The sequence below is a fragment of the Echiichthys vipera genome, assembly GCF_963691815.1.
Source record: "Echiichthys vipera genome assembly, chromosome: 4".
Classification (NCBI taxonomy): Eukaryota; Metazoa; Chordata; class Actinopteri; order Perciformes; family Trachinidae; genus Echiichthys; species Echiichthys vipera.
In genome coordinates, this window is record NC_139829.1 from 16,558,435 (window position 1) to 16,615,100 (window position 56,666).

Sequence of the window (56,666 nt, forward strand, 5' to 3'; positions counted from 1 at the left end):
GCACCAATTTATTTAAACACAAGCTTCTCCTCTGTCAATTCAAAATCCACCACAATAAAATGATGTGCATTACAGAAATTCAAATGTCATGAAAGAAAAATCTGATGAATGATGCATTTTACAACACATATGCGTACGTACTGATTTCCACAATGAGCAGCCACAGACACACAGACATGTGCTTGGCCACATTATCAGCCCTTTATCACCAGCAACAACAGTTCTGTTATGCAATACTAACATGAAAAGGTACTACTAAAGTATAGCGTAACCTTAACCCTTATATAACTCACAGACTACAGCCTGACATAGGTGTACACACATATACTATACAAACACTAACACTTGAAGGCTGCTCAGTACAACCACAGTCCTCCACTAAGCAGGTTTATTTGAGCATTATGTAGACAACAGCACTTGGAAATTGGTTGAGAGATCTCACATAAGTATGGAGTCATAGGAGTGCAAAAAAAAAAGAATAAGATAATACATGTGAAAATATTAATCTTTTCCCTTTCGCTTCTGCTATTCCTTGAAGGGCCAAGCTGTCAAATAACTCACGTATACAACTTCGTACATATGCACCCCAACTTGCATGTGCACAACGTCAAATTAAAGTCTCTTCAAACGCCCACTTGACTTTATACACCAATGTCTAAAAGAAATGTGCTGAGTTGTTCCTTGTAAGGCAATGTGTGAATTACATAAGCCTGTGGAGCTTAAAAGGATTGTAGGTAAGAAACTAAAGCTCTAGAAAACTTAATGTCAACACAAGGAATGATACTCCTCAAAGCTCTGCATCATCGGGTATCTGGACAGGAGTAACTGACAGATTGGCTTTAATATGTCAAACTTTGAAATGAGAATGGCTACTGCTGAGATGTATGGGATTTTGATGTTATATTCTGCTGCAAACAAGAATGCCTTTTCTTGCTCAAGGGCAGATTTATTGGTGGGTGTATACTGAGCTTGTACCCAAGGCTATTTAAACCCTGTAAAACCTTCTCTTAACTTGACTTCAAAAGAAACATGGCCTACCCTGTGTGCAGACTGAGCCTATAGCTACTTCCCCACTAATATGTGCCCTCCCTCTTTATCTTTCATTGCCACTGGAGAGACAAAGCCCAACGCTCATGCGTTAAAGAACATGCATACACTGTATATGAAGTGATATTTTAGCATGTTAACATTCTGTCTATTCACTTGCATACATTGACACATATCCGTGGCCAGCCTTTAAAAAAGACCAGGCGAGTAAAAGAGTAATCAGCTTTTACCAGCAGACATTATTTTACCACTAGTAGACAAACAGCTTGTCACAGCAATAACATATGTCATTCTCTTTAATGGGCCCATGTCTTGGCATCCTTTGTTACATAAAACCAAAGCTCCTCTAGTCAGGAAGACAAAAAGCAGAGCTTTTGGATTTTGGTAAAATTATGGAAGAGCAGCTTGTGTTATAAGCCTAGTATAAAGCAACATATTGACAATAACTTTTAAGTGCAACTACTTAGACTGAAGAAGTTAGGAATTCTTGTAATGGATCAACCCAGAGACTTTAAGGGGAACAAATATTTTACTGTCAACAATACCTGCAATGCTTTATCTAATAGAACATAGAGGATACCACAGTGTATGTGTGTGTGTCAAAGGCACTGGTGAATAAAGGTCAAGAAGTCTGAATAGGAAAGGTTCAGTGAAACACAGAAACAGAAACACCATCTTGTTCTAATAATGATCTGACCCTGTCTGTAAAAACACCTTTTATTAAAGTTGACTGCTTTGGTCTTGAAAGCAGCTTCTGATATGTGTGTGCCGGTGCAGGGCAGAGGTCTTCACATCTGACATCTCTGAGAATGACCAAAATGGCATTCCCTGTGAGGCATATTCTTCAACACCACTCTCTCAGTGTGAGGGTGTTGTCCTAAGAATTGAGCAGACCCAGCATCAGCGAGCCAGTGTGATAAGGACTCCCAAATATCTTAAACGTACAATTCAAATGAATGCTAAGGTATTAAGCTTAACCTAAGTATTGCCCAGGGATCAAGATTTGAATATACTGTGCCGTTATGGCCGTTTTTCAAAAAGAGCCAGCGTTCTTTGGCAGTGTAGCCACTACAAAGTATCTTGGTCATGTTGAAGGTCAATCTTTTTACAACATATATAGTAATGTAGTGCATCACTAAAATGCACTTCAGAAAAGGTCATTCATGGATCCACATTAAAGTTAGGCTAGGGGAAGAATCTGAGTAACAACCTGCTGTTTGTGGTTTTAAGGTATCCAGGATACCACAGTGTATGTGTGTGATTTCCTGTGCAACCTGATATCTCTGATTTCTTGTGTGCATGTAAACATCCTGACTTTCGCCATAAAACATGCTTCAAAGCATTGGGATCAAGCTAAATCATAGCAAATAAATTGCAAAATGTCAATAAATGCCCTCTTTGAGACGACACATATGGGTTGCTTTTAAGAGAGCATGCTCCCAGCTGAATTCAAAAACCTGATGCCAAAAATTTCCAGTTTCTTGAAATTTCCAGTCTCTTTTCATGAGATATAATTAGAATAGGTAATCAACACTGATGAGGATGCCACTCTTTAAACAGCTGCTACCAGTGAGTCGATCGTATAGAGCCAGAATCACTACCCAGCTATAAATCATGGCTGATGACACATCAGGCACACTGCTAAAACACATCAACACTCACGCACATTTTTGGCACTATCATCCTTTTGTTTCTTTCTATAATAGCTTTCTAATGTACTGTATTTTAGAAATCATATCATGAACATCAGCAACAACAGCATTACTGCTAATACAAGGTATGTCATGTCACTGAAGTATGATTCACTTGACAACAAAGCTAATTTGGAGGTAGAAAAAAAACCTGTTAGATTAACAAGACTGAGTGTTCCCAGTTTTACAAAACTGGAATACATTAATGGCTTCCCTCACCGACCAATGGTTAATTTAATATTGTAATAAACACAGACTTCTTTCCACTGTCACACTGTGCTAATTAGATCATCATATTCAAAGAATGATAAAGGACAGAAGGACAGAAATGTTTCATCACCAATGAAATACCATTTGATAAAGCAGCTTTGTGTGTGCCCCCATTATTTCAAGTATGTATGAGCTGTCAAACATTCCTTTAATCTGTCAGTAATGCTGGTAGACTTCAAGCTAGAGAGAGTCAATTAATGTGAATATCATCAGCTGCCAAACAGCTGTTTTAACTTCCTGTGACTAAAGGACTATGTCTTAAAATATTCATATGCACAAAAGCTGGCCTATTTCCAAGAGGTCCCAAGACTTACACCTAAGGTAAGAATTTTCATTGTGGGTTTCAGAGTGGAAACCCTTTATCATTCCCTCTCTATTACAAAAAGGTTAGCCCCTTTTTGTCACGTCACGTTGTCTATGGCAGGCCTGCCTGCACTTGCTGTGTGTGCATATGGTGAGTTCCTGTCAGCATTTCTGGTCAAGCATTCCTCAAACTGAATCCTGCTTTAAAACTGCAGTTACAACACTTCTCGTGGCTACATTTCAGATTAATAGCCCTCCCAGATTGTGATGATGTCACGATTATCTGTATTTACTCATCATGACCTGACTCCCACCAGCCATGCTGCTCAGCCAGGCAGTCTACAATTATCCCCATTATCATCATTATTATCGAGACAATCCACTAGAGGTGGGGGGCTCCTTCAGCTTCTCCCTTCTGCTTTCTCCCTCATCTGAGCCAAAAAGAAACACAGGAAAACAGAGAGTGGTGTGGTGTACATGACAAGAGGAGGAAGGCAGACCAAAGGGATGCCCCCACTCTGTGTCTCATACTATCATATGTCTCCAGACTTAATGGGTCTTACTGCTATCAGCACCATCACGGTGCAGCTTCCTGTCAGAGGGAGGCACGCACAAACACAGCGGTCATTTGGCAGGATTCTAAGCTAAAAAAATGTGACCCAAATACATCTTAAACACAACTTTTAGCGGAGGTTGAATGCTTTTACCACAGGGCAAGTCATTTATCAAAAGTTTTTTTTGAGGAAGCTATGTGTCTTTTTGACACCCTACCCACCCCATCACTCAATGGCCCACCAACAGCCATGAGGGTTAACAGATGTCATTAACCAGAGCCCATAGGAAATCAGATGAAACTCAATCCGGATCCCCCTGCCACTAAGGAGTATTGAATGGCAGAGGCCCCATGTCCACAGCTGTCCTCACACCTGTTACCATATGCTACTAAGTAACATCATGTTAAACTGTAGAATATTATATGTTTAGCTAGCTTCGATATACGCAACAAAACAGAACACTGTGCTACACTATTTATGTATATCATATTCACTCCTCTTTGCATTCTCACACGTCTTTACCATTCCCCTTTTAATGTGCTCATGAAGAAACACGCATTTCCTGATTTAAAACGGCTATGAACAAAAAAAGAGCGAAGTGAAACCGCAGCAACATAGTGTCCATAGTGTGCAGGATTTCCTTCACACTCCATCCTGATGGAGAGCTCGAGAGAGGAACTGCTCATGAGCACATATAGAATATTTAGAAGAGGATAAAAGAACAATCCTTATTTAACTCTGACAACAAACATGATTTGTGTTAGTTTGAGTGGCCCTTTAACAGGTTTTCCAGCCTGCTACATATTTTATGCTTTAGTTCAAACTGTGACCTCTGTTCCTTTTTGTCAGTGCGGTTTGATTGTGTCTGACTTTTGTTGCCGTGATTATCTAGGTTGTTTCCCTTCATAGACTTAACTTGCAGTTTGTTAAACCCTGTTGTATCATGATTTTTCAAATTACACATATCAGGGCATCCTAGTGGCCTAGGTGTTTAAGATGCTGAACGTGTAATCACAACGCCAGCAAGTCTAGACAAGGACCTAATTTACTGTCACCTTTCAACTGTTTGCACTATCATAATAAAGGCAAAAATGCTTAACACACAAATAACAATACTGATTGTCTGATCCTTTTATAGGTTACACTACCTGACATTGGACCTAAAATGACCCACTTCTGAGTCAACCTCAGAGTCCATTTTCATTAGTTAATGCCATTATCTTGTGTACTTAACATGAGCTGTACATAAGATTACAACAACACAACAAATAGAAAATAAATGAATAAATAAAAAGCTGAAATAGCTGTATATTGCATAATGGTGAAATTACTTTTATCCAAAGCTCTTTTTACATTTCTGCCTTTCATTCATCCATTCATACACACAAACAATTACAAAATGATGGCAAGCCGCCATGCAAAGTGTTGTACAACCATCAGGACAAATTTGGAATGTTCAGTGTCTTGCCCAAGGGCACTTTGACTGGTGGACCGAAGGAACCGGGGTTCAAACCTCCAACCCTGCAATCAGTTGACAACCTGCTACCTCCTGAGCCCTTTAATATATTCAAAATTCATTATATTCATTCAATGTTGCCGAGTCAAAATATAAGTGATTTTCCTCACTACAACTCACAACAGTTTGAGAAATCCCAGTCATCGAGTGTGAGTTATATTCCTTGCATCATCACTTCTGTGTGCTGTTTAACACGTTACGACAACACACTCTATAACAGCATGTTTTGCTACAGAACAGCATCTGCCAGTCAGCCCCTCTGCTGGCTCATCACTGGAGTCAGACGGTGACCCGAGATCCCACACATCCCTCAGCAGCTGAGCTTAGCTCTGCACAGCAAGGATCCATGATTTCCCCTGGCAATTTAAAAACAAGAGTATGATGGCGCATTCACTGGGGTGGTGGATGGAGGATATCACTCACAAAACAACAGAATAACCAATAGAATGCTTTGGACAATAGCTTAGACAATCAGACACTAATCAGCAACTATTTAGATAATCTATTAATAGTTTAAGAAATTTTTTTAAGCAAAAATACTCAACATTTGCTGGTTTAGGCTTTCAAAATATGAGAATTTGCTTCTTTTCTCTGTTTTATATCATTGTAAATTAAATAGCTTTTAGACTCCTGTTGGACAAAACATATCTGAATTTGAAGTGATCTTGAGCACTGGGATATTGTGGTTGGCATATGGACAAAACAGTTAATCAAGAAAATAGCTAACAGATGAATCAATCATTTTTTTAAAAAAACGTACTTGCAGCCCTACTCTGAACCACTTTCAGAAACATTTTGCATGACTACATTAGCGGCGATTCAATAAATTCTTCATGTAAAAAAATAATTAATAAATATGAATCGTTATCCAAGTTAAAAAGTTGTAAATGACACGCTTAGGAGGGCTTATAGAGCAGCAGAAACAAGTCTATTGACTTTTGGTTAGGAGTTAATCAAATGGGACTATGAAAATAAGTGTGAGGGTAAATAGTCAATCTCCTCATCTTCCACCATCCTAAATTTAATTAAAACAAATCTTTTCACCTCAAAAATGTTGATGAACCCTATTGTTCAGTTAAACTGCTGCAAGGAACCTTGACCTGTACATGCTGTTAGCCCCAAGGAAGCGTTACAGTATGTGCTGCTAATCATAGGAAGTATTAGTGCATTTGTTTTAATAAGTCACACTACAGAGGAGGCATGGTACACAATAGACTTCCATGTACATACTTCCTCCACACCTGGCCAGAGTCACAGTAGGAACTATGACCACATCCCTTCTCATTTATAGGGCTAGTCAGACCTTACACACCACAGGAAATGGTCATATTGGAAGCACTAGATATAGAATCAGCATCCTCAAAGGAGGAAATGACTTATAAAATACACATTTGTCAATTTGTGTGGATGCATCAGCCTTGTTTCTCCACTTTAGAATTGTATGTAAATAATGAGCCCATTTCATGTTTTATGCCAGTTTCATTATTGATCACATGGTTGTCACTTTTACCAGAAGTTAACTATATCCTGGAATATTCCTATGAGAAAAGTTGGCAGTTTATTAAACCTCCAGGCTGCTTTTTTTTCGGGACAACGTGAACTAACCTGCAGCATTAACATTCACAACATGTGGCAGCCTGCTCCACTACCTACAACTGTCAAGACAGAGCTCCCTCCCATATCTCTGGGGAGGTACCAAGAGTTCACATTCACTCCTAAAAACTAAACCCGCTATCAAAACAACCAGCGCTAACCTACAGGACATTTTTACCTGTTGATTTTCAGAGCGAAAGCCCGTCGGTCTGCGCTGCCCAGAGAGGCCATATGCGAGTCTCCAAGTCCTGTTCAGCGGCGTTGGCCTTTGGTGTTTTCCTGCGCTCTCGCCGCCCTGCTGTCAACGACGCGCCGCTTCTTCTCCTCCTCGCTACAGCTCAACTGTCATGTCAACGCTCATCTTAGTTGCGGCGGCGGCGGCAGCAGCTTTCCTGGGTGTAAACTTCCGCATTTGATTTGAGCCATCCCGTAGAGAGAGAGAGGCGCGAGGAGTGGGAGGGGATGGTGGGACAGGCTGTTGGATGAGACACGCGCGCTCCCTCGCTGCCGAGATCAGCTTTTGGGTTTTAACAAGCAGTCTCAGTTTTACCCCCCCCCCCCTCTCTCTCTCTCTCTCTCTCTCTCTCTCTCTCTCTCTCTCCAAAGTGTGTGAGTGATATATCAAGTCCAGTTTCTTATTATAAAATAAGTAAAAAGTAAACACCCACAACAGTAGGAGATAATGGGCACAGTTGTAAACAATTTTCTCCATGTAAAATCCAGTTTTTAAGACTACATATACTCTGTTAGCAATCGAACTAAAAAAAAGTTAATTTGGCTGTTAGATTATTAAAGGGGAAATATTATGCTCATTGTGAGGTTCATACTTGTTTTTGGTTTTCTCCCTCATATACTGTCTGGCTATCTTAGTATATACCTACACTCACCCTTTGTCTGAAATGCACTGTGTTAGGCGTGTCTCTTTAACACCCCTCTGCAGAAAAGTCTGCTCTGATTGGTCAGCATTTCCAGGTCTTCTGCATATACACTCTCTGTGTCTCTGCGCCATCGTCACAGCCGGGGAATGACTGTGACAGCACTGTAGTGGCACTTTAAAAAAAAAAAAAAAATATATATATATATATATATATATATTTATATATATATATATGTATATATATATATATATGTGTATATATATATATATGTATATATATATATATATATATATATATATATATATTAAACAATTTAAATGTACAAAACTACAAGGTATACAATAACAAACAGCACATTGGTGACATGATTAAGTAAATCAAAGATAGAGTACTAATTAACTAAGTAACTAAAAAAAATATGAATAAATAACTAATACACTATAGTGGCACTTTCTACCAGTATATGGCTGCCTTGTGACATCACAACTGTATGGAAGTCCTTGTTGCTTGTTAAAGGAACAGCGTCTGAATATGGGCCTTGTGCATTTTTCCCTGGATTGAGCCTTCTGATAATATCACAAGATTTATAGCTCTTCAAAAAAGACTCTGTACACTCACTTTGTTACAATATGGGACCTTTAGGTTTACTCTTCTAGCAATCAAACAACTTCCAAACTAGTCGTGATGCGACAAAACATGCTTTTTCACAACTACACATCTTAAACTCAGATTTAAGGTGAGTACAGAGAAAATATAGCCCTCCAGCAAATGAATGTGAAAACAGCAGTGTCAAATGCTGCACATCAAAGTGAAGTAACAATAAACAAAACACACATTTAAGTGGAGGGTGAACACACATTTTAGTCATGAAGGTCAGTTTAGTCATCGTTGAGAGATGCCAATTTGATTACGTATTTATTGATTCACAAATGTGTGTGTAGATCTTGCACAGGAGCTTTTCAACAATCCTATGTGATGTCATCAGGGTTATCCCAGCTTGGGCTTTGAGACATTGAGCATTTTTAACTAAAAGGCTTCAACCTTGAGGCATGCAGTCAGACGGGTTTTTATCAGGTGAAATTTACTCATGCTTGCTGCAGTTTAAAGCTGGTCTAACATTGTTATTCCACAAGTTGTGAATTAAACAGCTTCGCATCACACACACTGTATTCAGTATTAATAATAAAGTAAATCTTCTCATTGTTCTTGCACCTACTGCAACCAATTTCAACAAATCCTAAAAATGATTTTTTCCCAGAAAGTACATAATTTGGTACAAATTATTTTGAAAATAGAGGCACTGCACAATAATGAGATAAGTAGAGAGCCTCCACCAAGTTTTGGGAGCAGAAATTGAAACAAAAGTGTATATATATATATATATATATATATATATATATATATTATTTTTTTTTTATTTCCAATACTCATTAAGGAATTGCACAACAAACCTTTGTCACAACATGTTTGTTTACATGATCACTGAGGGGTGTAATGTGACAGGCCTGTAATTTTCACATCTATAAAATACAGTAATTGATCTTATTGTGTTTATGTTAGAAGAGTAATCTGTTGTTTTATTTTTATTAATGACTAAATTATCTAGGCTAGTTAAAACAGTTTTGAGCAATTGTGGTAGTTTTTGTTGTAACATCCATTACTTCTTCCTGTTTCCACCGCCCATATGGGCAGCCGGTTGAAGGTAGCCCAGGGACATTCGTCTCCCAGACCACTTCTCTCCTCCTTCTCCTGGGGGACCCCAAGGCAGTCTTAGACCAGATTTGATATGTAGTCCCTCCATTTAGTCCACAAAATATATATCTTATAGCATTTTGCACATAAAGAAGGCTAATATAAGAATATGAGATATCTAAAAAAGATAAATAGAATAAATGTTTCAGCTGACCCCTGAGCTTCCCTTTAGTGACATTTTGTATCAGGAGTGATAGAAGCTGTGAGTTTACACTTACCTTATCTATCGCCATTCTTTAATATGACAGCTTCTTAAATTAGCTTATGTTTAAGGACTTGGGTCTGGGCCTGTGATATTCAGTGATGAGTTTATAACCGATATGTTATCAACACCCCCTTTAAATATCACTATAACAAGACTATTCTTAGTGTGGGAATTTAAGTAGTCTATATTCAGGGGATAGCCAACATATTACGCATGCCACAGTCTAAGCAAACCTGCAATATTTTGACATCATTTAAATGCTTTTTATTGCATTATTATGGTGAGAGAGTGATATTCATTTTTTGTAGCCTACGGTAGCAAAAAAAAGTAGGTCCTTTAAAATGGATGAGACTACATGTCTGTGGTAGTAAACACTGGCCTTAAGTTATAAATGTCATTTAATTGTGACACAATCATTGCCTATTACTATAATGTCAAGAGTGTTGCAGGATTACTTTATAGTTTTGTCGGTGGCAAAGTGTTTGATAATCTACAACATTTTTTTTCATTCATTAACATGAATGTATTATTAGCAAAGATACATTTGTGAAAAAATAAGTAAATACATTTACACAACCTTGATGATAGGCTCACTGCTTATAGGCAAGGTAGCCGCTAAGGTAGTCATGCACAAAAACAACTGAACTGAGGGATTCAATGTGCCTTCCAAATGTATGTTTAATAACATATGATCTATAAATGTATGAATATGTTAATAATGATCCTTGTAATATCTTAGTATTGTATTCAGCACAAAAAACTATGTGTATAGGCTTTAGGCCTCTCTAGCTGTTATGCCTAATTTAATATGCAACTCATTTTTATACAATATTTGTAGTAGGGGGGTCCCTGCTTCCTCTCTCTTTCAGCTAAGGGGTCCTTGGCCTGAGAAACGTTGAAGAACCTTGCCTTATAAACATCTCTGCAGTCAATTGGTTTATGTCGTCCTCTTGTGGTTGATCCTCGCCATCACATCAATATCAGTCTTCTCTGAGAAACTACAGCTACAGCTACAGTTACAGGAGAGAAACACAATGTCTGTAAATGAAAATGTATAATCATGCAACATTTGTTCGTCCGTTAAATCTAATATTATTTAGAATCTTTTTCCGGTCCGGCAGACTTTGCGTCCCGACGAAAGCGGAACCATTGTCGCTGCGTCAGGACTTGAACGTACCCTCTACAGTGTTGCACGCTGTCAAAACGCAGAGCCACAGCAGTACAAGGGAGAGCATTTTTGCTGAAAACTTTAAATATCTGCATTTACAAGAAGAACAGTCAGGTAATTTGGTTGTAGCTTTCGTAAATGAAAGAAAGCCGATTTATTTTGTAGGTATTAGGAGGATAAAGTCCATGTTTGCTGTGCCCATTCAGTGAACACTTTTACTAACTGCTAATACTATGGCGAGAGAGTTCATGTTATTCCTTTACATTTTAGGTGTTGTTTAGACGTGTTTACGACGACACGTCATTCCTAAATATAACACTATGATATATGATGTGCGTGGTGCTTTTGAGACAAATGTTGTGCTGTTATTTTTAAATTCACGATTGTTTTCTTCAAGCAATCATGTATTAAGCGAGTTTCTGTACGGATTCATCAGATCCGGCCTGTGTCCCTCCCTGGTATGGATGCCATGGTGATGGAGGAGGAAGATGACTGTCCAGAGTTGGTGCCCATCGACACCCCTCCTGGTCCTCCTGCAGTGCAGATACCTGTCACCATAATCACAGGCTACCTCGGTGAGAGGCTATCTGTATTACTCGCACAGCTTTAATGAGCTTATAAGGGAGATTGTATAGTCTCAGACAAATCCTTGTCACATCCAAAAGCTGCTCTTGTTCTGGACCAGGGTATTGTTTAGAGCTGCCATTGATTAAATAAATTCATAGGGTTTTGCCAACTAATCAATTAGTGATTTAATTAACAGATCCATATGACTGAGTTTCCCCACAAATAAGCATGCGAAAGCAACATTTTAATTTTGTGTTTATTAGAGATGTGCTAGGTTTCCTGTAAACTAGGCAGTAAAAATGCATTAAAAAATGACATTGAATCGACAAAACAAGTCTTAGTCGACTGAGACCAAAATGTTCTAGGACTAAGTGACTAAGAGGGGGCAGCTCTATCGTTGTTTACCTAATGATCAATGTGCTTTATTACATAATTTCTATGTGTTTGTGTCCTCATAGGAGCTGGAAAGACTACACTCCTGAACTATATCTTAACAGAACAACACAACAAGCGGATTGCTGTCATACTCAATGAATTTGGAGAGGGTAAACTAATATTGTCCTTCAGAGAAATCTAACTTAGTAAATTTTCAACTGATTTTGTTCGGGCCAAACTATGTATTGTTAATGTGATGCCAGGCTGATGCCTTTTGTTACTCCCTCAGCTCTCCACAAGAGAGCAGAATAGTAGCAACTTTGCCTGAACTGAAAGAAGCTCAAAGATATAGCATGCTTTTTTTAGGTGTTGTTGTTGTTTTGTATTTTTACTATATATCCAGAGTTTTGCTATAAACCCTGGTACAGCAACACATATTTGTCTTATTTGCATTGGACCTGGTGATTATTTTGAATGTGTGTCCTTTCTTACAGTATCATTAGTTAACATTTAGGCCTATGTTGAGTTAAGCATATGCTGGTATGGCCAGTTTTCTTTTTTTATTTGAATTGAAGTGGTCCATTTATATATATTTATATAGATAGATAGATAGATAGATAGATAGATAAATAGATAGATAAATAGATAAATATGTTTATTTTTCTCTCTTTTAAATATTTGCAAAATATAGAGCAACATGGCATTGTTGAGTCTTTATCAGATTTCTCTTCCTTCGTCATCCTCTGTGTGCAGGCAGCGCCCTTGAGAAGTCCCTTGCAGTGAGCCAGGCAGGAGAGCTGTATGAGGAGTGGCTGGAACTGAGAAATGGCTGCCTCTGCTGCTCTGTCAAGTGCGTAAAGTAACTGTTGTCCGTGAAGAGTGTTAATTACTTTGTTGCTCTACCTTGTTTCAAAGTTCCCACAGTTTAAAATCTTAAGATAAAGCCTCACCTTTTTACGTGTATGTGCTAATGAGGGTAAAAGTGCACATCAATAATGTTTTGTGGTTATTTTCATGTCTAGCGTTCAGTTTTTCCAACACAATACTTACTTCATATTACAGTTTGTACTATGTTAGATATAATTGAAGCAGGTGTCTTTTGTTGACATTATCTTCAAGAGTTCTGCATATGCTATTTTTAATCATTAGTGGCTATTCCTTCATTTTTCCAGGGACAATGGTTTTAAAGCCATCGAGAACCTGATGGAGAAGAAAGGAAAGTTTGATTACATCCTGCTAGAAACCACAGGGCTCGCTGATCCAGGTATCACACGTTTTGCACAGTAAAAACAGGAGCAGCTGTTCTATGAATCTGTATTTGATTGGTACATGTTTTTTAAGCTCTGACCTGGGAGCATTTTGACAGTTACACTATATGCCTCCTGTTGTAACCTCATGGTGTCACCAGCTGTTTCTTTAGGAGGTGTGTTGTGTGTGTGGGCTGAAGACAGCGAGAGGGCCTGGTTTTTCTAGCCCACACACACACACACACACACACACAGACACACACACAGACACATGTGCATAACAGATATTTGTCACGTTGCAAACATCTATCTATTTTATTCAATAAACCTTAATGATTATGTAACTTCTTTAAGATACCAATACCACTGCAGAGTAATCAAACAGTGTCATACCAGAGTAAACAACTGATTAACAGAGCTGCTTTTCATTTTAGGCCATACTCATACACATAGAGATTGACCAATTTATGCAAATGGCTGGTACTGACAGCATGAGAGATGAAACGGAATGAAATTGTAGTGATTATAGTGACCAAAATTGCCATGGTTATAAGTATCATTGCGGCATTGGTAAAACGTGCTGAAAACGTTCAAAAAGTACTGATACAAACCATGTTTTATATTGAAAACCACAAATGAAATTAGCATCAGTATGTTCTTTCTCGTTCCCATAAACTTTAAAATAATAACATAACTGCTACATTAAAGAGCAGCCTTCCGTATAATGTACTGAAACACACAGGTTTACACAGGAACAAACAATGTGAAATATTATTATTAGTATACCTCAACAGACTATTTTATTATTTACCTTTGTTTTTTTTTTTTTTAATAAATGTACCCAGATCTCTCCATGTTAGTCAACTTGTTGAATGTCTAATGTTAATATTACACTTCTTGACTCTACTGTATGTAAGTGTAGTATTCATTTTTACTTGAGATTATCTGTTAGATTTCTTTCCACTTATCAGGAGTGAAACATTTTGTACCTCCAGACTTTTGTAACTGTGACAGGAGCGTCCAGAAAGCGTATTTCCATCAGGGCAGTCAAAAAAAAACGCACCTAGCTGACCGTTCAGCTCTCAGCTTTGAATCAAGAAATCAATATTAGACCATTACAAGGTTAGCACTGTGACAGTTGGGGTGTGTCGCTAAATGACAGGTGTCAGGGGGAAGCGGCATGTGCAGACACACACCACTTGGCCTCACAGACAGAACCAACAGAACACGCTCAGATCGGGGCTGTCCTCACTCCTCTGCCTTGTCATTGGCTGAGACAGGCTTGTTATCGACCAGGACAGGTCTGTCATTGGTCCTGGCAGTGCTGTCGGTCACAAAGGCTCCCAGGGGATCCTCCTCTTCCATTCAGGAAGAGGTTGGATGACTTATGTGAAACATGCCACTCAAAAAGAGTGTTTTCATTACGCATCCATCAAATATTTATAATGCTTTCTTATTCTCGCTTGGCAGTTTGACAAAAGTGCATTTTGTGAACATGCTGTGCCTGGCATGGTAACATAGGGTCTTATAATAACCACATTCAAATGGAAATAGAAACAAACCAAATGTACCAGGAGGCGATAAACAATTGAAAACTTCTGATATTGGTTTTATCTGCTCCACAGAGCTCAGACTGGAAAGAACGCACACAGGGTTTCTGAAAAGAATCCAATACGGACTTTCAACACATAAAACTTAGGATGTCGATGTCATTTAATAAGGTTAATTCACATCATGGTGGAATGATACAATTATCATTTTAACATTAATCCTGTCACTTAATAAGGAAAACTGGTAAAAGATATGCTTGTTTCACATAACGGGATTATTTGCTGCCTTTCTCTGTTCTATATAAATGGAAATTGAACATCCATGGGGCTCATTTGAATCAATCATTTATTAAAAATCTTAAATAATTTAAAGATGTTACCTTGTTCTGGTGATGGGCATGTTTCACTTTTTTTCTGACATTTTGTAGACTAAAAGATACATCGAAGGCATTTAAATGAATTAATCAGTAATGAAAATAATAATTAGTTGCATCTGTAAATTAATTTAGATAGTTTTTTTTAAAACGTATTAGCAATATGACATAGTTAGATAATGCACTTAAATAAATAAAAACCTCTAACAAATTTCCAACTCTTGTGAAACATTTTACCTCTCTCTGATGTCTGACATTCTATATTTTAATCAACCCCAGTAATTTTTAAAGCTTGCTTTTCTCTCTTATTTTTGAAGGCCTTATGGATAAATATAGTTTACTGAGTACATTTATGGGGGAAAAAAAGAAAGAAAATAGCCTCTATTTACTTGTGGGAAGAACTTTGGATTTGTATGTATGTATGTAAGCATTTCAGCCACTGAAAATCTTAACATACAGTTCATGTCCTCTGGCAGGAGCTGTGGCCTCCATGTTCTGGGTCGATGCAGAGCTCGGCAGTGACATCTATTTGGATGGTAAGATATTTGTAAAGAACGTGTGTCTTGTACTAAGTGATAATGATTTATGTGAGAGCAACAACTGAAATGTACACACAGTCATTCAAATATATAGGCTATTTAAATGTAACGGAAATGATGTACATGTTTATTTGCATAGAGAGCAGCTAAGTGAACTTGTCCACTTGTGATACGATTACTCAGGACGCATGTTAAAACCAGGTGAAAACAGGCCATTATTATGCAATGGTGTTGGTGATGGAATACTCTTTATCTGTTTGTCTGGTGTGTCAAATGTAACTTTACTAGTCTGACTGGTTTATTTAAAAGGAACAGTTCATTTTGGAGCTGCCATTTAAAAGAATTGTACTGATATATGGAGATGTCACATTTTAAACTTTAAAAGCCATAAAAGAGTTTACGTACTATAATACTGATACGCTTGAAAATCCCAACACCATTAACACTGATAGGTCTAATTGGGTCAAAATGTCTACTACTCAAATGTTATTTGTCCCAATTTGATCCCATTGGCCCATTTATTTTACCAAACCAGGAGGGATGGTGCTTTAGATGTAAATGCTTTAATTAAAGATGTCTAAATGTGAGGCTGTAACAGCTCCAACGATAGTCCAGTTATAGATAGACATCTTTTGTGACTTGTTTTAAGGGACGACATATTTTCTTGTTTTTGTGTATCCGTTTTACTGGTCTGTGTGTGTTTGCTTGCATGAATGAATGGTGTCTCGCTCCTCACACTAAATACTCAGCTATCCGCTCTGTTGTGAAAGCTAGCAGACCAAAAGTGGACTTCAAGTAACTCAGGAAAAGTGCTTTAAAGAAACGGACACAACTAAACACCAAAAGGCAATTCAGAATAGAATGCACATAAGCCATGTCACTTCATTTGATTCACTGATCACCTTATTTCTTTACTTTGTTCATCCTAGGCATCGTCACAGTCATCGATGCCAAGTATGGACTGCAGGTATGTACGAAGAAAAAAATAAAAGAGGCTTATTTTGTAGAAATTAATCATCAGAAAATTAAAGTAAAATAAAAGACATTTTATCAAGCAAAAATGCTCAACATTTGCTGGTTGCAGCTTCTCGCATGTGTAAATTGTTCACAATTCTGTGACATTTTGTAAGCTCTTTGATTATTCAATTACTCTGAGCAATAACTAAGTACATCTCGCTTACTATGGCTTTAAATCCAAAATAAGCTGTTAAACTTGTGAGACTGTTCGTGAGCCCCCAGTGCATATATACATCCCGCCCTCCCTGTGGTCTATAAAAGGAACAAGACAAGTGACACCAGGATAATGGGCTCTAATTTGAAGGTGTCATCCTCACTGAGGTGACATATTTCATGGCCTTTATGTGCTACTCTGTCTTCTCATTGAAGAGAGACTAGAGGATGGAAATAATGACAGAAGGAAGCAGAGAATAACTCATAGTGAGAAAGAAATTGATATCAGAGATGTGAGCATTGTAATAGAAATGTCACATTCACTCATATGCCTTTCTCCTCATCTGTCCCATAAAATATCCATCTGTCGGAGGGGTTTCAAGTTAACTTGAGCTTTGACCCTCACTCCCTCTGAAAGGCCTTTGTCTTATGGTACAGAGGTTGTTGAATAAAAAAAGCAGCGACCATTCTATTAATTCTTTTAATACATTTTTGCTATTGTTCCTTCAGAAATGAAGCGGTGGTGATGCACACACTGACAGATAATGTCAGACCATGAGTCAGACTGACACTCAGGGGTCATGATCTAGATTAACACCCCCTGCTTTGTCTGTTATTACATATTAAACTGTTTCGGAAAAAATCCCCCGGTGCAAGCAAAAGACACAAGCAGAAAATGAAAAGGGATCTCCTGTGGATTCATGTGTTGAGAAAGTCACTTATAGCACAAAGATGACAGACACACCCTTCTCTTACCAATTTAGCTGTCACTTTTTGTTTTGGCTGTTGTAAATGTTTGCCAATATTTTCATTTTTTCATAATGTGGTTAATGTTGGAAATATATAGGGTGTTCTGGTTCCATGTGTAAGTCATCTTCTTTTTGCAGCAACTAACAGAAGAAAAAGCAGATGGACTCATCAATGAAGCAGCCAGGTAGATTGCGGATGTCTTTATTATTTGTATTTTGTTTTTGGATTAGTTTGACAGTTTGTTAACTAAACCAATGCACTTTCTAACACAGAAACCACACACAGAAACCACACTGCTGTTTTTACAGACTACAAAAACAAAATATAACATGAGCTTTAGAGGTGCTGGTAGGTGTGTTTTGAAATCTTGTGGCAGAGCCAGGATTGCGGTTTCCCCCTATTTCCAACCTTTAATGTACAGGTTAACCTGCTCTCTCCCAACTTGTTATATATGGACGCTTTTTCTAGAGCCATTGGCGTTACCTGTCCACGCACTGGGTAGCCCTCCATGTCAAACTGACTCTCCAATACAGTCGCTCTTTTAAACACGGGGAGACACTTCTCGTACTTGGTTAGGTTGAGGCAGTATAAGTACTTGTTTACTGTGAGGAAAAAAATTGTGGCCGGGGTTAAAATAAGTACGTAAGTAACGTAACTAAAGTGACTTACGGGATATCAGAATCAGAAATACTTTACAACGTATTTAGCAATAACAATATTATACAGGTAACATATATTTGTAAAAACTGAAATATAAATAACTACATATATATAACTGTATACGGTATATATACAATATCACATTTACAATACTAATATATACAGATCAAAATTACTGTAATAACAATAATAATAAAGTGCCGTAAAAATGTTCAAAGAACAGCTTGTTTAGGATTGAGTCCATATTACAGAGAAAGGGCGACAGTCTCTCCTGGGATATGAACTGCACTCTCCTGGGTGAACGCCCGGTATTTGTTTGAACTCTTCCCTATGTGGACTGACACACTGTCACTGTTACTGCACTTGCTTTGAGCGTCTAATGTTGCTGCGGATGGGATTACAGTTGAAAGCCCAATTTGTCTCACACAGATGCTTAAGGCTGCCTTGTGTGGCAGTATAAGACACTCAAGGGTGTGTGACAAAGCCCGGTATCCGGTGTTTCACCGGCAAGAAAGCGATGTATGTTCCCCAAAATGCCGAAGTATTCCTTTAGGACCAGACAAACTGCTCAGTCTCCACCACATATACTCTAGGTCTCATAACATGCTGTTGACAGTACTCTTGCCACCCGGCTCTCTGTCTCCATGCTCTCTCTCTCTGTTTGTCTCTTCCAGCAGCTGTGCGGTGTTGTTGTTGAACAAATACACTGATGAAGATAGACCAGTTGCATGACCCTTTGAATTCTTGGTCTTTGTTTGTGTTTTCACCTCTAAACTAAACGCCGCTCAGCTCCCATTTGAGTTTGGCTCATACTGCCCGCTGCCACCCATGAACACTTGTACACTTACAACTCAACTAGTTACAAGTATGAACAAGGCGACAGCATCCTGTTTTATTGTTTTTAGACACATTCTTAATTTTGTGTGATTCTCGGTGTGAATTCCGGTCCCTGTTGTTGGTTTTGTTCAAATTGTCACTTGCCATATAAACATAATGTTGTATTTAATGTCTTTTTAGGCAGATTGCTGTCGCTGACTTGACCATAATCAACAAGACAGACCTGGTGAATGAGGAGGAACTCACTCAAATACGAGAGGCAGTCAGGTCAGTTTCAAAAGTGCTCTGCTTTTTTAATGTCTCTTATTTCTAAGCTCCTTATGTAACTTTGGGACAACAATACAGTTGAACAAAGTTGTATAGGGGAATAGGTTAGAACGAACAAAGTCCAATGTGTCTATTTTCTAAGTATTAAACTTTTTTCCCTCTCATTTCAGGTCTGTAAATGGTCTTGTCAAGATTCTAGAAAGCCAGAGGTCAAGGTACGTTTTTCCGGGCTTTGTACCAGGTTCCCTGCTTTGTTTAGTGTAACAGATGAGCTCCACGTGCTGCTCCTGCTCAGATCTTTATATCAAAGATGAAGCCGTTCAGGCGAGACATTGCTGAAGAGAAACCCCCAACACACACACACACACACACACACACACACACACACACACACACACACACACACACACACACACACACACACACACACACACACACACACACACACGTACACACACACACACACACACACACACACACAAACCACAAACTGTTGCATCCTGAATAAACACCAAACCTTCAATGGTGTCCAGTTACCCACAAGTCTTTGCTCGTTGACCCTGGGTCTTCAGGCTGACATGGTTGCATATGTGTGAATGTGCCTGCGTGAAAATATGTATGTAAACGCACCCTCTTTGTTAGCATGTTGGGCGTTACTGAACCCAGGTAGCATCTGGCTAACGCAAGCAATGTTTTTCAAAGGTTTGGGTGTGTTTTGGATCTGCTTTGCCCCCCCACAGAGTTCAGACCAAGGTGAACAGATGAAAGACACCGTGCAGTGAGGGGTTAATCGGAAAAACATTCCCTCAACTTTTTGCTTGAGTCAGTTCACTCGGTTACCCTTAATGTTAGATTTAGCCTACTTATATTCTGCCATCTTTTTCCACAGGGTGGATCTCTCTGAAGTGCTGGATCTGCATTGCTTTGACAGCAAAGATGGGGCAAAGTGAGTTGGTTTTGTTCCATAAATGTTTCGTGTACGCAAAATGTCTTCATTCGGAAAGAAAATCTGTATCTCTTAGGTACTGTGGAAGAAGAAAGACAAAACTAAGTACAGATAAACAGAACAAGTAAAAAGAAAAGAACAAATAAGATTAAGTAAAATAGGGGGTATATACAACTGGTATAAGAGTAGAAGTAAAGAAATAATGTTCTATAAGAGAAATTAAAGACAAAGTTACAAGATAAGTCACAAGTTAAAGGGACACGAGTCTGGTATATATGTATACAGCACACGCCAGAATAATTTAGACTGTGATAAAGTAATGCTACTTAGAAAGAAGTAGAAATGTGAAAAAAATACCGATCAGGACACTTCACAGCTGTCAGTGCTTTTAAGTGGACAAAATTTACAATGGCAATACTTTTTTGAATGGCCTATAGACATTCAAACAAAAAAGGTTAAAAACAAAACAGAATAACATCAAATTAAATGATCGATAAACCTATGCATACATTCTCACAAACTGTTCAAAAGGAGTAGGAAGAAGTAAACACTTATTCAATCCTAAATGATATCTTTATTATCTTAAAAAATATACATACCTATATACATATATATATAATATGATATGATATGCATACATACACCAACCTGTGTTTTTTTGTATATCTTCTTGGAGTGAGTAATATTTCTAGTTTGCTTGAATTCCACATCCAAATCATTCCACAGTTTCACCCCAAAGATTGAAAATACACATACGTTTCACACAGTTTCTTTAGATTAAAATTTCCTATCAAATTCCAATCACCCTCCTCTATTTTTGCCTGTTACCTGTTAGTAAATTATATCTGTGTTCATACCTTATTTGCGTCAAAATATATTCTCCTAAATCCGTAAACTTCAAGGCATTTGACTTAAGAAAGAGGAAGTGGAAATCCTACATTATAAACTCCTTATGGCTCTTTTTTTTCTTGTAGGGTGCTTTTGTAGGTCACCCCACACCTCCACACAGTGATTTAAATATTGCAATACAATGTGTTGCAATGTCTTGTTACTTGACTGACCGTTACCAATGTGCCCGCTGATAATATATAATATGCCATCATGTTCTATTTCAAAACTTGCAGTGAAAGATCAATAACTTATTTTGACTGCATTGATGGCTTTTGTTTGTTCTCTGTCTGAACTGTGTACCCAGCACTCTTTGATACCGTTGCTCATCATGTTTCTCTCTAATTAACACACTCTTTTATTGAGCGTCCCCCTGTTACACCGCAGGGTGGTCATCATATTGTATCCCCTGTAGAATGTCATTCTCCTGAATAGAGTCAGTGTCCGTCCTTTCATGTGAATGAAATGGGCCGCGGTGTTAAAGCTCTCTTACATGCCCTCGGTCACTGTCTTTGAGACCAGCTGCAGAGGATTAGAGCTGTGTGTGTCCACTGGCTCCCAAGGAGTCCCCCTTGTCCCAACAGATAGCTCCTTTCCCCCTGCCTTTGAGAGTCCAAGCCCCTCCTCCCCTCGATCCCACACTGGCTGTTTGAAGCGGCCCCCCGCCGCTCTGCCTGTGTGGTACTAACAGCACGCAGGGCTCAAGCTGCTGGACACAACATTTAGCCTCCTTGTGAGGTCAGGGAGAAGGGGGATGATGAGGAGGTCTGATGGGGAGAACAAGGGCTGTAGTTTGTTTGGGGGTGGTGGTCTGTGTTTTGTAGGATTTAATTGCCATTTCTAAAGTTTTCACAAGTCCATTCAGAGCTGTGTCATTAAGCACTGATACAGCATGCAGTGTAATATACTGTGAGGCGGAACGCAAACTGTGAAACCAGCTGAGAAGACAAAGAACATAAAGAAGATACATTTTTAAAGGTCAATTTCTTGTTTCAGACAGTAGCCATTTGTAACCTTTATTTAACCAGGATGCTTAAATCTATTTTTTAACAACAGTAAAAATGTGTTAAAGATCAAGCAGTTTTTCACAAAATCTGAATTAAACCGGATTACAATCATGCAATAATTAATTCATTTATTGTAAGCATTTATGATATTTTATCCCAGAAACAACTTCAGTGGCAGCTTAAAATAGTGGTTCCGTACTTTTTAGGTTGTGAGCCCTAAACATAAAGCAATATCTACATGCAAGCCCTCATCAGTGGTTGCATACCTCCTGCATGGTTGTGACTAGTTCATTAAAAATAAAAATAAAATGTTCCCTTGTTTCATGGAAAAGTAAAATTATCCCGCAACTAATAGGAAAAATATTAGCGGAATGTCTGAACAGATTGGCATAAAGTTATGTAGCAGAAATGGTGGAACCACTGTCGTTAAACAACCCAAGAGATCTCTAAAAGAAAAATAACAATAATTAATAAACCTAACACATCAAGATTTTAAAAAACAAATAAAAATGTCACCACCCAGAAGAAAATGCACACTGCAGCAATATTTAAATGAATAAAACAATGCCATTATTATGTCAACCTGACACAGGGTGTAAATGTAAATGCAGCTCAAGAAATTATTAAAAGGACGTTAGATCCTAAGATGTAGCTCATGGTCAGTCCATCAAGAAAAAATTTGCGAAAACACCCAAAAATTAAGGATATATTTCTACATGTTAATATACAAATAAATACGATTTTGATAGAACTGAATTATTTTGAAATGCAATATGGTTATCTGTTGAACCTCGTTACGTGTAAATGACTCTATCATGTTGGATGAAACTGAAAAAACTTTGTGATGTTTCATTATTTCTCTCGTCTGAAAAGTCTAGCAGAGAAGCTCCAACTTGTGAAAGATACAAGACCCCATCTCGACAAGGTATTGCTTGTATGCTTTGAACTCTGTCACTTCCATTATTTTATTCATTAACTGTTGATACTTACCTCTCTGGCATCTTATATAGTTTTCCTTGTTTTGTTTGCTAATTTATTTCAACACATCATTTCCCACAGGATAAAGGGGATGCATTCTCCTTGTACCTTGCATCCCCTCAGGCTGTGACACTGTAGTGAAAACTCCCTCCCTGCTTTAGTTTTTGTGTTGAGATCGACTTAAAGCTTTTGATGTTTTCTTGTCACACTGCAAATAAGCCCAGTCTTGGTCATACACAGCATCATAGACATTCCACAGACACTATGTTGGCTAGACTGTCAACAGTCTTGGCTACATGTTACAGATTTATACTCGTTTGAACAGAATACATACATTATACAGATCAAGTTTCACTGTTTAATTAGCAGGTTAACGTCAGATATGAATGGGAAACATCTGTGTATCTCTTTCTGAAAACACACATTGTATACTTAAGTCTAGTTCTTTTCAATGAAGATGTAAATTATGAAAATATTTATTCCAGGATTAGTCCTATACCATTTGTCTTGAGACCAAATGACTCCTGGCAGTAATTAGGCCTCATCTTGTGCTTTATCCCCATGAACTTTTATCACAGGATGAGGAGAGATGAGAGTTGTTTGTGTGGGTAAATAATGGCATTGTTGTCTTTTTTCTCCAAGTTCCCTTTCCCGCATGAAGCTCAGCCGTCCCTCAGACCCTCCCCCTTTCTCCCCCCTCCTATTCCCCATGTTGCTCTTTTCATGTAAATGAGAATGCTGTTTTTCTGTTGTTATACCAAATGACAAGGAAGTGTGTAACCTTAACACTCCAACACAAAACCCCCAAATATCTACAAAGTGCCTTTTCAATGCTGTAAGGATGTATGGAGAGGAGGGAGTGTGTGTGAGAGAGAGGGAGAGAAAAAGAGCGAGAAAAGGGGGGGGGGGATGTAGGCAGATAAAGAGGGGTTTCAGGTGCCGAATGGAGTTGTGGTTTTTGACACGGTCATTGACAAAGTCATCAACCGGGGTGTAAAAACACTTCTTTTGTTTAACGTCCATAATGTCTTTGCAGGTTTCTGTGAACTGAACATTTTTGTTAAGATGTATTTTAAATAAATGGCATCAGTGAAGTGTAAGTCTTAAAAACAGTCTCAAAATATAAAAGCATTGATGTAAAACATACCCTCCAAGCACCATACTCAAGTACAGTTTGAGGATCTTGTATTTTACTGAAGTTTTCATATATTATGCTGCTATATACTTCTACTTTACTACATTTAAAAAGGAAGTACTGTACTTCATAAAACATATGATCTGTTTATTCAATATGCATTATTATAAACTACCTGACAGTATATAACATTGTTGGAATAAGCTCCACTTTGACAACATTAAAATGCTGCGTACATGTTAATGGATGGGGAATAAAAAACAATATATAGAGAGATGATAAATCTACACTTTTGCTGATAATACGTATTTGCTTTTTTTTGTGCTCTGATCCGGTCAAAGATTACATCACTTCTTTCAGCGCTGCATTAAAACCCTTCTGTGTATTTCCTTCAAATCTTGTGTAATGTATCTGTATTTCACTGAGTAAAAAAAATTGTTGGAAATTTCTAACCATTTCAAAAATAGTTTTTTTAAGCCACAAAATGTCTAATTTGTTGCATATATGGATAACAATTTCATAGTATATTTAATGTCATCCTCAGAGTATTTTAACTGTGACGTTTGAAGTGGCTGGAGATCTCTCTGAGGATGCTTTGAATGTCTTCATCCAGGTACATTCCAGTTTGTATTCCTGTTGCCATTACTAAATAGCTTAAACACAATACAGTCCTTTAGTAAAGTAAACACACATCTCCCACTGTTTCAGGAGCTCCTATGGGAAAAGATGTTTAAAAACAAAGAAGGTCATCCCATGACTGTCATCCGGTTAAAGGTATCATAAAGCACAATAGTCATCCCAGTGGTAGCTGTGATCGATAACTCCCGTTTTATTATCTGTATTAATCAGTTCTAAATGCTTCATTCAGTGTTGGTTAATGTGTCACTTGTGACTTGTGACTTGTGTGTTTCAGGGAATAGTATCCTTTGCAAGTAAAGCCCACCAAGTGATGCTGCAGGGGGTCCACGAGCTGTATGACCTCAATGAGACTCCACAGCCCTGGGAGGAGAACCCGCGGGTCAACAGACTGGTCTTTATAGGTGAAGACACACACAGACACATGTTTCACATGTGTATCTTTACACAATTCTTTCAAGGCAGCAAAATTCATTGAATTGCATTAAATGGATCAAAATGGCTCTTTCTGACAAAGTATTCTATGTGCTAATGTTCACTTAAGTAGAACAAAATCTTTTTTTGGCAAATTCACAGTTTAGTAGTTTCGTGATTCTAGCATAAATTATATAAATTCTTGGCTTTAAATCTGCGTCAACGCTTTATTTTATGGTTCCACAATTTTCTAACAATTTGCCAAAAATGTCAGGATTTCTTTTCTGAAAAGTGTATTATTTTGTACTAAAGCTGTTCATTTGAGGCCTTAGCTCAGGTTACATCCACACTACTATCCCTCTTCTATGTGATCTATCATCTTTCTTGTGTTGGTACTCTTGGATTTAATAGAAGCAGTAACAGTAGTAACCTCAGTATTAAACTCTAAAATAACAGTATCATAACAGTATCATAACTTTGACCCTGTGATTACAATGATTACTACAACATTTCATTGTTCTTTCCAGGGAAATTCTTTGTTTGTTTTTTTAGGAAATTGTGAGGAAATTTCTGGCTCATTAAATAAAGTCTTACACATTTTTTTCCATTTATCTTGGACTGCCCCAACATGTCTACATACCTAGAACTGACCTTGAGAACCACCATGGTCTATGACGCATACTATATTTACGTCTGGTGCTGTCAATGCTCATGTTTTTTCTCTATACTATGTTCTGCAGGTAGGAACCTGGACAAGAACATTTTGCAGGAGCAGTTCATTTCTACGGTGGTCGAAAGAGCAGAAAAAAATTAGCTACAAACTCGTCTCGCCTCTTATAAAAACTGAAGACTCTGGAACAAAAATTGTGGCTTCGGCCATCCATTAATCTGGGACTGTGTTTCAGTTGTTCTCTCCTTTCCTACGAGAACATGAAGTACGCCAGGGGATGGTTCGGGTTGAGTAATCAATCCAGAAGTCTCAAATTGTGATAATCCAACACTACCAGCTTTAAAAGCTACAGTACAGTGTTTGTGTTGCTGTAGTGACTGAGCTAAGAGCTGTGTGTCACCCTAGAAACTTAAACTTGACATGACTCTTACATGTGTGCACACACAAAGATGCAACAAAGGTCAAGAAAATAATCAATATGTTTTTGGTTTTTGTTTGTTTTTAATGAAGATGGCTCTGTAAAACCAGCAATTTTCTGAAGGTTAGGAACCTAAGTCGCACTGGAAGTTGAAAAGAGACACAGATGCTGTACATACTAAGTGTGGTACAAAACTTGCTTATGTTTATGGCTTTTAACATCCTGTATTTTTAAATTATTCAAAATAAAGTGTTTTTTTTTCTGAACATATTCTCAGACTGCTCTGATACACCTCAACACAATTAATGTTTTTAGCCATTTGTAAAAATGGCTAGTTCTACCTGACAATGGCAGACGATTAACATAACAACTAACACAAAGTGCCTTTGTGTTAAAGGAGTAAGTTCACCATGATACTCAATAAAGTGTGAAAATGCCTTCAGAGCATTAACATCTTAGCTTTTATTATGAAACTAGTCAGCAGAACGTGGTTATAATAAACGGGGGTTTGTGTCCCAGGTGTGCAGACTTTAATAGCCACTATAGTTCCCTAAAAAGAAAATATGACTAAAATGTACAGTATAATTGGCTCATATTACTGAATAAACATTTTGTCAGTGCCTGTGCAAACCTGTAATAATTTGATCTTCAGATAAACGGGTTGATTCATAAAATGTATTCAGCTTTACAGTGGAACAGAAATCTACTGGTTAGGTTTAATTAAGATAATTTAATCTGAAATGTAAACGAAGAACTGTTCCCGGTGTAGATCATCTTTAATTTTGTAGTTTTTTTTTTAAATTATTTATCTATTGGCCTGCCTTCCATATTTCAGTTTCACTTAGGATTGCATTTGAGACTCAATGTTGATTTGTAGGTACAATAGTGCTGTAATAGGTGACAAATGAGAGACATTTTCTGGTATTTGTTACTCTGGTCTTTATTGGTACAGTCATGTGAGAACCATCTCCCTCATACACAGTAGGCTCAGTAAGGTGAGGAAATAGGTGGAGTTTTCCCAACTTGGTAATTTGCAATGGAGATGTTTTAGCAGCACGGTTTTAGCACATATCCGCTGTTGGGCCGGTTTGCTTTGAGGATGATTCTGCTTATTCATCCCGGTCGTAAAGCCGAGCTGAGCCCTGTAGCCCAGAGCGCACCACTCAGCTGAGCCGTTTCCTACCCGATTCTGATGCTGATGGCCTCGTTAAGGCGACTATTGCCTCTTTTCTCTGCTGGCTGCGGGAAGCCCTACCACGGCCATTTTCATGGTCACACCCACCCGCGGGCATCCAGAGGTGGCAAACTAAACGAACCCGCGGGGGTTCCGAGGGGGAAACACTTGGTTTCTTAGCGCTGGCTAGGCGTGGTGTTAAAATTCCCAAGAACATCCCACCCCCCACTGTGCCGCTTTACGATTTGTAACATCACATGATTCAAATACCAGGAGTTAACTTTAAACTCATATTAATCGATTTTAGTAGCTCGTGTACACGTGAGAGACAGTAATGCATATACACCAGGCCCACATACATAAGATGCACATCAACCAGTGAGTGCTGCAGGGGTGCAAAATGTGATGAGCTAAAATAACACTAGTGATATTGATGATGTGTAGAGCTCATACTCATTAAGGAGTGTCTCAGTACAAAGACATGTAAACAGTGAAGCAGTGAGCTTCCAGTGCTTTTTATTAGTATTATCATTTTGGAGATTTAGTTTTGTTTGATGCATGCATACCTTGCCATATTTGTAGAAATACAACAAATTAACATGTATAAATTGAGCTTTCTCAATGTTTTCTGTGCATGAATAGGCCATGCGCACCTCGGGACTCCCCAAAACCCTCCCACCTGTGTGCTCGCCTCCTCTGGCTCCCCACAGCAAGGGGCTACTCTGATAGGTCCACAGGGTTAATGGGACTGGCCTGCAGGGCAGCGGTCTCCCAGCATATAAAGCATCAGCCCTCTTGACTACAGCTAACAGCCGCTTACAGCCGGTTTAACAAGGACCATAGCGTAGATGCGCTTTTACTCATGATTGGGGCCTTTTGGTTTTTACGCACGGTGAACCATTAGTGCCTCTTTGGCACAGTTGAGTTTTTACGCGTTTTGAACATTCCGCGTGTAGCCATGACTCTCTCCAGTGAATTTGAAGCTTCACAAACCCCTGCTCTGCGCCTAGAAGAGGATGAGATTGACATAGTGGGCGAAGATGAGCCTACCCACGGGCGTTTATATCGAAATGAGTGTTCTTCGGATCCCGGGTTCTCAGCAGAATCTGGTGCAGAATTTGACTCTTCAGAGCCGGACTCCTCAGGGGAAAGCGAGAACAGTTTCTGCGCAGACGCATCGCAGTCCAGGAAAGCCCAGAGCACCTCGGTAAAGCCCCCTTACTCCTACATTGCCCTCATCACCATGGCCATCCTGCAGAGCCCGGTGAAGAAGCTGACACTGAGTGGCATCTGTGACTTCATCAGCAACAAGTTTCCCTACTACAGAGACAAGTTCCCTGCTTGGCAGAACTCCATCAGGCACAACCTTTCCCTAAACGACTGTTTCATCAAGATCCCGAGGGAGCCTGGTAACCCGGGCAAAGGTAACTACTGGTCTCTGGACCCTGCCTCAGAGGACATGTTCGACAACGGCAGCTTTCTTCGTCGAAGGAAGCGCTTCAAGAGAAACCAGCCCGAGTTTGGAAAAGACGGACTTACGTTTTATTCCAACTTGAACTGCTACAGGCCTTACGGGCAACCGTATTGCGTACAAGGCCAGGTAAGCCCCCCGCCCGCTGCTCCCATTAGGTACATGCCTCTGCAAGAGGGAATCATGATGCCTCCCACTTCCTATCACCTTCTACCACAAACTTTAAACAGCCAAAGGAAGGGCAATGGGCCTAAAGACTTCAGAGCGCAGCTTTGCGCAACACAACCCGCTGAGCCAAAGCCTGGCCCTCAGGCAAAGTGCTCCTTCAGCATTGACAGCATCATGAGTAAACCCTCTCTCATCAGCACACAGAGCCCAAATCCACGGCAGATCCCTCGCAGCACCCTTGGGTACGCTCATCTCATGTCGGGCCCTGCTGCCTGTTTGATTCCGACGCTCCTGCAGGCTCCCGGGATTCCATTCTGTCCTCCTGCCATGCTGAGCACGGCTCCTTTAAGAAGCGAGCATCTCAGACTCTCTTACCATCACTGCTGAAGCATTTACAGTGTCTGTTTGTTTGATGCTTTGTGAAGACACGTTGTTGTAGCTCATTTCTTAAAGAAATGCTTTAATTGCATGATATTTATGTGCGTTGACATTCAAAGTTATGTCTTAAAAGAAGTCAGTGTAAATAAGATGAGTGGTAATATATTTGTGAGACTTGCTGTGGTAACCATTTCTTGTGTTTTGGATATTAATTAACGTGTCAAAATAAATGTGTGAAAAATATCTGTGATGTTCAAAGCTCTTTGTACAGTAGTATATTCATTTGAACTATATGATTGTTTGGTTCAGGGCGCAGTGAAATAATAACAGAACGAATATAACGAGTCTATGGATTAGAGAAAGCACCTGATGTTAATGCTCTTTTCCCCATACCATGTAGTCAAAATATATTTTGTTATCTTGAGATAATGCATCAGATGTCAGTTAAAATGATATCCTCTCAAAAACCCATGATAACTCACTATTATCAAAGTCAAACATTTCAATTAATAAAAGCCCAAATCCTCCCAGTCATATTCACGTGCACTGCCATTTTTTAGTGATGTTTAAAGATTTTGTTTTTTAAAAAGTCGTCACTTCTTTAAAACGCTGAAAAAAAACAAGCTTACATGTAACTTCCAGTCAGCATGAATAAGGAGGATGCCAGCTCTGAACTTAAGTCCCTTTAATAAAATAATGAAACTTACTGAGAGATGATGAGATGATCTAGAGAGAGAGAGAGAGAGAGAGAGAGAGAGAGAGAGAGAGAGAGAGAGAGAGAAGAGAGACTTAAAATGCACTCCTGCATTTATTCCTCTTGACCTTGAAAGTTTAAACATTTTCACTGAAAGTTTATCTACATCACAACATTTAAACACATCTGTTCTGTTATTATGTTGGATCTATTCGTTGTGGGATGAAATACCAAGTGTGTGTGTGTGGGGGGGGGGTGCTTGTACACAGTCTACTGTACAGTATATAGTATGGCATATACCTCTATATATATATGTATATATATATACATATATATATAGGTATAAAGGTCAGTTCATTATTTCTGCCTCAAGGTCGCAGTGTTTACCAAGTAATGGAGCAGACACGAGGCAGACTGCTGCAGCTTTCCTGCGATGACCTGCCCTAACCTACCCATACAAAAAATGCAGTGTCACAGATTAGATTCCTTTTTGCATTTCAAAGCTATATATAACATGCCATATACTACTACAGGGGAGTGTAAGCTGTCGAACTAAATATTTGGTTCAAATGAAAAAGACAAAACGTTGCTGTTAGGTAGTGGAGTTCAGTCTAATGCCATGTCCCACAATAAAGTCCTAAGTAACCACAGTCACGATTTATGCCTTCATACCGGGCAGTGAGGACAGCACAGACACAGGCAGGTGTCCGGTTGCAGACCGGTCCCGACACAATTCCCCTCTGCCATCAGTCAAAGGTCTATTTTTGGCCTGAGGCTCAGCTGATTGTGGGCCTTGAAGATTCTGACCCTCCCTGATTTTTTTTCTTGTAGTCAGTTGTTCAGGCTTATTAGGAAAAGAGGGAGTTGACTAACAGCAGAGGAGAGTGTTGCTGAATGTTAACTCCAGTACAGGGATGCAGCTCTGTAGGCTTCGACATAAGTTGCAGAGGTGAGAACATTTTTGGCTGGGTGTTTCCTTTCATCCCTGTGAGGGACTGCTGTTACTGCTCTCTTCCTCGACAGGGACGCGACACACTGTAGCCTCACTTTACAGGCTGACGAGGTCCATCAACTGGTCACAGTAGCGTTACTCCCACTCTGTGGTCGCATACCACCAGAAGCGCACTTTAAAAAGTAACTTCAGGTTGTTTGATCGGCGTCCTCCCGTTGGGTCCAGGCGAGGAGGATGGAGACGAGCCCCATCCCGGTGGTGACGGTCCAAACTGCCCCCTTCGACGACCAACGGCCCGGTACCAACGGGCTGCGGAGAAAGACAGCTGTGTTCGAGGGGAAAAGGAACTACCTGCAGAACTACATCCAGAGCGTGTTGTCCTCCATCGACCTGCGGGACCGACAGGGCTGCACCATGGTGGTGGGCAGCGACGGCCGCTACTTCAGCAGAGCTGCCACCGAGGTGATAGTGCAGATGGCAGCTGCCAATGGGGTAAGAAGTGTGTGTGTGTGTGTGTGTGTGTGTGTGTGTGTGTGTGTGTGTGTGTGTGTGTGGTGGGGGGGCTCCAACCTTGACATACAGACAAACGGAGAGCATTTGTTCCATTATATCAACATGTTGTAAACACTGGAAAAACCGTGCACAAGACTAGCATTTCTGTCTTCTGCAAAAGATACATTCATCTTCTGTGGTGCATCTTCAAGTTGTTACAAGTAAACATTTATGAAAATTACACAAAGAAGAAGTTACCAGCAAGGTAAAGCTAATGCGATATTAGCTGGTTACCACGGCATTGAAGAATACAGGTTAACTAAACTTGCCATGGATGATTAGGAAAGTTTTACCCAAAGAAGTAATCCCATTTTGTATTAAGGCCAGGGTGTTCATATCTATGCTGCAGCCCAGTGATTTCCAACCTGGGGGTTGCAAGATGAACCTCAAGGGTCACAAGATGATTACCAGTGTAGGAAATAATTAAAAAAAAAAAAAAAAAATACTAATTATTGTCCTTTATTTGTAAAATCCTGTAAAGTTTTATATCTTCTCTAAAACTATGAAAATGAAAGTCTGAGAAGTGAAGAATCAGTCTTCCATTGAACTGCTCACAACTCATACAGTAGACATGCACCTAAACAAGGGGACACAATCAAAAAAGTTAGGGAAGCATTATAGCCCATAAAAGAACACTGATTCTGCCTACTGTCAGCAGAGATTATTCCACCACTTCTTAAAAAACATAGTAGGAATCTGATTCTTTAAATAATTTTTTATATCATGGCTGATATATCACATTAGCTCATGCGGTCACTCTTCACACAGACATGAAAGCTTCAGTTCAGGTGAAAGTAATGATCTGTGCTAATGCAAACACATCCAAAGTGTGTGAGAGATCCCAAGTGTCAGCAGCAGCAGATAAATGAAAATAGGAAGACAGAGTGAGAGGAAAATCCCCACAGCTCATTTAAAATGCTTGCTCTGGGATATTTGTGATTGGTTTGGACAGGTTCCAAAGGAAAATCTGAAGGGGATATCATTTGTTTTTTAGATCAGTCCATTTTTCTGCTGGCCCAGCCAAATGTCTCTTGATGTCGGCCTTATCAGCACTTCCATCCATCCTGCTCTATTTTCCTGCCGACATACGTACCCCCCCCCCCCCCCCCCCTTTTTCGCTGGTCCACCTCTCCAGGGCCAAATTTTATGCTTTGGGGATCCCCTGTCAGATGGCACTGAACCAAAAGTCAATAGAGTGGCAACTTGCAGATAACCCACCCAATGCATGGACCATACCTTTCTTTCACTGGTTGCTGAATAAAATCTAAACAATAAATAAATTGCTTTATACACATTCATCACACATTACTATGCAGGCTAAATGTGACTTGAGGCGTACATTTCTTGTCCCTCACTTTCCTTGTCATCTCTTTATACACATGCAACATGCCGGATGTTAGGAGGATACACTGACGTCAGGAGAATAAATTGCTCTCCAGTGAGGACACTTTTATTTAGAATAGCTGATATGCAGGGGAATTATGGGATGCTTGTGGTATTACTGCTTTAAAAGTAGCATACAAATTATAAATAGAGAGTGCAGCTCGGTTATTCAGGCACCCTCTTGGGACAGATCATTTGCTTTTTAAAATCTGGCTGTCAATTAGTAACCTGTGGAATGATGAGACGCTTTTGGCTAGTGTTGATTTCACTACCAGTTGTACAGATAGGCTCTTGAACTGTCCCAGGTCAGCGTAGAAAAAAAAAATGCAAGCTTCTTTTTTGTTTGTTTTTTAGATTTTTATGTCACAGCCAGCTCAAGAAACATTTCCTGATATTATTTTTTTCTGCTTCATTTCCCTATGTATGGTCACTTTTCCACACATCAATTCTAAGCAGAGCCTGATTTCATATCTACACAGCATTCGAGAGCAGACCTCTATACAATTCTAGCTTATCAGAAAGCATTGTAACAATAGGTGACCTCCTGGATTGATGTGTAACTGACATAGTTCATCTTCAATATCCGTGCTCTGCAGATTGGTCGCCTGGTAATCGGCCACAACGGCCTTCTGTCCACCCCTGCTGTTTCCTGCATCATCAGGAAGATCAAGGCCATTGGCGGGATCATCCTCACAGCTAGTCACAACCCGGGAGGCCCTGGTGGAGACTTTGGAATTAAGTTTAACGTGGCAAATGGAGGTGAGGACCGAGAAAGAGTGCTTCTGAATCCTCCAGTTGCTACTTTCTTTTGAGAATGTCAAAAGTTAGGGGTTTGAAACTATATGTAAAGTCAGGGATCTTTTAATACCGGTCAAAAACATATATTAATGTAATGTCATTCTTTCTGTGGTAGGCCCGTCTCCGGACACAGTAATGGAGAGGATCTACCAGGTGAGCCGGACGCTTGAAGAGTATGCCATCTGCCCTGATCTCCGCATTGACCTGTCCAGGCTGGGAAGACAAGAATTTGACCTGGAGAACAAGTTTAAACCTTTCAGAGGTACTAATAATCTCTCACTATTTTCTTCTTTCTGTTTCTGTTTCTATGTAAAAATACATACAAACAAACACATTGCCATCCAGTACCAATTGTATCTTCTCTGTGTTTGTAGTGGAGATTGTAGACTCGGTTGAGGTGTATCTACAGCTGCTGAAAAACATCTTTGACTTCAATGCTATTAAAAGCCTTCTCACAGGACCAGATCAGGTCAAGATACACATAGATGCCATGAATGGAGGTGAGACAATTCATCACCTATCTTATATAGTCCCTGAGTTATTGTAAATGTTATTAGAGATTAAACTGTTTCTATCTTTTCTCTTCTCCTCATGTTGTGTTACAGTGATGGGTCCCTATGTACGCAGGATCCTGTGTGATGAGTTGGGAGCTCCTGCTAACTCTGCTGTCAACTGTGTACCTCTGGAGGACTTCGGGGGCCAACCTCCGGAGCCCAACCTGACTTACGCCACTTCTCTGGTCGATGCTATGAAAGGAGGTGATTTTGGCTTTGGAGCTGCATTTGATGCGGATGGGGTAAGATACATGATGTCTATTTTTACATGTCTTAAAACATGTCTGGAGGGGACCACATATGTTGGTTTAATTTAGTTTACAAACATTATCGTGACAATCCTTAATTTGTTTTAAAACGATGCCCACTCTTACTTATTTTACGGGTTATCTTGGTTTTTTGGTAGGTCACTCAGAAATACATTAATTTGAAACCTATTCACATTTTTTTAGCGATTAAGACAATTTAGACTCCACCCATAGATACCAGAGAGCCTTATTTATTTTTTCATTTGTTTTTGTTTGCTCATTGATAACAGGAAGAAAAGCTACAAGGGCTGAATTACGCAGTATGATGATCCAACAAGCAGCTCAGTTTTTCCACAATGTCATCCAATAGTCATCTCTTGTGTACACACACACACACACACACACCCTTCGCTGAGTAAATTAGCTTAGCATCAGGAGATTTTATGTCATATATGCTCTGTTTCTCCCACCAGGGTTGGAATCTTCACTGTCATTAGCACCAGTGGTTTTAATCTTACAGTGAGAAGGTTTCCTTTTTGCGGTGGCTGTTACATAACAGTGTAACCAATATCTCCCTAACTTTAAACTGCAATTGTGATTTTTGGCTTTCACTGATTTGTGGCTCATATTGTACTTTACAGCAGAACTGAAAATCCAGCTTCACTCAATTTGATACCAACCCAATGATTATGTTGTGCGATATAAATGTATTTAAATAAAAAAAATATATAAATAAATTTTTTGCAGCATCATTTGCACAACAATAGAGGTCTTTGGCACAGAAATAGGAACATGGATAAGCTATTAGTAGAATAAATGAATTGCTAGTTTTTGACTCATCATGAGATTAATTGACAATGTGCAAAATATAGAAGAACACTAGTCTTGTCCTTTGATAAAACCTGCAGTTGTGCATAATTGTGCTACATGCTTTGCTGTTGTCAGGACCGTTACATGATCCTTGGAGAAAACGGCTTCTTTGTGAACCCGTCAGACTCAGTGGCAATCATGGCTGCCAACCTCTCCACCATCCCCTACTTCAGACAGCTGGGAGTCAAGGGCTTTGCTAGGAGTATGGCCACCAGCACCGCCCTCGACAGGTATAACACACAAAATTGTATACTAATATACTGCATACTTTATATACAGTCAGTATGTTAGTCAGTTAGTATGCAATTTTAAACACAGTCATTTCTTGTGTGTAACAGAAGTTCAGGGAGAGTGATTGGGCTTGGAGACAAACCAAACATCCCCACACAAATCTCCTGCTCGCCACCTTAATCACACACACACATACACACACGCACACACACACACACACATACCCACACACACACACACACACACACACACACACACACACACACACACACACACACACACGCACACACACACACACACACACAGACAGACACACACACAATTGGTTGAACAGGATTTAAAATCTATTGGATAATTGATCCAAGGGTGTTAGTTGCCATAGCCAATGTCAAAGTATCCAACTCTGTGCACTATATTCAGAAATCAGAAACAAAAGAACAAAGACATATCCTTAAGTTACAAAGATAGAAGTACAAAATGTACACCACCCATCAAGTGTAATAAATGCCAGGAAACATTCAACAAATTCAGTTCTCCCTTTTGGCCAAAAGGTTCAATGTTGTTAAGTGTGAATCTAATATTCTTGAGTTGAGTTTGTATTCAAGCTCTTTTAGTTTGGCCAACATAAACCAGATCACAGGGACATTATTTATGTAGACACCATGTGTGCTGCTGCAGTTCATGTTCGGATCTAAGGGGTTTCGCCTTCTCTTGTCACACCACCTCGACCTCTCTCTACAAACTCCTGTAGCAGCCCAATCTCTGGAGAGGGATGACACTCTCAGATGAAGACTCACCCACTATGAATAAGATTGTGAGATCACATACACACAACCCCCACACACACATTTACTCACCGCCTATAAATATTGTTGGTTATGTAAGACTAGAGGCGAGCAGAGGGTGTTGAGTGAGAGGATGTGATCACAGCTAAAGTCATCCCCATCAACATTGTTCCAGGAGGAGGGATCCCAGCAATCCGCCCAAGTACAGAATGCTGCTCAATGAAATTGTGTCATTTAATAGAATGAGGGAACCAGAAAAGACCAACTGTAGTTTGTTCAGTACGGATATTGTCTACAACAAGTTAAGATAAATTGAGTTGTCATGCAATTTATAGTTTTCTCCATGAAATATCATGAGAGTCCATAAAATATATGTTAAAAATATATTGTGAAAATAAAGTACAAGGTTTTCCCTTGCAGACACTAATAACAATGCTACCAGCAAGGGAGCCAAGTAAAACCGGGACAAAAAGGGCTCATGGTTAAATAACAAAAACGCCAATGTGACTGCTAATGATGGATCAGAAGCCTTGCACACCAGAATATAGCTATCTACTTCCTTAACTGCACACCCTTGTATTTTGATCTATATAACACTAGCAGGAAACATACATTATAGGCTATAGGTGTGTGTGTGTGTGTGTGTGTGTGTGTGTGTGTGTGTGTGTGTGTGTGTGTGTGTGTGTGTGTGTGTGTGTGTGTGTGTCTGTGTGTGTGTGTCTGTGTGTGTGTGTGTGTGTGTGTGTGTGTGTGTGTGTGTGTGTGTGTGTGTGTGTGAGAGAGAGAGAGAGAGAGAGAGAGAGAGAGAGAGAGAGAGAGAGAGAGAGAGAGAAGTGACCTCTCTGGGTTTTACTGTTGAGAGGGAAACATGATGCTTACATATGTGCATGTTACATCACATAATTATTAGTCATCTTTATTAGTATAGTATAGCCACACACACACACACACACACACACACACACACACACACACACACACACACACACACACACACACACACACACACACACACACACACACACACACACTCATTTTACACTACTGTATGGTGCTGCACTCCTCCTTGCCTAAGGCTTTGTCTTATGATGCTGGACTGTAATGATGAGCTGCTCAATGAAAGAGCTGCTTGAAACTTTTGCTTACACTGGCTCCTATATCTGCTTTGCCTCATCACTCACACACACACACAAACACACACACACACAAACACACACACACACTGACTGAGACCTGTCACATGTCCCGCTACAACCCTGAGCCATAGACCTCTCAAAAAGCACACACTCACACACTCACAGTAGATGAAATTACCCTTTTATTATGTTAGTATACTAAAAATATCTTCTTCATCTCTCTTTATGCATCTCTTTTTTCTTAGCATTCTCCTTTTTTGTATTGATGATAGCATAATTTAATTTCCTGGAAACTTGGTTGTACAATCTCCCGAGAAGTAGAATAACCTTACATTATGAAGTCTATTACAGATAATACCTCTACTACATATATTGTCATGCTGGGCTTTCTGAGGAGCTTTGTCAGCAAAAATATATCATTGTTTAAAATTTTCATTTTAAACCCAATTCCGCCGGCATACTCTAGGGTATGTGCTCTTATGCAAAGCATACCTACCTCCTCTGTGCACTTAACAACTAATCACTGTCACTGTTGCAGGAGAGGGTCACTTTGTTCAGCTTCAAAACCACTTCTTGAGTTCCTAATGTACCACTGCTGTCTCTGGATGCAGAATGTATATCTGCATGTCTTCAACAAACTCCGGGAAGTGTTGAAGTACTTGTGTAGTATGGTGTAGCGTGGTGTTGGCCCCTGGAGTTGGCCCAAGTGTAGGCCTTTTTAGGAGAGCGAGTGGCCTGTGTGTGTGTGTGTGTGTGTGTGTGTGTCTGTATGCTAAATGTTTAGACTGAGCAGCTCTCCCTGCTGTGTGTTTATGCATAGTCAAGAAAACTCTGTTATAAAAGCCTTGATAAATGTGACTGTGTATATTCTGTATGTATTTGTGTGTTTCCAGAGGGAATGCAACAGAGAGAAGGAGAATGTATTTGGGTCAGATGGACAGAAGGCAGAGCTTACAGGTGTCAAATCTTGAGGGTGCCTGTCTTACTTTGATGTGTGTATGGGGCTGATGTAAAGAGAGAAAGAGAGGGAGTTGTCGGAGGAAGAGAAAGTGGGAGGGAAAGTTTGGAAAAGGAAACATCTGCCTCTCCTTTAACTGTTCCAGGGATGGGAGGATGTAGAAGGTTGACCCACTGCTGTGCCTGTTAACCAGGGTGAGGAGTTCTTGTACTGAATTGTTGATTAGCATGACAAAGTAAAATGTTGTAGCTGAAATGTTTTTCTTGGTTTTGATTTCTGTTGTGCTGGTTACTAGGATAACCAAGACAATCAAAAGGTTGTATTGTCCCTCACAGCTGCCAATGCTTAAGTCCTTGTAAGACATGATGTGCTACTACCACAGGGTGTGCTTTTTAGGGATTAATTTTCAGCCTGCAAACCCCTAGACTATTGTAGCATCATGTTTTTCATGATGTTTTGGTGGCGAAAAAAAAAGCAAAAACAAGCAACGATGAATACCCTAGACTGGTACAGATGTAGGAGGTTGAATCTCGAAAAAGAGGGTACATTTGGACTGATTTGGCATCAAGGAATCGTTGTGCTATTTATAGAGCAGTGGTTTTCAACTCTTTTCTGACCTCACAGCCCTATTAGAGAAGAAGTACTGCTGCAGCAACAACCCCAGTCATGTTCCAAATGTGTTCATTTCGAAGGGGACATTTTATTCTGATTCTAGGTTCATACTTGTATTTTGGGTTTCTATTAGAAAATGTTTACATGCTTGCATGTCCAAAAATTATACTCATACTGTCTGTCTGAATATATCTGTATTCACCCTCTGTCTGAAATCGTCTCTTTTAGCCCCCCACCTAAAAAGCCCCAATCTGCTCTGATTGGTCAAGGTTTAAAGGCAGTTACTTAATGCAGGCTGTTTGCATTTCTCTGTGGATTGAACATTTTAATACTTTCACAGAATTTATATAGCACCTCAACCTGCTTTATGGTAAAGATGACAATGGACATGTCACGTTTTACAATTTGGGACCTTTAAAGTAAAATCGGCAGTTAGAAAAAGTTTGCATATTATACCACTACTACTTTCAACCTTTTATCCATTATTTAACTTCTCTGCTTGCTAAGTTTTCACACACCGAACATTTCATAACAGGGTGTTAGGATATTTCAAACTGAGAAGTTTATGCAATCCGCCTAGTCAGCCAGACCGGCTTGGTAGGGCTAGATTTGTTGTTCTCGTGTAAAATTACCATAGTTTAGTGTATTTGGTGAGTTCCAAAACCCTGTAAAATGCTTAAAAAAATACTAAGAAAAAAATGTGAAATGCTGTCATCAGGCTCAAATGTTGTATTATACACTAATATTTTGATAGGAAGCAAGATGCAGAAGGTAGCCAAATTAAACATTGAGCCATCAAGCACACTTCTCCCCCTGGTATAATATTGTTAGGTGTTAATCATATACTTTGACAGTGTTGGAAAAGTCTAGGAAACTGTTTTGAAACAATGTCAGATGGTGTTTCATAAAATAATGTAGGTAACAGCCATATCCCTTTATAGGAATCATATCATTAAATTCAGGCTGAGGTCTTTTCAGAGGGGGAGGTGAGGAGAGGGCACTGGATGCTATGTTTGGTTAAATATCAAGCCAAGGCCAAAAGCTGACAATGGATCACTCCACAGATGTAGAATACTTCATGCCTCACACTACTCCTTAGTATTTGCTGATGCACAAGATAAATTATAAACAAGGACAAGGAGAAAAAACACAAGATATACTGGTGGATTGGTGTTAGCATGTGTGTTCATTGTCTGTGAAGTCCTTTTGTAAGTGTGTGGATCAGTTTGTGTGTAAGTTTGTAATCCTCAGCTTTTGGCACAGAGAGTCAGTATAATAGAAGATAGACATAGCTGAGCCTGGTTAATCTCTGTCTCTCCTTCACCTTATGGGGGCAAAACATTTTCTTTTTCTTTCAATTTGATTTAATCATACAGACAGGATAGCCCATGATCTCCCTTGATAAAGAGAAATGCAGAAGGCATCTTACAAGATGTAAGTACAGTAAGTAATAGACTTTTGAAAAGGCTTTTTTGGAAAGATCAAGGCAATCACTTATTATAAAAATATTGTGATTAAAAGTGTGCTTTAGGAACATTCCTACCTTAACCCATTTCTGTGAGGAATGGCATATCATGTGTTTAAGCGTAGAAAAGACACAGGGAGCCAAGATTGCAGCCCTAAATAGAAATCCTTCAAGTTTATTCCTTGTGTCTCCAGTCATACCCATCTGCCAACATTTTTCTGTTTTGGCAAAGCCTTTGGAGTATTGGTATTGTTTCTCTTTAAATATGCTTGTTTAACTATGATTGTACATATTTGCTTCCATTGCTTGACTTTAGTGTGGAGTCTAGTGGATCTAAAACCAGCAAAGACTTAATTTCTGACTATGATTTTGTCAGAGGAATGGCATATCATGTGTCTAAGCGTAGAAAAGGCCATGTCATGACATTTTTGCTGCGTACGTGCCGTTTAACACGTAAAAGGCTCATCAAAAGGCAGGGGTTTCTGTTTTCTTTTAGGAATGCCAGGCTTTCCGTTCCAGCTCTTGCTTCCCCAGAGGGGAATAAAGCTGGTTATTCTTTATTTGGTAAATTATCCCATCCTCATGTAAACAGCTGTACTGGGCAGTGTAGAGTTTATTTATGTGCATGATGATTGTGTGAATGTGTACAACCCTTTAAAACCCCTGAAACCCACCCACATCCACATGTCTCAACCCTGTCTCTGTCTCTTACCAGCATCCCAAGTACGAGCATTTGAGAATGACAGACCTCAATGTTTGCTCCTTAGGGAGCCATTAATGGGTTTTTTTGTGGAATATTTCTTCCAGCAATTCCAGCTGCTGTTACTGTGGAGGTGTGGGTGATTTGATTGAGAATCTCGGGTGGTAACCTAAAAAAGAAGAAGACCCACACTTTTGCTCTCTGTCACACACACACACACGCAAACACATATGCATGTGTACTACATTCAAGACAATCAACATTGTTCCATGTTGTTCTCTTTCGGGTACTTAACATGTTATTAACAGGATGAATCCTGTACTCACATCTCAACTACATAATTATCACAAAGATATGTCAAAGGTGAGAGCGTGCCTCGCTTTTTGGTTACTTTTTTGTGTATAAATTTAATTCTTGCTTTAGGGCAATATCTATATTTGTTATAGTGTTTTATAGTATATACTTTCTTCATCTTCTCTATAGTACATTTATGTACGTAACTGTTGCAGTCTTTATTTTAATTTCCTCTTAGTATGTTTATTGTGTGCACCAATCACCAAGGCAAATTCCTTGTAAGTGAAAAACTTCTTTGTAATGAACCTGTTTCTAATTTATCTGATGCTAGTGGAACACAGGCTAGCTGAATGAGGGTTTGGGACTTTGGCTTTATGTCAAAGTACTCAGTGCCAAAATGTGATTATTGTTAGAAATACTTATTCAGCATTTTCAACCTATGTTACCCAAATCTTTATCGTTATTATTATTCTTCAGTGCGTTTTTCGGTCGCCTCTAGCTGCTGCATACTTTCAGCTACAAAAACCACTCAACTATCAAAATGATCAGCTCCTTCAGCTGATTTATGCTTTTTTCTGCTTTTCATACCTTTTCATATAATCAGCCTTTTTCATATTTTTTTATAATGCAAACCAATGGAGATCAGCTAAAAATACTTAAACTTATACTTAAACATGCCCCTCTTTGAACATCATCTAGTCCCACATACTTCCACCTACAAACTTCTAACTTTCTAATTCTAACTTTAAACGAACCGCGAGACTTTGAACTATTTAATTCTTATTCAGTTTTTTTAATATCTTTTACAGTTTTCCTATAGTTACGGTTTATGTTTTATGTTTTTTTAGTCCTGATCAGAGTTTATAATGAGTATGTATTGCGCCGGTGGAGTGAAGAGAATCCCTTTGATCTCTCCTCCATTCTGGCGTTCAGGTTTCTTTCTTACTAAAACTTCTCTAGCTTCCGTACTTTGACTTCTCAGATATAATTTATATTTTAAAATGTAGGCATTATTGTCTTATTTTAGAAAAGCTGTTCATTGTAGCACTTGGACTTATAGTTTTAATTATGTGGCTCAAAGCACCAGGAAGTGCCTTCCTGCTCTCATTGACTCCAATGTTAAAATTTGTTCAACCAAACGATCGGAGAGAGATAACTTCATGATTTTAAAACTATGATTTATCAGTCATTTTTAACTTTTTCCACACAAAAAAACATTTCTCCATGTTGACCAAACCCTCATAATGCTCAAAGTGAATGCATTTTAACAATACAAGTCATAGTTTTTCTGTGGGAAGGAGTTGTTTTCGAAGCATTTTTCTATGCATTTCAGTGCAGAGACCAATGCTTGAGTTTGACCTACATATGAACTGATCTTCATGGCAACCGTTTGTCTCAGCTGCGTGATGAGGTCAAAAGGTCAGTCCTAAAGACCCCTACACATGATATGCGGTAAAATGCTTTTGCCCCCGCCGTTTCATTCAGCGCCCAATGTTCAAAGATCAGTTGAACTTTGATCTAATTGCTGCTGACCTTTCAAAAGTGCAACCATTAAGACAGAAGCTTTGAGTGTGACGTTTACAACCAGAGAACGACATCAAGCCAGTCAGAAAGATGGAGGTAAAAAACGTATTGTTTGTGTGTCTGAGTTTCCCGAACTATTTAACGTTACATTACCGTCTTGGAAGAAAATGTAATTCTCTAAGGGTTTATAAGCAGGTGAATGGGCAGTTTATGAGTGGTTGTTGTAATACTGAAGTTGATTTAGCCATTTACTGGGTCTCTGCGCCCAGCCTTGCTGGGAGCACAGCGCAAAACGCTTTTCATGTGAAGGCCCATTAATAGAACTCTCCTGGGAACCATAGGGTCGAGTCCCTGTATGGGGGAGCAGACTTCTGATTGGCTCACACAGAGCTGGCCTCTGATTGGTTCTTTTAATATTCTTTTCAAATTTCAGCCTTTTCATACTTTTGCACATATTCAGCTTTTTTAATAGTCTTTCCAAATATTCAGCTTTTTCATAATTTTGCACATATTCAGCTTTTTTAAACTGTAGCTTCAGCATTAAAGCATTTCCACCTATTTTCCGCAGGAAATGCATTTTCAAGATTTAATTGCTGCTGATTTTGTTTTGTTATTTAACATTACACTATTTTGATTTCCTTTGTCCAAATGTGTCTAACCATTTCTCAAACTGTACTGCCTATAATCATGTTACTGGGACTTCATTGTATTCAGCCAGTTACTTTTAACTTAAGTTTTATTAGACTTTATCTTTGCCCTTTTCCCCTCCTGTCTGCTTCTTTGCACGCCCTCTCTTCCCACATATTGTACTGTCTTCACCTTTATCCTCTCCGGGACCCCAAAATACACATGTATCCACACACGCACACACACCCCTCTCCCTATGTGGGTAGATGGCTCAGGTTCAAAGCAAACATCAGCTAAAAGGTTAACTTACTTTGTTCTTGCTGCCTTTGCCTTATTAAGTTATTGGATGAGCTGCTGGCAGATTCCGCTTGTCATACAACATTTGGTTTGCTTTATTTCAAAGGTCACAGGATTGTTTGTCCGCTTATCTCTATATCGTAACTGAGAAAGGCTGGCGTTAGATATTAAAGAGAGATAAATACATTGTCTGTTTGTGGGTATAAAGTACTAGTTTTGTTTCTCTATGTGTGTTTTTTAGGGTGGCCAAAGCCATGAAACTGGCGCTGTATGAGACTCCCACAGGCTGGAGGTACTTTGGGAACCTGATGGATTCTGGGCGTTGTTCCCTCTGCGGGGAGGAGAGCTTTGGGACAGGTACAATCTCATTTGCTATAGCACACTCACTCACAATCCAAACAACACCAAATACAGATCTGTGAATGCTCAATGTCATTAATACAGAAATTGGGTTGATACAGATACAAAGCAGGAGCAGCCTTTTAGTGTGTGAAAAGAAGGTCACCGATTCTAACCCCTGGGCCGGCTTGGAAAGTGTGAGTGGGTGTGTGACTGAAAAATCCCCTCAGCAGCAACTGTTGTTGAGGTGCCTGTAAACAAGGCCATCACAAGAAGACTGCACTGGCCAGCTGCTGCTAACTGTGAATACGCAGCAGTGGATTGCTGAAATACTAGAGTGTCCAGCCAACCGTGTCTCGAAATTCAAGGGAAATTCAAATTTATAGCAACTTTGGCTTTATTTTTGTAGTTTTGGCCATCATTAATATTGATATCATAATACTGTACTCGACAAAGTAATCTGGGAATGAGGGATATCACTATAATGAAGTGACCTGACAGATCAGATGGTTTGTTACACATAACTATCAGAGAAGCCATCATTGTAAACTTTTTGAAAAGGGGCAGGCACTTTCAAACGATACTCTGTAGGTGATTGGATGAACCATCCGTCTATCAAACTCTTGCCGAAGCCATTTGTGAGAAAGCGAAAAAATCTTTTCCATCGAGAAAAGCCTTTGCTATAAAATAAATACTCCCCAGTTCTGATATAACTGATGCTATTGAGCGTCTACACTAACCCTGTTGTTGTTTTGAATGAACAGTCGGTCACCACACACCCTAAACCACGCCTGTAACTGCCAGTAGCTCCTCATTGGATGCTGATTGGTCCAAACCACCAGACAAAAACACACTACTTGAAACCTAATGGGGGATCTCATGAAATAATGAGAATCCAGCTGCCGTACAAGGTAATTATTGAAGTCCAATGGGGCAAGAACAAAAGTGGTCAGAAAATTAGACTGTAGCCGTTCATATGACTGCACTGGTGGTTTTGTTTAAGTCAGTGTGAGAGCATAAAATCCAGTTTGAAGTGTAGATAAAAGCTTCCCAGATGCCAAAACACTACACATCGGTTTAAATAAATACAGCATTTTACAACTCTGGAAAGTTATTAAGGTGAAAATCACGTTATCCTTCAGGAATGTGCCCAAAACAGTGTATTGCCTAATGACATTGCATTGCACTTGAAGCAGAGCAACTTTGTGTCATTCATTGAAATTAATGTGGGGTTGTGTTTTCTGACGTAATGCCAATGTCTGCACATTATCTTAACACAGTTTAAAGAAGACAACAGTTTAGCCCGATTTTCTAAATCACTGTATTTAGTCTGAAATGTTCCCTTATGAAACATGCACAACTGCAGACAAGTTAATTTAATTGTATTTATAGCCTAAAGTCACAAATTGTACATTTCAAAGTTGAACCAGGAAGTGTTCCTCTAAACCTTTACAACACACTGTGTGTAATTATTCTAATACTTTCACTTTACAATTGTTTTACCCTCAAAATAAGTGTGAGTAACCTGGGGGTTTGTTTAAAACCTGTATCATCATTTGCCCGCTTGTGTTTCTTGCTATATTTGACTTATTTTTGGCGATGATGCCACTTTCTCAGATCTCAGCAATTGCCGTGCAATGCTTAATGTTATTACTACTGATAGGAATTATGGACAAAATGAAGAAAAGTGCATCCCAATGAAATGAGCATTTCCCTTTCCTGGTGAAATGTTTTCTTACAACCTCCCCTCTCTTCCAAACATTCACCAGCCTGTTTGAGGACTAGAGTTGTAAGCAGTGCATCCTGGCTGCCTGTAGCTCCAGTCAGAGCCCAGTAATGGATGTGAGGGCTGCAACCCTGACTGCATGTGTAAATAATCCCCATTCTTCTGCTATAAAAGGAGATGGGGCTCCCTGAATCACTGCAACATGTAGACGGACTTCCAGTGGCAATGTTTTCTATGAATGCAGACACACACATACACAGTCAGAAAATAGAAACAATGTGCATGCACAAATAATACACATACGTTTGCTCATTCCCTCATTTGTCTCTTCATGCTTCCTTTTTCCAATGCCCTTCTCCTCTTTTTTCTCTTAATCTTTTTACAGCTATTATATATTTTATCTGTCTCTTTTTAAATGTTTTCATTTTTTCTTTTAATTGAAGATAATATCTACCTATTAAAACTGAGGTAACAAGGGAGAAAAAGCTCTATGTGAGAAGAAAAATGTTACTTGGTTTGAACAGGAAAGAAGACAAGCTTGAAGGAAATAGGGGAGAGGGAGTTAGGAGAGTCCAAATATGAGAAGTATTGACGAGGAGGAGAGAAATTGAAGGAGCAAAGACGCAGAGAGCTTGGAGGACTATGGGAGCTTACCCGTTGTCTATCCATGTAAGGCCAAAAGCTCAGAGGGAGCTCTGAGTACTAAATCATCAGAGCTGTACACCACTCCTGCTCTTTACAAACTCTCATACATTTATTCAGACACGCACAGAATGAACGATTGCAAAAGTACGTTTTGTCAGTTCTGTCAAACTTTTCTGTGGAAGTTTAGTAGGTTTTGTTATTGTTGCTTTGATTATATTTGACTATCCCCCCAAAAACATTGCAATATATGTAGCTTTGACTGAAAATCTGGAATTGTGACATGTATGTGGAAAAGGTATGGTTGCGCTGTGGTGCTGTAATAATTAGATTTGTAAGTTCTACTCTTTCTCTCTCTGTCTCAGAGTGAGCCAAAGGGAGACAGACCGTGAGACAGGGATTAAATAATGACAACTGTCAGTTTCCTAACAGCTGTATAGGGCTAAAGTCGGACACAGTGCTAAGAGGTACACTTCCTGTTTTAGTGTGTGGTGGAGGGAAAAAAAGCAAAGAATTGTGTATACTATCCTATAAAACAGACACAATGATACTGTAGCTTCATGTTTTTCCTCGTAAAATAAATGTATGATGTAAATTAAAATGATATCCAACTGCTGAGTCCATTTCCTGCTCTGAGCTCTGCCGGAGAAACATTACAAACATATTCAATCTTATTAAAATGTCAAAGTGCCCCTGTTACAGATACCTTTACTCTGCAGCTGTTTTCAAGTACAGACTGATAGCTCCCCACTGAAGGAGGCTGGGTGTGAACTACTCCTGTGTGTGTGTGTGTGTGTGTGTGTGTGTGTGTGTGTGTGTGTGTGTGTGTGTGTGTGTGTGTGTGTGTGTGTGTGTGTGTGTGTGTGTGTGTGTGTGTGTGTGTGTGTGTGTGTGTGTGTGTGTGAGATTTAAGATTGCAAGCAGGAGATTTGTGTGGGGATGTTTGGTTTTACACAGAAGTTGAATACTATGCTAAATTCAACTATCATTTTACATTTTCCTCAAAGCAATTTCAGTCAAAAGCAACTGGACTTGGTTATTTGTCTAGAAAGACGTTTCACCTCTCATCCAAGACGCTTCGTCAGTTCAAGTACGCATCTGACCAGGCTGGGACTGGTGGACCAAGTCCAGTTGCTTTTGACTGAAATTGCTTTGAGGATAACGATGACCTGGACAAATGAGAATATTCACAGGATCATTTTACATTTGCTTGTTGTAAGTTCTCGATCATCATTGTGTGGAAAATGTTCAAAATCCAAACGTGTTAGAGAAGGGCTCTGTCATTAGTGACATTGCCAAACAAAGTATTTTCCACCAGAGTCCTGAAGAAACTTTGAAGCTTCAGTGTTCGATATCTCTCTCATATTTGTTGGTTAAATATGGAACTGGAGCCAGGAGATGGTTAATCTAGCTTAGCACAATGAGTGGAAACAGGTGGAAACAGCTAGCCTGGCTCTTTCAAAAGATAAAAAAATAGCAGCATCTCTAAAGCTCACTTACTACAGTATTGTACTGCATTATGACTCGTTATACTGGACTATTTTTTGGCTGAAAACATTACATTACTGAAAACATGAGTTAATCTGCACAAAGTTTAATCAGAGTTGTGTTGTTTCGGGTGTTTTCTTTCTTCTCCAGGTTCAGACCATATTCGTGAGAAAGATGGTTTGTGGTCAGTGTTGGTGTGGTTGTCCGTCATGGCTGCCAGGAAACAGGGCGTGGAGCAGATTGTCAGAGAACACTGGGCCAAGTTTGGACGTAACTACTTCTGCAGGTAATCAGCTAAATACAGTAATCTCGCTGCATTTGATCAGGGGTGTGTTTTTTCAATTATTCATCTCTTTATTGGTGTACCCTTGTTTCAATCATTATGTCTTGACTATATTTAAATCAAAAAGCCCTGATACATTGACTTCCCTTTTCCCAAACGTCTCAATCCCTTGTATCCCGACCAAAGCCAAATGTGTCTCCCAGGCCTTCACCTTCGTCCATTTCTCCAACAGTCCTCCTCTCTGCTTGTTCTTATTTTAACCTCTCCCCTGTGAGAGGCAGAGATAGTTCCTGCAGTCAATGTTCCCACTGACAGTTGCTGCAGCTTTTCATGTTCCCACAGAGAGCTTTCCTAATTTGATGTAGATTTCCCACAACACGAAGATGGAGAGGCCCTACAGTATACGCTAAGGACTAGATCCCAAAAAAGCCTGTAAAACACAAACATCTGTCACCATTTTGAGGAAAATCAATCGATCACCTCGACAAACCTTGTCTCTTGCAGTTTCGATCCATTTTAAGTAAAAGCAATGCTATAAAAATATGTTAATTTATCTAGGACAAATCATTTTCCCAAGAGCTATTCTCAGCTCTTTCTACTTCAGCCATGGTTTCATTGCCTTTCTATGCGTGTGTTTATGGTGGGCATGTATGTGTTTTATGTTTTGGTATTTTTCAGGTTTGACTATGAAGGCCTAGATCCACGTGCAGCCTTTTACCTGATGAGGGATCTTGAGTCAGTAATCTCAGACAAAGCATTCACCAGTCAGAAGTTTGCTGTAGGAGACCACATATACGGCGTGGAGAGGGCTGACAACTTCGAGTACATTGACCCTGTGGATGGAACAGTGGCTCGAAACCAGGTCAGTTTGGGCTAAGAACATGGAAAAGAAAGAATCCAGTGTGTCTGGCACGGATCTAGTCCATAGTTTTCTATTTTTACCTTTAATTTGATGGTAGGCCTACAGCACGTCATAAACAGGAAGGGGTGAGAGAAAGAGGGACAACATGGGGCGGATCTCTGCGGCAAATATACATAGGGCGCATGCTCTACCAGTTGAGTTACTGGTTTTGCAATAATATCAGATTAATTGTATAGTATCGTTGACCCACAGCCAATATACAAAGTGACAGGCTTAAACATGATGAAGCTATATACAAACCAGCAATTTGTTGCTCATGTTATCAGACTGGAAAACTGGAAAATGACGTAGAACAGAACGTGTGGTTCAAGTCAGGTCCCTGGGTTTTCATTGGGTCAGGACTGCCTGAAGAGATCTTAAACATGCACACACACTCACACTAACACCTCCTCTGTGCTCTCTTTCCAACACATGCACTCACTCATCAGCCTCATGTGAGCTAGAGACCACCCAATAAGCTTCAATGTTGTCTCATTAAAGAGGTTCCATGTTTGGACATGATAGTCTGTCATCCATTTCAAACCATAAACATATGCAAACACACACATAACACACAGCACATATCACTACACACACTGATAAGTCCCTATCTCAGTATACCTTCCCCGTCCTCTCCCTCCCTCCCTCTCAATCTCTGTGAAGTTTACCCAGCTGACTCCCTCCGTTCTGCCCAGAAATGTGTGGAAACTCATTCCTGGCGTCAACACTCCTCAGCCTCTGCCCCACCTAATACCACATACTGTGCAGTTTGGTGTGTGTACTGTCAGTCCAGTTGTCCCTGTGCATTTAGTGTGAACACATGCATACGCTCGCAAGGCCTACATGTGTTCACACATGTGTTTGCCAGCAAGGTTTGTGCCTACAATTTGTCTTAACCTTATGTATCTTAACAGCAGTAAAGGTCTTGCTGTCCCGCTGCTAATAATTCTCTGTGTAACCATGGTTACAGCAGCTCCACAGCTAGTTAGGCAGTCAACCCAAAATGTGATTTAACCTCAGTGGCAAATCCTCAGCATCCCAGTTGCCCCAGTGTGTGTTATTACAGCACACATTCCTTCCAGGACAGAATTATATCAGCTGTCGTCTCACTTGCAGTCTCTCCACTGCAAGTGTGTTTGAAGGGGGAAAAGCTGGCACATAGACACAAACACATACAAATACACAAGACAAAGCACAGTGGATCAGTGGCATGGCAGCCTTTTGTAGTCAGCTACTGAATTAATTCTGCATTGTCTGCATTTCAAACTAATTTAGACGTATATAAATGATTGCCAGTTAACCTACATAAATACATAAATGCAGATGCTGCACTTTTAGAAAATGCTGTATGTTCCAACAAAAAAGGTTTTTTTTCAGTTTCCCTGTCCATTTAAAGTAGTCAATAAAATAAACTTTGTTTTGATTGTTTACAGTCCATAGCTTATAGACATTAAGTACGTATGTTTTGCTCTGTATCTTTTTGCAAAACAAAGCAAATTAAACAGCTTAGTTACACCAAATCGCATATATTGACACGAGTCTGGAGAAACTGATATGGCGGTTGAGATCTGCTAAACTAGCTACCCTTTGCAAATGTTTAGCTGTGTTTTTTGAATAACTAAGACTTAATTTAGTTAATAATTGGAATAACCAACTGAATGACCAAGATTTTAGCTCATTATATATTTTTCATTTACAGAAAAAGAGCTCTGGAACAGTTAGGAAAAAATCAATGAGTCAATTTAATTTGAGCTTTAGCCAAGGCTAGCCCCTGGCTATCTCACCAGCTAGGGTTCATGGGAAGCATATAGATGTATTCTCACAGTGGCTGAACAGATTTTATTTACCATAAATGCATCTGAAACGACCATATTCCTCTGTTCTTTTTCAACTTGAGCTGTGAAATATAGCCCTGACCAATCTCTTACAATGAGGATCCGGGGGAACACACATACATTTCTATGCTATGCCATAGTCATTTTTGATGAAATGTATTTACTGCATTTTTCCTTTGTATAGCTAATACTTCATAGACTGTATAAGTCTATGTGCAGCCACACTGTGGCTGGTATGCGCTCCACTCAGGGCCTCTGAGCTTTGCAGCAGACATTGTTTTTAACAGGCATTAGTCAGCCTCCTGATAACTGCTTCTCTATTGTTAGAGATGAGTTGACACTCACAAATAGACAGACAGACAGGCGGACGGACATCTTACATTATCGCTGTCTCTCCTCCTTACCCGACTCTGATATGTCACATTCCCGAGCGAAACTAAGATTAGGAGGAAGGCAAGTGGTTTACTTTACTTCTGTTACTATTGTCTATCAACTATGGAGCTGAGTCACAGTTTGAAGAGGTAAGCAATTATTGCCCTGAGATGGGGTCACTGTCATATTGGGCCAATGTACCCCCTTCACTTTTTGCTCCTATAATAGTTCATCCAACTCTTCTGTACTATACTTAAAATAACCTATGCATCATTTGTCAGTATCAAGACATGTAGTGATTTTTTTTTTTTTTAGCTCTGATGATGAATGTTTTGACAGCACTACTTTGGGAGATAGCTGTAAGTAAAAGCACTCAAATGACCCTGTAGAAAAATTGTATTAGAACCAACTGGGTACTTTTCTTATTCATGCTCCTTGTTTTATTTTTCTCAAAACATACTGCTGTGTTTCCCCCTTGAGCTTGTCTTTTGCTCTAATAGTATAAGGGAAGAGGCACTGTGGAATTTAGGACAGATAAGAGTCATCACACATCCATTAGTCAAAGAGTCTTTTATCTTCCTTGCGTCAGCCAGTATGAGTTGGTGGTTGGGTACCCTCAATGCAACAATATCCTGTTTTTCCTAAAAGTGTAGCTCAAGTTCAAAGAGTTTCCAGTAGGCCTCTGCTGTTGAACTTAACCTAAACTCTTTAAAAAAGTTTTCACTGGTGTGAAATTGTTCTCTGCTGGAGAACAACCTCTATGAGCTGCTGAACAAAATGGTCAACCTTAAAATTAATTTTAGGCTGGCTGGACCTCATAAAGCTTCATGGTATAACATTAACGTACTGGAGTAGTTATGACCTTACATAATGTTTTAGACAGGGACCAAGAATGCAGTATGTTGTAAAGGAATCCTAGATGAACACAGTTCCAACAAATCAAACAGTGACATCTAGTGGATATTTGCAGTTACTGCACAGTAAAGAACTGATTTTCCTCTTTACTGACTGTATGACTATCCCTATTTTTCCTGTTATATTGCCAGTACTGCCAATATGCATGACTGGAAAATATTCAATAAAGTAAAATATCTAAATTATAGGAGCAGATAAGCTTTTAATACTTAATAGTCTTCCACTAACAGATTTACTGGATACTGTATGATAAAGCTTATCATTTACATTTCTTCTAAAGTAGTATGTAGATGACATTGTAAATAAAGTTAAATAGTGCTAATAGGATTACACAAGGGATTCTGTTAGAAAATGTCCATTACAATCCCTTAGTCATTTTGATAATTCATCGAGTGAATGTACGATGGACTGAATACTTTAGTACTGACAATTTTTTTTATATAGCTAATTGTCACAGTAATTATGGTAATGTAACTTGTTGTGGGCATTTATCAAAGATAAAGTAAGTCAGCAAAATAATATTTATGTATAAACATGTATAGTTAGATCGATAATGTAAACACTGGTTTGTATGTTTCTAGGGTTTAAGGATTGTCTTCAATGATGCATCCCGCCTGGTGTTTCGGATGAGCGGAAGCGGTGGAGGGACAGGTGCCACCATACGCATTTATGCCGAGAGCTTTGAAAGAGACCCTGAAAGACACAACAGAGAGACACAGGTACATAGGGAGTGTGATGGCATCTTGTGTGAGATTGTGCGTGCATGCGTATGAATGATAGACAGAGATTCGGTGTCAAGCTAGGCCGTACCACTTGATGATATGACCTAAAATGTTATTTTGACATTGTTCCGCAATGCTTTGAGTGATGGGATACAATTCAGATCCCTATTACTAAATATTTAAAAGCACTTGAATGAAAACTCCCACACACAACCAATCATCTCTGCTGTCTTATAGTTCACAAATTTGGCTATTTCTTCCTGCTATTACTTTCCATTATCACTTCTTTTATATTCACTACCACAGAAGCCACTTGAGTTGAAGTGTAATTTTAATCTTTGTTCAGTCTTAAATTGAACAACAAGGAGAAAATACACTGATCGTTGCAGCTACTAGGGCCGTAATACAGCCTATGCTGTGATGGTGAAAAGCCATTGTTTTATCATGTAGTAATGATGTGTAACGCAGCTTAAGTTCCTTATTTGCACATAAGGGAAAATGAAACAACATATTTTTGTAATAAAAAGATGGATGTATAAAGGTTTTATACGTGTGACCCAATTGAAGCTAATTGACCTGTAGACTTTGGAGTTACAAACACTAGCGTCTTGTGTGGTTTTTTGATGTAGGGATAGGTAGTGTACTTTAACCAAACCCGGGGGTTGTAAAGATGCAGTCATGATGGCTAGACGTCCTCATTTAGGTTTGGCCTCCTAACCGAACAATTTCTTCAAACAAGGTGCGCTAACTGAGGTTTATGACACCATTTTGTGTCATGCTTTCTTACAAGTCAAAAGAATACCAATGGTGTCTTCAGCTTGCATGGGTAATGCTCGTATGCTACCTCAAGTTAGTATTTGAGCATTAACAGTTGGTGCAAGCTATAATTTAAGTTAAATTAATGTGAAAGAATTTAAAACACATAGGACAGAAAAGTCATTATCAAATGTGTCATCTATGCACTGATTTCATCACAAATCAAAATGTTAGATCCTGGTTGGTAACCTCAGGAAAAGTGTATGTAAGTATGGAACACCTAATTGATGAGTAATACCTGAACGGTTTTAGCTCTAAGAGAGTTAAGGTGCTATGTTTGTTTAACATTTGTTTAATCATTATATTTTCCTCGTCCACGTTGTGAGACCTACACTGAACCCTGGGACAATCTATCATTAATATTAGATCATAAATTCAATACCTAATCATTCTGCTCCTTACCCGAAGCACATAAATCATCAGACATGACACGCATGATTAGACAACATGCTTATAAGGCAAATTTAAACGCACTGCTAACTATTTACTGTATTCCATCACACAGCCCTATGCTATGAAGGGTTAAACATTACACCAAAACACAAAACTCCTGAGGCATGTCAAATCATTTTTGAACAATGTAAGTGACGTGCAGTGCACATACTCATTTTAAGACATGTTTTAAAGGTGTCGTCATATTTTTCTGCACCTCTATAACCTGTCATGACGCAACTCAGCATGTCCTCATAGCTTGTCTCCAAATGCTATGTTGTAGTTCTAATTTTATTCTATTCTTACTTTAATATGTGTACTTCTTAGTATTTATTTATTTTCCTTTCTATACTATTTATTTCTGCCCGTGTACAGCAAAAATAGCATTTTCCCACTGGAGATCAATACAGGTATATCTTATCTTAGCTAATGGCTTTATTACACCAGTGTTTCAATTGTACCATTTTTTATGAATGAATCATCTCTAGCACGTATCAAGAACTGGTTGACAAACAAGTAAAAGTCTTTAACATGCACATTTGCAGTTTTTATAGGGCTTGTTTGAGATGTGTCAAACATCAGTTTATCTCATAGACGGTTTATCTGCATCGTGTTTAGGCCCAAACATGATACCTATGTGCTGTCCAGCACAACAAAACAAAACAAAGGCAAGGTTGGTGTCTGCTCGAGATGTACCTAACTACTATGATTTAATGTATGAGAGACTCAATGTTAAGATCAATGCTCTAGTGGTCTTAAAGTCTCATAGTCTCATAATCATGCAGCTATTTAGCTCTAGTAGGGATGCTTATAATATAAGGTTTTAGGTTTTTTTTTCTCAATTCAAATCATCAACAGTCAAATTATCATTGTTGAAAATGTTTTGTGATGTGTTCCTCGATCCAGGTGGTGCTGGGTCCTCTCATCGCCATCGCCCTGAAGATCTCAAACGTCCATGAGAGGACAGGACGCCGTGGCCCAAACGTCATCACATGAGCAACCTGGAAACACACACTCACATGCACGCACACACACGTATCTAACTGCTAGAAAAAAAAACTAAACAGCCTAAACCGAGGGGGCTTATTTACCACTATCCTCCGTTAGCATAGAATATTCAGTGTCTAAACCAGGCAGGCTATTTAATTATTGCCATGAATTAATAATGAAAAAATATGGATAAACAGCAAACCTATTATGGATGTGCAGACTGCCTGTTAATGTTTGTAGCTTGCAGTTATCAAGACTCATTGACTAATGCAGCCTAAGATATTGTTATCATTCACCCTGCTGTTTTTTTTTAAATAACTGTGCAGTGTTCACTTGTCATAGTGCTTTGTCCTCTTATATATGTCATTTTTTCAACCATTTCATGCAGAAGTAATCAAACTTTTTTCTAATGTGAAATAAAAACAGGCATTGCATTACAATAAATACAGTATATAAGTCAGTTTAATTAAAAATATTTTTTGTTTGATATGAAATTAATGTTGATGCCTATCTTACTCTATGAAGTACTATGTTTACCACCCAAGGATAGGGTATTCAATATATATATGTGTTAGATTTGTTTGCTAATCTTGCTTTCTCTTTAAATTGTCAGTTTAGGCATGCTGTATAACCATATTTGAATATATTGTTTCTTTTTTTTCCTTTTTCTAATCCTATAATAAACCTTTTTTGTGTGTACTCACTTTTGAAACGGGCAGATCTAACAGGGATAAATAAACAGTTATCAGCATGAGATATGTTGCCCTAAGGCATTATGGGATTTTAATTAAACATATTCTTCAGAATTAAGAGCACCATGTTGTGCTGATGCTATATAACGTGGGGATTGAACATCCTTGAGGAAAAGTAGGCTTTTTATTTGTCGAGCACGACACCTGCTCCTGAACTGAGTGTGTAATGTGTTAAAG

The 56,666-nt window shown here is 39.2% G+C and overlaps 4 protein-coding genes across 4 annotated transcripts in view; 3 read left to right on the forward strand and 1 right to left on the reverse strand.

The window, feature by feature from the left end:
* Nucleotides 1–7,328, reverse strand: part of dock8 (dedicator of cytokinesis 8) — a 56,985-nt gene extending 49,657 nt beyond the window's left edge. Inside the window, exon 1 of the mRNA XM_083911801.1 lies at nucleotides 7,153–7,328. Within this exon, the coding sequence (XP_083767927.1) occupies nucleotides 7,153–7,205 (53 nt within the window). The 5' untranslated portion in view covers nucleotides 7,206–7,328. The remainder of the gene's footprint in view (nucleotides 1–7,152) is intronic.
* A 3,680-nt stretch (nucleotides 7,329–11,008) lies between these two features.
* On the forward strand, nucleotides 11,009–26,598 carry cbwd (COBW domain containing). The gene is made up of 16 exons (XM_083913197.1): nucleotides 11,009–11,091; nucleotides 11,414–11,552; nucleotides 12,003–12,089; nucleotides 12,673–12,769; nucleotides 13,092–13,183; nucleotides 15,567–15,626; nucleotides 16,559–16,596; nucleotides 17,687–17,733; nucleotides 19,227–19,313; nucleotides 19,484–19,528; nucleotides 20,203–20,259; nucleotides 23,028–23,079; nucleotides 24,812–24,880; nucleotides 24,976–25,041; nucleotides 25,181–25,307; nucleotides 26,058–26,598. Exons 2-16 carry the CDS (start codon nucleotides 11,438–11,440, stop codon nucleotides 26,129–26,131), a joined length of 1,113 nt encoding a protein of 370 aa, XP_083769323.1. The 5' UTR covers nucleotides 11,009–11,091; nucleotides 11,414–11,437; the 3' UTR covers nucleotides 26,132–26,598.
* Nucleotides 26,599–28,537: 1,939 nt separating this feature from the next.
* foxd5 (forkhead box D5) lies at nucleotides 28,538–29,605 on the forward strand (the record flags this gene model as incomplete). The annotated part of the gene is made up of 1 exon (XM_083912566.1): nucleotides 28,538–29,605. One exon carries the CDS (start codon nucleotides 28,538–28,540, stop codon nucleotides 29,603–29,605), a length of 1,068 nt encoding a protein of 355 aa, XP_083768692.1.
* A 1,587-nt stretch (nucleotides 29,606–31,192) lies between these two features.
* pgm5 (phosphoglucomutase 5) lies at nucleotides 31,193–56,309 on the forward strand. The gene is made up of 11 exons (XM_083912234.1): nucleotides 31,193–31,734; nucleotides 33,774–33,936; nucleotides 34,091–34,237; nucleotides 34,350–34,475; nucleotides 34,581–34,771; nucleotides 35,723–35,877; nucleotides 44,518–44,633; nucleotides 48,622–48,757; nucleotides 49,433–49,616; nucleotides 53,359–53,496; nucleotides 55,654–56,309. The coding sequence occupies exons 1-11, from the start codon at nucleotides 31,477–31,479 to the stop codon at nucleotides 55,741–55,743; spliced, it is 1,704 nt and encodes a 567-aa protein (XP_083768360.1). The 5' UTR covers nucleotides 31,193–31,476; the 3' UTR covers nucleotides 55,744–56,309.
* Nucleotides 56,310–56,666: the final 357 nt, after the last annotated feature.

Bases quoted from the DNA above. Each gene is read 5' to 3' on its own strand.
- cbwd (XM_083913197.1), top strand. From the start codon at position 11,438: ATGGATGCCATGGTGATGGAGGAGGAAGATGACTGTCCAGAGTTGGTG. The intron at 11,553-12,002 runs GTGAGAGGCTAT...GTGTCCTCATAG, and splicing joins CATAATCACAGGCTACCTCG to GAGCTGGAAAGACTACACTC. The intron at 19,529-20,202 runs GTACGTTTTTCC...CTTTTTCCACAG, and splicing joins CTAGAAAGCCAGAGGTCAAG to GGTGGATCTCTCTGAAGTGC.
- pgm5 (XM_083912234.1), top strand. From the start codon at position 31,477: ATGGAGACGAGCCCCATCCCGGTGGTGACGGTCCAAACTGCCCCCTTC. The intron at 34,238-34,349 runs GTACTAATAATC...CTGTGTTTGTAG, and splicing joins CAAGTTTAAACCTTTCAGAG to TGGAGATTGTAGACTCGGTT. The intron at 34,772-35,722 runs GTAAGATACATG...TGCTGTTGTCAG, and splicing joins CTGCATTTGATGCGGATGGG to GACCGTTACATGATCCTTGG.